Here is a 72089-nt window from a genome sequence, read left to right on the forward strand (position 1 = left end):
ACTTGGGCAAGCCATCTTCTACTGCTTTCCCAGGCCACAGCAGAGAGCTGGATCGGAAGAGGAGCAGCCGGGACTAGAAACGGCGCCCATATGGGATGCCGGCACTTCAGGCCAGGGCTTTAACCCACTGTGCCACAGCGCCAGCCCTAGCAAGTAGACTTAAGAAGCAATCCAAAAAGCCCTTTGTTCCAAGAGGAGCAGAGGTGGGGAAGCAAGACCCATCTCCTTAAAAACCCCCAGCCTCAACTGGACTGTGCGCTCAGCTCTCTGCATCTTTGCTGAGTCGCCCGCCTGGCCTGGCCAGGTGTAATCTCTCCACTCCTTCCTCCTCCCCAGTCTCTCAGGCCCTGTCTGGAGAGGTGCCCATCCGTTTTTACGGATGTCCCTACCCTAATAAACTTTGCTACTTTTACCTCCCACTAAAAAAAAAAAAAAAAAAAAAGAAGCAGTTCTCAGGGCCAGCGCTGTGGCTCACTTGGTTAATCCTCTGTCTGCGGTGCCGGCATCCCATATAGGTGCCAGGTTCTTGTCCTGGTTGCTCCTCTTCCAGTCCAGCTCTCTGCTGTGGCAGGGGAGGGCAGTGGAGGATGGCCCAAGTGCTTGGGCTCCTGCACCCGCATGGGAGACCAGGAGGAAGCACCTGGCTCCCGGCTTCGGATCGGCGCAGCTCCGGCCGTGGCGGCCATTTGGGGAGTGAACCAATGGAAGGAAGACCTTTCTCTCTGTCTCTTTCTCTGTCTATAACTCTACCTGTCAAATAAATGAAAAAAGAAAAATAAATAAAAAGAAGCAGTTCTCTCTGGTGCCTTCCTGCATCCGGCCGCTCCCAAGCCCTCCCTGCCTGGTTAGTGTCTGGGGAAGCAGAAGTCTACTGCGAGACCCCTGCCTCTCCCCCTGGCTTAGCTCTGGGTGGGTGGCGCTGAGAGCCCGGCCTAGAACTTCTCAGACCGGAAGGACCCTGGGGAGGGTCGGAGCCAGTGCCAGGGCACCTGGGCCACACGGGGCCTCCTCCTGCAGCCAGGTTTATTTCTGCTCTTGTGTCTACTTCTTTTTGGAGACATAACTCACATACCATTGACTTCACCATTTCCTAGTGGGGCTTTCGCACGTCAGTGGTTGTCCAGCCCTCACTAGCACTGCTAATTCCAGCCCTCAAGGAAACCTGTAGGCACGAGCGGTCACTCGCCCCACCTTTCCTCCTCGGGCCAATCCCTGGCCTCCTGAACTACTCTCTTCTTCCTGCGGATGGCCCAGTGTGGGCATGGCATGGAAACGCAATGAAACCATAGGGGGCTTTTGAGTCAAGCAAGTGTGCTACTGGCTGAGGAGAGCCCCTCCTTTAGGACGCGATGACATGGGCTGAGGGTGGGCTCCTCTGTGTTAAGGACACAGTACACCCCTCTCGGACTGGCCTCTGACACCTGCAAGGCTCCCTCTCGTTGCCGCATCACCTCACCCCAAGGCTGCAGCCCGGCAGCTGCACGCGGCGCACAGCATTCCGGCAGGAATTCTGACTCCCTGGCGCTGAGCCACTGCTCCCTTGGTCCCCCCAACTCAAGTGCCTCTTCCCGTCCAAATTCTGCTCTCCGTGTAGCTTTGGACCAGAAATCCGGGGCTCTGACTCACAGCCCTGCCTCTCTCTGCAAAACTGACAGAAACCACACACAGCGCGGAGCCGCGCAAGGCCCACCGCGGGATTCCGAGTCCGGGATCAGGTCAGGATCTGGAGGATTCCGTGTACAGGGTCGTCATCTCACCTGCCTCTGTGTCTCTGAAGAAACCTCCGAAGAACGCAGCTCTGGAGCCAGCTGCCCTTGCTCGGCAGTCGCTTCACTCTCCTGACCGGCTCGGCAGCGGCTTCTCCAGGACGCTCTGCTCCCCGCAGGTGCTCTGCTCCCCCCGGCGCAGGGCCTCAATTCTCAGAACGGATGGTTCGGCCTCATCCTCTCCCACTCCCTAAGGCCGGGATGTACGATGGCCGCTGGAACCCGCGGCGCGCCCTGAATCTTGTTTTCTTTTTTTTTTTTTTTTAAATATTTATTTATTTGCAAGGTAGATTTTCAGAGAGAGGGAGACAGCGGGAGAGGTCTCCCATCTGCTGATTCACTCCCAAATGGCCACAATAGCAGGGGCTGGGCCAGGTGGAAACCAGGAGCCAGAAGCTTCTTCTGCGTCTCCCACACCGGTGCAGAGGCCCAAGCACTTGGGCTATCTTCTATTGTTTTCCCAGGCACAATAGCATGGAGCTGGATGGGAAGTGGAGTAGCCGGGACTTGACCTGGTGCCCACATGGAATGGCCCTGCAGGTGCAGGCTTACCCTCCTACACCACAGTGCCGGCCCCATAAGGGCCGAATCTAAGTTTTTTCCTAAAGGTACAAGGGGACCTCAAAATGTTCATGGAAAAGTGTTTATTTTGGTGCAAAAATATCAAAGGCTGAAATCTATTATTGTTTCCCACAATCTGAGGCACTACATATGTACGTATTTCAAGAATTTTTTTGCATCAAAATAAACTTATCTTTAATTCCATTTTCCATTGAAGTACCCTTGTACATACCCATGATAAAGTTTAATTAGGCAAGAAAGCCATTGACAACAATAAATAATTATAAGTAGTTTCAACACTCTTCTGCTATATAAGCTGTTTATATATACAATATATTGTAAAGAAAGTTATGTAGCACCGGCACCGCGGCTCACTAGGCTAATTCTCTGCCTGCAGCACCGGCACCCCGGGTTCTAGTCCCAGTCAGGGTGCCAGATTCTGTCCCAGTTGCTTCTCTTCCAGTCCAGCTCGCAGCTGTGGCCCGGGAGTGCAGTGGAGGATGGCCCAAGTGCTTGGGCCCTGCACCCGCATGGGAGACCGGGAGGAAGCACCTGGCTCCTGGCTTCAGATCGGCGCAGCGCACCAGCTGTAGCAGCCATTTGGGGGGTGAACCAATGGAAGGAAGACCTTTCTCTCTGTCTCTCTCTTTCACTGTCTAACTCTGTCAAAAAAAATTATTTAAAACATCTGGAATTTTCCAACTAATAGTTTTGAGCCATGGATATCCCAAATTGCAGCAAGCTACACTGTGGACAAGGGGCCGGTGCTGTGGTGCAGTGGGTTAAGCCACTGCCTGCAATATTGGCATTTCAAATGGGCTCCAGGTCAAGTCCCTGCTGATACACCTCGGAAAGCATCGGAGGATGGTCTAAATGCTGGGCCCCTGCTATCCATGTGGGAGACCCGGAAGAAGCTCCTGGCTGCTGGCTTCTGCCTGGCCTAGCCTTGGCTTTTGCAGCCATTTGGGGAGTGAGCCAGTGAAAGGATGCTCCCTCTTTGTCTCTCTTTCTAATTCTTTCAAATAAATGAATGTCTTACAAAAAAAACCAAAACAAAACAAAACAAAAAAACAACAACAACAACAACAAAAAAACAACTGGATAATGGGGACTAATAGCAGGAAAGAAGAAAGCCTGTCTTCTCAGTGTAAAGGAACTGACTTGTCCCCTGGAAAATCTGCCTTCCATTCTTCGTTTTCTTTTGATCATTCAGCTATTTATTTAACAAACTGCTATTAAGTGCCTTCCTGACTTCGTGTAGGCATCAGGTTAGGCAACTGGAGATAAAAAGGCAGGAAAAGCGGGTCGAGGTCCTGCAGAAGCTCCCAGTCTGGTGTGGGGCAGCAGAGAGGTGCAGAGGCGAGTGAGAAGGGCAGGGCAAGGCTGGCTTGGGGGTGTCTGAGCTGGATTCTCAGGTGAAGAAGGAAATGGGGTGGGGCCAGGGAGGTGTTCCAAGCACAGGGTAAGGTATGTAGACACCCACAGGGCACTTGGGTCTGCCAAACAGTTCCGAATGACTGGAGGGGGGAGGGTGAGTATGTGTGTGTATGTTTGTGTGTGTGTGCATGCCCTGGAAGGCAGAGAAAGGCTAGCAAGGAGACTAGATATGTGAACAGAAACACATTCTAAGTGTCTTCCAGGCTTCACTGTTGGGTTGTAGGTCAGGGGGATTAATTTTGGAAATGCAAGATATTCTTCATGTTCTCATGAATGCGCTTACCCCAGGCTTGGCCGTAATGGGGAGGATAAAGAAGCATTTGGAGCAAAATTTCTATCCATAAGGTCCATTTTTTTCTGTTGCCTGGGTAACAAATAATCCCTGTGCTTCTTTAATGATGTTGGAGTTAAGCATGGGGCAGGGTCTTAAGCACGATTTGTTTGGTTGCTCAAGGAAAGCAGGGGTCACCATGAGGTGTGAGAGCCCCAGCTAGGGAAGGGGAGACCTGACCTCCCAGTTGGGCCTTGACTGAGTCTGTGACTGGACAAGTCATGTCTCATGTCTGGGTATCAGTTCTTCCATCCTGTAGGATTGCTGGGGGCACAAAAACAATACCTGGACACTTAGAACAGTATCTATCCATAAATGGACGAACGCCATTATTATAAAATGACTTCAAAAACCAAGATGGCTAACCTAGTGAACAAGGAAACTCAGATCATACAATGTCAAGAACTACAAAAGAGAATTCATCAGTGTTCACAAATTCAGCCTTATGTGTAACCGTTTCTGACTCAGACTGTGCAGGGACTGAGAGCTTCACGCTGATACACTGTGACACAGTGCCCTCTAGTGGCTATAGATAATATTTTCATTAAGAAGATTGAGGAACAAAGTAGCTTTGTGAACATACAAGCAAACACGGAGGATCTGGGGATTCGTTAATCTTAGATAAAACTAATAAAGCTAATCTTAGATAAAGCTAGTAAAGTCTCATTAATTATATCACTTCTAATAGTAATTCCTTAGTCAACTTTTCCATAAAATCATTTCTGAGCGTTTATAAGAAAGATCTTGCAGTTCTAAGAGAGAAAATTACATTTTAAATTAAAACATAAATTACATTGGACATCTGAATTGCATATAAAATTTCCAGAGTAATTCTTCATGCCATGAGATTGAAAATAATTTGGAATCACTCAAAAAGATGGTGCAACAGTACTTGGGTTGAGTGGCAGAAATGGGGTTCTTTCTAGAGGTGACTTTGCTACAAACTTCACTGTGTCTTGAGTCAAGTTGATTCACATCTGTGGGCCTCAGCTCCTCATATCTGAATAGAGAACGCTAAGCCTAAACATTTTTAAAAAGTTTTTTTTTTTCCCAGCTCTAACATTCTTTGAGTTGAAGGGGATGCTAATCAATTTAATTTTAATAATAGGGCTCCGGCTTTAAAGCAGTTATTTATTTATTTGTAAATCAAAGGGACATAGAGAGAAAAAGAAATCTCCCATCTACTGGTTTACTCTGTCTTCCGCTGAAGTGGAGCAGCTTGAACTTGAACCAGCACTCTGATATGGGATGCCAGCGTGGCAAGTGGCAGCTTAATCTGCTGTGCCATGCCAATCCCTAAAGATACAGAAAACATCCCAGTTGACCACAGCGTGTGAATGCTTAGATATATCACTGCCATGCCCTGTAACTTTCTGGAGTTGTGGGGACAAGGAGCACCCGGAGGAGAGAGGCTACATACAGCGTCACAAACACCAGTCTCTTCATGTCAAAGACTACAGTACATAGTTCTTTCCTACCGTTGAAACAGGTCAAGGAACACTTCCAAAGAGACTTGTGGTATTCCTCACTATGTAAGGTAGCTGGGACTTATATGGTAATTGGAACTAAACCTGACTATATTTTACATCTCCACATTTCGCTTTTTTACCTTAATGAAAAAGACCTTGCAATTTCTGCACATTATATAGGGTTTGAGGTCAATTTTAGTATTTGAACCTGCTTTGTAATCCTGACCAAGGAGGTTGTAACCACATGGAATGACAGCCAATGGGAAAGAAAGTACCACTTTTTATAATGGCTAGAACACGCTGACTCCAAGACTTTCCAGGTTAAGTTGTGATGCAATGACTTGTTTTCTGTCACCCCCAACCACCGTGCCCTGCCTTTAATAGGACCCACCTGGCTTCAGGGAAGTCCCAAGTCCAGGTTCCTACTTTGGAAGAGCATGAAAGGCCCCACAGAACGAGTGACTGGACATGATTTCTGACGTGTTCATACAGCAACAATGCTCACTTGTAGTACAGCCTAGAGAGTATCTTAGGCTCACACAAATCTGGTTAGAAACTTTACTTCTTTAAGGAGGGGAGATATCAGGAAGGGGTCAGGTGGGGAGCAGGACTCTCCAAAACCATGCTACAGCCTTCAGTGCCAAACAAGTGAAGTGTATAGGTCAGGGGTAGGGATTAGGCAGGGTGGGTCAGACGCTGTGTCCCATGTCGGAGTGCCATTTCATCCTTGGCTCTAGTTCCTGCCTGCAGCGTCCTGCCAAGGTAGAAGCTGGGAAGCAGCAGTGACGGCTCAAGTGATTGGGTTCCTGACACCCATGTGAGAGACCTACATTGAGTTTCAGCTCCTCAGCTCAGCCCCAGCCTTTATAGGCGTTTGGGGAGTAAGAAAGCAGATGGGCGAGCTCTCCATCAGTCAGATAAATTTAAAAAGTATATAGTACTCGGTTTTATAGCAATTCTTCCAACAACAACAAAAAATTCTTTTGAGAGACAAAGTACGTCCATCTGCTGGTTCGCTGCACAAATCCATGTGGCTGACAGGGACTTAACAAAGAGCAGAGCCAAGACCTGAACCCAAGAACTCCAATATGGTATACAGATGCCCAAGGCAGTGGTTTAACCGCTGGGCCAAATGCCCACCCCAGCTCCACACCGATTTCTAAGCTATACTAGTAAACCATGGAAATATCCCCAGTATCATACTCTGCCTAAAAGAGTGAATGAGATGAGTAGTCCGACACATATCCAGAAGAGGGGAAGGGTTGCTTGATGGGTACCAGATTACAGTTAGACAGGGTAAGTTGTTCTGGGGTTCTATAGCACAATAGGGCGACTATAAAGTTACCCAAGTTACAGTTTTAGTCAACTTTTCTTATACAGCTTTCTCCTTATCCCTTTTCTTTAAACCTTTTCATTTGTCCTCTGGATAGCCAAATACAACCTCTGGTCTAACATCATTGTTCTGGAACATGTAAGAGGCATTTTTACAGGTCTCAGTAATAGTGTTTCTCTATCATGTATCCTATCATATTATATCATATCATTATCATATATCATATGCAGCACACTGATCTCAGACCAGATTGTTAGATGCTGGGAAGCAAGCCCAGAAATCACCTTTATCAACTAGCTATTATCACAGCACCTACTCGCTTTCAAAGTAACCTGTCAACTTTTAAGAATTTGGAGTCTCAAGCACAGTAAAAGCCACTTAAAGATGACTTAGTCAACCCAAGCTGCCTACCCTGGAGATGTTACCAACAGATTCCTGTTCCTTTCCATACTGTAGAGTTTTGAGAAGCAGCTGTCCCATCAGGACCCCACTTGGGAGTCCCCTTTGCATTCAAGTGGGACCATGACTAGCTCCTAACAAAGGAACGTGAGCAAACTGGTAAGTATACTTCCAAGCCAAAGTCCCCAAGTGCCAGTTGAGTGATCCTTTATTCTTCCTCTTTCACCTTGTCCTCCAGGGATGGCTCCTGGGCTAGCTGGAGCCACAACAGGGCAAACCCGTGTGTGAAAAGAACCTGGGGACCTGAATTACTTATTGGAGATGAGCCTGCCCAGGAGAGCCGCTCAGTCAGGTACTCTTGCATTGGACACAATGAGTGAAGGCACTGAAAAGGCTTGGTTGTCCTAACGCACTAATTTCATGATGCTGGGATTTAATTTGAGGTATTCCAAAAAAGCAAGTTGATACATCAACAGATCTTATATATGCGAAATGTTTTGTGGTTACAAAACATTCTGTTCTGCAAAAGGCCTTGTGAAGATTTCCTTATTCTGTTACACAAAGGGACTCCGATGTGTACAATCTCCTAGTCATTTATCAGTGGGAACAGAAGGCACAATTACATCAGGTGTGTGGGAATAGACAGTCCAATATTCACTTATGTAGATAGAATAGACTCATTTTCTGAAAATTCCCAACTCTTCTACATTGTAGAGTGGTTTTTTTTTTTTTTTTTTTTTTTTTTTTTTTTTTTTTTTACAGGCAGAGTGGATAGTGAGAGAGAGACAGAGAGGAAGGTCTTCCTTTTTGCCATTGGTTCACCCTCCAATGGCCGCTGCGGACGGCGAATCTCGCTGATCCGAAGCCAGGAGCCAGGTGCTTCTTCTGGTCTCCCATGCAGGTGCAGGGCCCAAGCACTTGGGCCATCCTCCACTGCCTTCCCGGGCCATAGCAGAGAGCTGGCCTGGAAGAGGGGCAACCGGGATAGAATCCAGCGCCCCAACCGGGACTAGAACCTGGTGTGCCGGCGCCGCAAGATGGAGGATTAGCCTGTTAAGCCATGGCGCCGGCCAGAGTGGTCTTGTTAATGAGAGGAAGATGGGTGAGGAATCACTGATTACCTAAATTGGTAATTTCTGATTTCTAAATTGGTCTTGCTCTTGATAGCAGAAAAAAAATGTAGCCGTAACAATTTTGTATTTAAGGTAAGTTTCCAAGAAAGATAACTGAGAATCGAGGATGCAGAACGCATCAGCAAGAGCTGGGAAAAACCATCACAATGTAAACAGCATGGCTGCAGGACAACGTGCCTCTGCAGCCACAGGCTGAGTGCAGCACTGGCCAGGATCAGAAAATTAAAACGAATGCTTGATTAGCGAGAATTCCTAACGACCCTGCGGAGGAATGAGCTCCCACAGAAAACAATGCCTGCTGCAATCAGAACTTGCAGTGTCCCTGTACTTTGCCACCCAAATTACTATTTAGATCCTTGAGTTCAATTGGTCCTGATTACAAGATGAACACTGCCTGTCCTATGGTGAAAAAAATTAACTTACAGGAATTACAGATTTCTCTGCAGATACTAACAAAATTAAAAGGGTGTGTATCTCTTGATCTAGCAACTAACCTTCCAGGAATCCATTCTGAGAAGTGTTAGGAGTGTGGGGAAAAGAGGGATTTAGTCTTTAATAAAAAAAAGGTGGGGGTGGGACGTGAAGTGCAACTGAGAACCAGTCAGATCCGCTAGGGCAAATCTGTACTGCAGAACGCACCTCCCGCAAAGGAGCCATGGATCTGTACATCCTCCGAGGGAGGCACAGAAGCTGAAGGTATGTTCCTGCGGCTGTCTTTTACATTTGCAGCTTTTGTATATGCTAGAAAAAAGGACTGGAAAGTTAATGATCAGGTAATGAATTATTACTGATTTTAAAAGTCATAATTTAGTGGATTCACAGTGTGCTTTCATCATTAGCATCTTCCTAGGCCCTAGCTGTGACGGAAAGACTTGGACCATTCTCTAAATCTGTCTCACTCACACCTACACTAAGGGCTCTCCTTTCTGGAACATCTTCCCCCAGAGCATCTAGCCTAGTACTGCCAGGTGACCTGTCCTGAGACGGATCTCACTGCTCACGGCCCAGAGAATTATATCCCATTTGTCTAACCATCTGTTCCCCTCAAAGTCTCCCAGGCAGTAATAATTCCAGCTTGACTTGAAGTCTCAGCTGTTCATGTAGGGTTTTACCTGTTTTCCCATTTAGCAAGGTTGTAGGCATTCCAGGTGAAGACACTGTCACAATTCGCTCACAATACCCCACAGTGCTCAACATAATGGATGCTCAACCAGTGCTTGCTGAATTGGTGTGGCAATTTTTTTTTTTTTTTTGCAATTCAATGTATACATTACTAGTAACTTAGAAAGAGATCAAATGATAACTTTATTTTTACCTAAGATAAAATCCCAAAACTTAAAATTAGATATTTTATAATATGTCACAAGTAAGTATGGGGCAGGAAGAGTTCAATAATTTTTAAGGTAAACTTTTGATAATTCTACAAACATTGATATTTACAATATTCTTTAATACAGATATATACAACATGGTATCATATTTAATGTACAAAATAGTTTAAGTCATATTTTATTAAAGAACATTCCAAAATTCAAACTGATGAAAAGCAGTAGCAACAGTTTTATCAATAATCATGCAATACTTGTATGTCTAGTAAGCTTACAACATATATTTACAAGTAAAATCCACAAATTTAAAGATATATGACTGATCTATTTAAATTAGGCTAGAATCTAAATACTATTTTTATAATTCATAGGTTGACGTTAAGTGTTTCGTGGTAATCTATGAAACAGGAATACATCAATAAAGACATATTTAACAAACCTCTTAATTCCTAAGAGACTATACTTGGAAACCTCAAAAATAGCATATCAGGCATTCTTCCCCCAAAATTAAACTTCTTATGAATATGCTCATAAACTCTAAAAGATGAAAATAAAAATACAGACTGTATTTAGTTCCACATAGAGTCCTTGGCATAATCACATCTTCTCCGGGATAATTTAATTTTTTCCTGATTTAGGTAGGGATAACATATTTATACCTTCCCTTGTTCCAGGAAGGACTTAAGGTAGTTTAGAAAACAGATTCAGAAAATACCAGAAAACACAATTAGAACTTAGAGGGAAAAAAAAAAAAAGAAAAAAAACAGAGATGGAGGAAACAGCACTCATAAAACCATTTAAGAAAAAGGCTAAGCTAAAATATATATTCTCCCTCAATAATTTTCTGGATATATTACAAAATATATTAATTTGTAAGAAAACTACTAAAGTACTGGTAAACTGGAGATGCAGACCAAATTTCTTTATTGAATTTTACTAATCCTGATGGGCCAGAGGATTCTTAAAAAAAATTTGTGTGCTTCTCTTTGTACTTAGGTGAAAGAAGTTTTCCTAAATGCCATAATGTAAGACAGCAGATTTAGTTTACAGCTACTGGCGAGAGTATAGGCGAAGAAAATTCAGTTTGCATGCTCTGACTTCCTTCTGTCGAGGCGTCCACAATGGGATGATTGCTGATGACCTGCAGATGGGCAGCTATGATTCAGGCGGTCAGGTCAGACAGGCGTCACACAGCTCTTTCTAAGTCAGAGCAGCATCCTAGGACGTTCTGGTCCTATCAGTTCCTATGTCATCTTAACAAACCCGAAGAAGATAAACTAAAGAGCAGGAGGCTTGCTCAGGTTGGCACACTGAGATCATGGTGCTCTCTGCGACCCGGAGAGCTGCAAGGCCTCGCACTGAACGTGTCAGATCTCACCCCCCTCCCTAACCACTAAACAGCCCCAAGGAATGGGAGCAGGTCTGTCCATCTCTCGTCTGCAGGCCTGGTTTTCAGTGACAGACAGAATGATGCTGTGCCTGTATGAAGAGAGCTAGGAACCAGAGGGAGTGAGGACAAGGGAGAGGGTCTGAGAGAGGTGGGGAGGAAAGAATGGAAGCAGGATGCTCCTCTGAAACTCAGGACCAGAACAAAAGGTCCACCTGACAACTAGCACTACCACCGCCTCCTATGTTTTTCTGAGGATGAAGGTCCCAAGCAACACTCCTGAGTTTCAGTCGGTCAGGGAAGAATGAAGTGCAAGACTAGATCTGGAAGAGCAGAATGCAGTGCTCCAGCCCAGCGTCTGCGGTGCTGGGGCTGGGGCGGGCAGCAGTGACTGCTGTCACAGCACCAGCACGGCCTGCTTACTCATTAGGCACAGCGCTTCACACCCACAGTGTATTTTTTCAAGAGACCCATAAGGGAACTGTGGTTGTGGCGTAGCAGCTAAATGCCGGCATCCCATATGGGCACAGCTGGAATCTCACATGTTCCACTTCTGATCCAGTTCCCTGCTAATGGCCTGGGAAAAGCAGTAGAAAAAGCAGGGAAAAGCTTGGGCCCCTGCACCCTTATGAAGACCTGGATGAAGCTCTGGCTCCTGTCTGTGGTCTGAATGAACCCTGGCTGTTGCAGCCACCTGGAGAGGGAACCAGCAGATGGCGGCTTGCTGTCTCTCTGCAGCTCTTTCAAATCAATAAATCAATCTTAAAAAAGGCCCACAAAAATGCTCTAATTTTGTTCAACTTCATGAGAGACAAAAATGGAACTTTTTTAAACTGAAAAAAAAGTTTTAATCGAAAATAGCAAGAAGGTCATTTTATACATACACAATTAGCAAAGGTAATATTTGCATGGAAGAAAGGAACCAAGAAGGCAAAGTGCCTGGGCCTGTGAAAATCGCTACGCGGCTCTGAGGAGAGGGTCAAACCCACTGTGGGAAAGGAAACTGAAGCTTATTTAAAAGAATTAGCAGACAGTGATTCAGGGCTAACACAATGGAGGGAGAAAGAGTTGGCTATTACTATCTGTTTCCCTGACTTTTCTCTTTTTGAATGCTACTTTGAAATCAGACTTTTAAAGAAAGCTAAATATCAGTGTCAACTTCCATTAGCCAGGCAGGAAGAGAAAAAACAATTAAGCTCTTTATTTTAGTCACTGTGCAGTAATAGAAAGAAGAAAACTGGCTGAAGAGACTGGGGTATTTTCAAGCCCTTTCTCCACAGTTGTGTTATTAGAAGTAGGTTTTTCAGAACCGGACTCCTGTGTTACTCCCACTTGGTTCTAGACGTCCCTGTGTTTCTCCGAAGCCTTGCAACAGCTATGTTGCGTGGCCCAGGCTGGCAGTGCCAGGAAAGTGCACCCCACTGTTACAAAGCTGTTTTAGGAACATGGCAAGAGAAAAAAGGGGCAGGAGGGAAGCAAATTAATAACAAAGTTCAGGGGCCGGCGCTGTGGTGTAGCGGGGAAGGCCGCCGCCTGCATACTTTATGGGCACTGGTTCAAGACCTGGCTGCTCCACTTCCAATCCAGCTTTCTGCTATGGCCTGGGAAAGTAGTAAAAGATGTCCCAAGGCCTTGCGTCCCTGCACCCACATGGGAGACCCGGAGGAAGCTCCTGGGCTTCAGATTGGTGCAGCTCCGGCCATTGTGGCCAACTGGGGAGTGAGCCAGCAGGTGGCTGTGTAATTCTTTCAAATAAATAAATCTTTAAAAAAAAAATAACAAAGTTCAATGTCCAAAATTATACTGTCAAAAATAAAACAAAAAGGGAAGGATCTAATTAAACTGTGGTTTTCTAGATAGAAGAATTGAGATATTTATACTTCTCTGCGTTTAAAAAGATATAAGACAAATGTACTCTATAGTCAGAAAAAAATACTCAGTGAACATGATTTTAAAAACTGTGTTCTCAGGGGTGGTGTTGTGGTAAAATGGGTAAAGCCACCATTATGGGTGCTGGTTTGAGTCTCAACTGCTCCATTTGTGATCCATCTGCCTGACAACGTGCCCGGGAAAGAAGCTCCTGGCTCTGGATCCACTCAGCTCTGGCCATTGCGGCCGTTTGGGGGAGTGAATCAGCAGATAGAAGATCTCTCTCTCTCTGTAACTGTTCCTTTCAAATAAATAAATAAGTCTTTAAAAAAAAAGAAGACACTAATAAAAATCACTTTTTAGTGTCTGTTTCCCAATGTACAATAAGTAAGTACAGTCAAAAGAAGAGGAGTACAAGGGAATGAATTATTGCTTCCCACAGAACCACAGCCTTTTTACACTTGGAAAGGAATAAGTCACAAAATTCAGACCCTTCAATTACAAGTGAGGAGCCTGACATTCAGAAAGGTTGTAAGATTTGACCAAAACCACACAGCAAAGCTAATAATAGAATCAAGACAAGAGTTAAGGTTTCCAGAGTTTTGGTATAAAACTCTTGCACTCCTGGACCTCACAGTAATTACATTATAAGGTACTTTTCATTGTTTATCCTAGATGCACAGAGAGATAGACAATACCAATGATCTTCTTTTAAAATGTTAATTAGGTAACTGAACCACCTTAAATATAAAGTTACAGGGGAGTAGTCCAATAATTACAATGAACCATACAACTTTAAAATTGGAAGGACACTAACAGATAATGTACATCTCAGTTAAATTTGGGCCCAGTGAAACTAAACTCTATCTCCCAAAGTCACAAGGTTACGACATGACCCAGGTCACTCAAAAAGGGCTCAATGCTTCTTCCAAAACCGCCTTATTCTGCTTTGGCTATTGATTACAACCAAATAAACACAAAACCACAGAATCATATCTGGCTTGAATATAAAGAAATGGTTACAAGTAAGAATGCTTGGAGAAATAGTGTAAATTAAGTGTTTAATAAAAATGAACAAATCTATTACATTTCAGTGAGAGGCAGCAATAAATTTAAAACTGTACTTAATTATGGGTCACAATTCTGAGTTTTGTTATCATCTGAAGATGACACAAGATCAGCTGGTGTCTCAGATTCATGAATCCAAAACAAGATTCTAATGTCTGAAATTCCCTAGCTCAGGGACTGGAAAATAATGACTAGCATCCTGTATTTCCTGAGGATCCTGAACTACAAATGGTTTTCAGTTTGTAAAGAGCTTTATAAGAATACAAAGAATACATGATAGAGACTGTTATGTGGCTTGAAAAACAGAAAATTGTTTACAAACTGAACCTCGACATAAAAAAAGTCTGCATACCTCTACTTAAGGTCCAGAAAATATAGGACACTGGGCCAAATACATGCTATGTCCTGGAAGCCTTTTTGTTTTGCAAATGAAATCTGATTGATTCAAGCGTTATGGTAATTTGCCTGTTTATCTTGATAAGTGAGAAAAACATTTAGTGTGAGGGCCATGATTATCAGTTCCAGTAAAATGAGGTTTTACCACACACTAATGTATGTGGACATGCAGTTGAAGATAATTATTTTATGTATGTGAAATCCATTAAAAAAGCTTTAAATAGTTGAGAAAATGGCTTATTTTATAAAATGGAGGAAAACACCTATGATTAAAAACTGGTAATTTGATTCTTTCCTTTGGGTCTCTCTTCTGTTTTTAAGATTTGCTCCACGTGCTTCTCCTGACCTCACACAGCCTGTTGTTTGATTTATTAATCAGTAGTTCTCAACCATGTTAATTTTTTCAGTGATCACTCAAGCATATCTCATTTGCAACTCCAAATAACAAATAAACAAATCTCATCAGAATATACTAGAGGAATGTGGAAGTGTTTCTAATGAGATACGAGATACCAAAATAAAACATAATAAATGACTAGCTCAGGGAAGAAATAAAAAAGCAGAGACATCCACTTCACTCACCAATCAGAACGAAACAGTAAAGCAGACCACCCGTATACATTTTCATAGCCTTGTGTTGTATAATACAGGACTGGAACACTGTGGTAGACCTTGGATTACATAGCACCCTGATAATCACAATATGAAACAAGTCCACATCTCTTCCTTTGTATATGATTTATGTGGCAAAGTATGGATTTTATGAACTAGAGAAGAAATACCAAAACTGTGCCACTTTTACCCAAATTACAATGATTTCAAGGTTAAGTAGGCTCTATCATTATCAGATTAAAATGTCTTATTTTAAAATAATTACATTAATAATTCCTTTGTACAGTTCTCCGGAGACACTCCATTTTCTTGCTTGCTTTTATAATTGGCAAGGAACAAGTTTTCTATTTGAGTCAAGAATTCTTCAGCAATGAAGCAATTGGCTACTTTGCTCAGAGTTTTCCTCAGACATTCCAAAAGCTAGTTGAAGAGAAAAGTTTTATATTTAAATACATACCAAGTGTAAGAAGAGGGTTTGCATTACTAAACTTCGTTCTTTTCCAAATCTCACATTTTTTCAAATGAGAAACAATCTCCTTAAGTGTGGCTGAAGATTAACTTGTGTTTAATTGAACAGCTGAAATGTTGGAAACCACTGTTGGGAAACAGTTTAGTTCCTTTATAATCTAGTTCCTTTACAATTTTACATAGGGAGACAAGCCTGGGATTATGTAATGCTTTCTACTTTGGACAAATCTTGACTTTTTTTATTGAAAAGAAAAACTATCTACATTCAAACACAGAACTCTGTCATTTCAAAATCAGAGTCTATTTTCTAGGAAATGTACATATTAATCATTCAACAGCACACAGAAAGAGGTGCCAAATAGTAAAAAGAAGTTTAATATATGGAAATTTTCTATTCCCAAACAGCTAAAGACAAATATTGCAACACTACAGGTCTTAACAGATGACAGAAGCAAAGTAGAAATGAAATAAAAGAATTCAAAACTATTATTTTCTACTAGAAAGTTAAATAAAATGACCATTTAAATTGAATTGCTAGATTTATACCATCATTCTTTAAAATAATCAACTGCTTAGGCTAAAACAGAAACTAGGTGCTTTTGAATTTAATAAAATGAGAAAAATGTTCTTTACTGTGCAGTAATAATCTGCTAAGAAATTTATCAGTCAACACTGACAAATTCATTCTAAAACAGTATTATTTCTATGTACAAGCTTAAACAACAAAACATATTACTAATTATCTCCTGAAATTAATTTTAGAAAGGAAAAGGCAATAAAGGAAATACACAGAAAATGTATCCACAAAGCATTAGGCATCATGGGAAAACACATGGAGATGAATGGCTTTGGAATCTGTGAACAATGGAACCAATTAAAATGAAGGCAGCTTACTTTCTGCAAACAAGTCAGGTCAGAATCCCGGCGAAAGATTCTATCCATGGGGACACTGCTGCAGGAAGAAGTATGAAAACTGATGAAGCAAATGCTATAAACCAATCAGTTGTGTAACAAACCACCACTGATACCATACATCACAATTTTATATTTAACTTGGGTTTTCTCTGAAACATAATTTAACGGGAAATGCTGCAGATGTGCAACCATCGCAAAGCCCGGTACATACCTATGGGAGAGCCTGTATTTTTCTATTATCCATCTTGTCTTTTCAAACACTAATCCCCACCGAGGTTCTTCTAACATCTGTTGTACTTCAAATTTGTAAGGTAAACCTAGACAAGCATACAGAAGCACATTTTCATCAACCATTTCTTAAACCTCCAGTCTCCTTTTAATTACTTAAAATCCCCTTCAGTGTCTTTATACTTTGGCAGACCAGCCTGAATAACACCGTAAGCATGGTAGGCATTCATTAAATATTTATTACCTGACTGTACCTGGTCTACCAAGCATATTAATGCCAAGTTATTAATAATAATAAAGAAAATTAAAAGTGTCTCTTGCATGACAATTCTTTGCAAGGCACTGTGAGGCAGGATGATCACCTAATTTGCTGCTCAAACTGAAAGATGTTTTAAGAGGAAATAGACATTGTTAATAATTACGCCAGAAGCACAGGCTTAAATTGGGGCTGTCCTAGGTAAACTAGGACATATTGCCATCTTGGTGATCTATTTATTTATTTACTTATTTCATTAAACAGGTTGTTAAACTTACAACAATGCTATAAGGTAGGTAGCATTATTCCTATTTTACAGATGAAAAAACAGATCGAGAGAGTAAACAATGAATTCAGGCTAGCAAAGTATCTGAGCTTAAATCTGAAAGCCCAGAAGGTCTGCCAGACCTTTGAACCTGTACTCATTCCCCCTCTCTACAGTGGCTAATTTAAGAAAGACGAGACGGGGATAGGATTAACTCTGGGGAAGAAGCAACTGCACTTCAGTCAAAGCTGTCATGCTCAATTGCAGAAGAAAGGAGCCCAAAGGGTGGACAGCACATATACAGACGGCAAGGAAAACACCAATGGGCATCTCAGCAATTTCTAACACTTCCTTCAAGACTGCCACGTAAATGCATCGGCAGTGTACTGAAAGAAAAGCTCAACTGATTAATACCGAAGGCCAGAATCACTGTGGTAAGAACACTGATACAATGCTTACCATGTGCCCAGGCTTTAGGGGCTTTATATACTTGAGGTCGTTTTAAATGAAGGAGCCACCATTATTGGACCTATTTTTCAGAAGAGGACACTGAGTCACACAAATATTAGATAATTCAAATATGGTCATATATAGGAGGAAGAGGCAGAACCTGAACCCAGGCAGTCTGGCTGGAGGGCTTACGTACTTATTTTTTTGTTGTTGTTGCTGTCCTTTTTAACATTTTATTATTTATTTATTTGAGAGGTAGAGTTACAGTGAGAGGGAGTGACACAGAGAGGTCTTCCATCCATTGGCCACAACGACCAGAGCTGGGCCAATCCGAAGTCAGGAGCCAGGAGCTTCTTCCTGGTCTCCCATGGGGGTGCAGGGGCCCAAGGACTTGGGCCATCTTCTACTGCTTTCCCAGGCCATAGCAGAAAGCTGGATCGGAAGAGGAGCAGCTGGGACTAGAACTGGTGTCCATATGGGATACCAGCACTGCAGGCGGAGGACTAACCTACTGCACCACAGTACTGGCCTCTTATGTGCTTATTTTTTTTATCATACTGGCTTTCAATTGAGTTTTTGCCATAGTAACCTTTTTTAAGTAAATAAAATCCAGCAAATAAGCTTGCATGAAATACCCAGGGGAAAAAATCAGGAATGTATTCCTTCACAATGAAACAAAGCACAGCTTAATTATCATTTGTGCTCTAAACAGACATTTTTTTGAGGTGTTCAACAGGAAGGAAGAAGATTCTAAGCCTAATTTTTTTTCTCATTTCTTAATTTTTCCCCCTTATTTTTATTTTTCCCCCTAACATCTTAAGAAGAGTGACACATTATAATATGTGGGCTATTAAACAAGCCTTTTTAGTGATAATTATTTACTTGACACAGTTTGATTATTTATTAAGCACAGACATCAGCTATAATCATAATTGTTAAAAACCCATTATTTGCTAAACACTTCATTTATGTTACCAACAATCCTTACAACCACATACACTGTAAGCAAGGTAATACTTTTTTCTCATTTGATACCAGTAGCAAAGGTAAATGAGAGAGGTTAATTAACCTGCCAAGGCATAATAACCAATAAATGTCAGAGATGAGATTTGACTCCAGATGAATGAATCCAACTTTCAATGAAAGTAGAAAAGGGAATTAAAAAGATAAATAATGCATTTTCAGTCTATACTGATCAACATACATCTAAAATACAATTATTCACAGCTCTGCTTGTTATTAATAATATTTTTCTAAGTTGATAAAATACACTGAAGACTTCTTTTTGGGCAGAATCCTTATTCCTATAATCAGAATAAAAATAATCCAAAGTATATTACCCAATAGTCGTAAGTACAGAAAAGGCTTACCCATTAGATATTTTAAAGATAGGGCCTGATCCAAGCTTGTGGAAAATGATAATTCTTACACCAGAGGGTTTCCAAGAGGAGCAAAGCAAAGCAAAGGATATAGGATTAGATCTAATATGCTGGGGCCGGTGCTGTGGCATAGCAGGTAAAGCTGCCACCTGTGATGCCAGCATCCTATATGGGTGCCAGTTGAAGTCCCGGCTGCTCCACTTCCGATCCAGCTCTCTGCTATGGCCTGGGAAAGCAGTAGAAGCTGGCTGAAGTCCTGGGGCCCTGCACTGGTGTGGGAGACCTGGAAGAAGCTCCTGGTTCCTGGCTTCAGATAGGCCCAGCTTTGGCCGTTGCAGCCATTTGGGGAGTGAAGTTCTCACTCTCTCTCGCTCTATCACTCTGCCTTTCAAATAAATCAATAAAAAAAGATACAGGTACCATGAAGGCAGGAAAAAATTGGTACAGATGCTCATATTGGAGTGCAGGTTCGAGTCCCAGCTGCTCTGCTTCCAATCCAGTTCCTTGCTAATGAGCCTGGGAAAGCAGTGGAATATGGCTCAAGTACTTGGGCCTTTGTCATCTACATGGGAGACCCGGATGGATTTCTTGGCTTCTGGCTTTGGCCTGGCTCACCCCCAGCCACTGTAGCCATCTGAGGAGTAAACAAGCAGATTCTGCCCTCCGTACTCTACCTTTCAAATAAATAAAATAAATCTTAAAAAAAATAAAGAAAAATTATTAAGCATTCATTTAGAACCTACTTTATGCCAGGCCTTGTGTTAGAAGCAAGATAGAAAAATGAGTACCATTTAGTATCTACTGTCCAAGAAGTCATGATTTAACAGGAGGAATTCAATATGGCATTTGCAGTGACAGTGTCTAGAGGAGACCTGAACTACAGCAGTGATATTAGAGATAGAGTAGAAAAAAGCAAACATACTAGAGCAGACAACTGTTTTCTTTCATTCATTTTCCTTTCCATCCACACTCTCTTCCTTTTCCTAGTCTGTTACACTCATTCCCTATCCACCTAGTGTTAACTGGAGCACAGGAGGACTCAACCCCAGAGGAATCAAGTCATGTGTTAGGTTATGTGAACCAAACTCTTTCTTGAGATGGAATAAGAACAAAGAGGTATAAAATTGGAGTTAATCACTGTTAAGTTTAAAGTGAGAGGTGACAAAGGGCGAGCAGTCACTTTTTTTCTTTTTCATATGCATGTTACCACAGAGAAGGCCAGGCAGCATTCTCAGAAAAATTTTCATGAGCATACAGGTTTTTGTCTGTTTTGTTTATTGCAGTGTCTTCAATACCTGTTTGGCACTAACTTTTCTTCACATTTTAATCCTTTTGCCTGGTGGCCAATGGGAACTTAAATATACTGACACATTTTGAAAGCTAAGAGGCAGCTGCATGAGGTGACACACAGGAATCCCTAGAGGATGGATATACTTTTGCATCAAACAATCCTAAACTTGTAAATTCTTCACCTTGTAAATTCAAAGAAATGAAGGGGATGAAGTTGATCTTATTGAAAACTTACGGTAAGAGCCATCTTGGCTCATTTCCTCACTTATAACAAGGCAGGTAATCTGAGAATATGGTAAAGGATTGTTTCGATTATAGGGACTAACAATCATTCCAATGAATTTTGCACCTCCTCTGGAGAAGTAAGTCTGCAATTATAAGAAAAGTATAATGAGTCCAAAAACATAGACTTTATCTATATAAACTTTTGAAACATCTAATAGGGAAAAATAAGAACAAAAAGTTACACTAAAAACTTCAAATCTAAGCAGCAACTAAATGAAATGCCTTACACTCATACATTCATTTCACACTGTAAAATTTTCAGGCCAGAATGTCTCCAAGCCAATCTGAAATGACCCTTAAAATGAAAAGCACATGGCCTGCAAAATCTACAATTGCCATGAATATATTTAATAGTTATATTAACTATCTCTCAGTTATAATACTTATTAATATGGTAACAATTTACAAATAGCTGCTTACAGCAAAAACATTCACATACCAAATTGCAGGTAAACCAAAACTCTGTTTTTCTCAGTAAAGTAAATTATGTTTACAATTAGTTTCAATTATTTATACGCACTCCTGCCCTAGTTGCTCTTATCACTTTTTAACGACTCTAGAATATTTATCACTGTTACTTTTATGGCTTGTCTGTGCTGGACAAAACAGCTGACTTTCCAATGTTTACATAAACATACACCACTCTTACACCAGAAAAAACTGCAAGTTATTTCAAAATCCCAGATGTAAGAAATATTAGAAATGCAGTGCTAAAAACATTAACTTATTTAATAAAAAGCAACGGGAGGGGGGATGTGCAATCATAGCATATATACATTTCTACAAACATACCTGGTATTTGGCTTGCGTGTCAATATCTCGTAAGGAAGGATTAGGATCAAATGCAGGATGTGAATGATACCATCCAATCACACTGTAGCCTCTAACAGCCAATGCTTCTGAGGCCTGTGTTTGTGATACAGGATCCATTTCACATTGTAGTCCTGTACTCAGACTGTTACATGGTTCTGCTGCACAGACCTGTAAAGGATTGATCTTCATGTGATTATACTGAAATTCTGTGAATCCTATTACTTGCAACTGAGTTATACTCCAAAAGTGTGACTGTATGCTAGGAACACGGCATGCATTTTTCTATTAACAGAAGGTCATAATAATGGTTAGTTTTCCAGGTCAGACAAAGGCATTCTTTCAATGACTCCAATTATTTATGACAATAATTTCAATAGAATGATGTATATTTTCAACTATAAGTATTAACAGGTATTTCTGGCTTCTTGGGAGCTGAGCTTTTTACTGATGAAGGTAACAAGAAGTCAAGGTCAGGGCTGTATGTTGTATGGTAGGTTAAGTCATAGCCTGTGATGCCAGCATCCCATATGATCCCATTGAATCCTGGCTGTTCCACTTCTGACCCAGTTCCCTGTTAAAGCACCTGGAAAGCAGTGGGAGATGACCCTAGCCTTGTGTCCCTGCCACCCATGTGGGAGACCTGGACGGAATCCCAGACTCCTGGCTTCGGTGCGGCCCAGCCCAAGCTATTGCAGCTATCTGAGGAGTGAACTAGTGGATGGAAGATCTCTCTTTCTCTGTCTCTCCCTCGCACATAAATGAATGTTTTCTTTTCTTTTTTTTTATTTTTAAAGAAGTCAAAATCAGGCAATATTCTCGCTCCACAGTTAAAAAAAAAGGGGGGGGGGGCTCAGTATATGGAATGTTAAGTCACTTTTGGGAATATACAATTTTCCACATTTGTATACATTTGTATATTATAGGTAGAGTCTGTATTATAGTCAGTGAATTGTATTAAGATATTTGGTGCAGGGGTAGAGGTGCTGTGGCATAGAAGAACTCTGCTTGCAGCACCAGCATCCCATATGGGCGCTGCTTCAAGTCCCAGCTGCTCCTCTTCTGATCCAGCTCCCTGCTAATGCACCTGGGAAAGCAGCAGAAGATGGTCCAAGTGCTTGGGCCCCTGTACCCACATGTGAGACCCAGAAGCGCCTGGCTCCCGGCTTCAGCGTGGTCCAGCCCCAGGCCATTGTGGCCACTTGGTGTGTGAACCAGTGGATGGAAGATCTCTCTCCTTTCTCTGTATCTCTGCCTTTCAAATAAATAATCGTTTTTTAAAGATATTTGTTACAGTAGCAGCATTCTTGTTTTTTTAAAAAAGAACTTACTTCAACTATCTTATCACCTTCTGAGTATCTTCCGCCCAATAGACCAATTACTTCTGCCATGGAAACATGAGCATGCTAAAAGAAACACAAGACAGACTCAGTCCAAATGCACAAATCCACCTGAGAAAAATCAGCATGCAAGCACTACCCGAAGACAGTCACTTATAAGTATGGTAATTATGCTATTCTAAAATGAAGCCGCACAGCATGGGAACCAGATGCTAGCCTCACTGCACAAATACCTAGATTTCAGGTCTATCTTTACTATCAGCTGAGAGGCTTTGACCCAAACACTTGAACACTCCAAGACAACACTTTCTCACTTAGAAAATGAAGACATAGGGGCTGGTGCTGTGACAAAGTCCCCGCATCCCATATGGGCACTGGTTCAAGTTCCAGCTGCTCCACTTCCGATCCAGCTCCCTGCTAATGTGCCTGAGAAAGCAGCAGAGGATTGCCCAAGTCTTTGGGCCCCTGCACCCACATGGGAGAAGAAGCTCCTGGCTTCGTATTGGCTCAGCCCCAGCCACTGCAGCCACTTGGGGAGTGAACCAGCAGATGGAAGACCTCTCTTGCTCTCTGTCTCTACCTCTTTCTGTGACTCTTTTAAGTAAATAAGTAAATAAATAATCTTAAAAAAAAAAAAAAAGAAAAGTAAATGAAGAAATGAAGATACCATTTGATCTCCTTAGTCAAGAGAAATATTATAAGTATATACAAAGTAAAAATCACTCTGGGACCTTGTACAGAAAAATACTACAAACACAACTATTAGAGCTGTTGGCACTTGAGTGCAAACAAGGAACCTCCAAATTATAGGAGTTTTGCTTTGTTTCAGTGATCTAAAAGGCAGCAGAAGGATGATATTAGGAAAGGAAAACTGGATTAATTTTGGTAAACAGTCTGCAAAAACTCACATTAATTTATTTTCTCTAAAATATGGGAACATGCAATTATTTGGCTTTTTTTCCAAAAAAAAAAAAAAGACTTATTTTTAGATTCCTTATAAAAGAGGACAATTAAGATCCAAAATACATGTCTTCCATACTCTTATGCCTGCAATAAAAATACACAAGAACAGAAATCAGAATAACTATGTAAACACAATAGATTATCCTTACCAAATCCATTATCAAAAGAGCTTCTGAAGCCACTTTCACCTGAAATGGCTCCTGAAAAAAAAAAAAAATGGGGACACATAGATTTGTTTTTTCTTCCCCAGTTGAAACATCCAACGCTTTTTCCTTAATTGGCCCTCTAATTAGATTAATTAATTTCCTTAATTAGCCATTACCAATAATCAAAGCTCACTGATTTTAAAAATCATAGACGTTTGGGGCTGGCGTTGTGATGCAGCAGGTTAACACTCTGGCCTGAAGCACTGGCATCCCATATGGGTGCCGGCTCTAGTCCCAGCTGTTCCTCTTAGGATCCAGCTCTCTGCTATGGCCTTGGATAGCAGTGGAAGATGGCCCAAGTCCTTGGGCCCCTGCACCCACGTGGAAGACCCAGAAGAAGCTCCTGGCTTCGGATCGGCGCAGCTCTGGCCGTTGTGGCTATCTGGGGAGTGAACCAGCAGATGGAAGACTTCTCTGTCTCTACCTCTCTCTGTAACTCTGACTTTCAAATAAATAAAATAAATCTTTAAAGACAAATCATAGACTTATTAAAAAAATTACTATTCAAAAATCCAGCAGGGAGAAATTTCCTCTCATTTTCACCTGTTATCACTCATCTGACCCTTCATATCCCTTGCCTTGCCCAATGTTTTCATGTATACATGCCTCACAGAGAAAAAGAATAAATATTTCCTGTCTGATGGAGATTATTATTTATGGTCAATCATTGATGCATAAATAGTACCTGTTTTTCTTCACTGAAAAAATTACAAGGTATCAGTTGGAAAGGATCAAATGAGCTAAAAAACAAAGAATTAATTTTAATATAAATCAACAATATTACGAAAATAACATTTACACACAAATTTGAAAATATAAACCAATAATCTAAATGAAATTTTACCTGAATGAGAAAAATGTGAAAGTAGGAAAATTTCTCAGGACATTCCCTACAATGCTTTATAAAGCAGCACTGTTCTTTTCAATTCACAAAAAAGGAGAGAAATATGGGGAGAGAATAATTCTGTTGTCTTAATTTCCTTTAACATCATTAAAGAACCCTACAAAAATGGTCAGACGTGTGTCCTACACTGATAACAGATTCAAAAAATTCAATGAAATGTACCTAACTCTGACATGAGACCTGAAAGAAAATTCAAGGACGGGAGTTCCTCAGTAATGCTCCTGTCAATATAATAGTGTTCCCATCACAGAGAAGGGATTCAATAAATGTTTTCTGAATAAACAAATCACAAACAGTTCTACTAAAGAAATTAATCCACACAGAAAATCCTATTAACTCTTATTTTAAAGTGAAAAAGGAGATAAAAAGGGAGGAATGTAGGCAAGACTAGATACAAAACATGTAAATATAAAAAAATTATAGAAAGGCTTTGACTAGTAAAGAACTGAGGTTGAAGAAAAATATTAAGAGCAAGTAAAAGACTTTGTAGGCTATGCTCAGAAGAACAAATAAGAATACAATCATGCTATTAATAAAATTGGAAGAGAATAGGACATTTCTACTAAAGAGATGTAAGTCTCTCAGTTTTCTCATCTGTAAAACAGGAATAGTAATATTAACTACTGCAGAGGTTGTCATAAGGATTAAATGAGCTAATATATGTGAAGTGCTTAAAATTCAGCTAACAGTGTCAGCTATTTTAATTACTGTTTATAAATGAGGACCCAAATCTTGCCCAAGGACAAACACTTGGTAAGAAAATAATCTAATGGGTTTCCTAGGTATCTTGCTTTAAAAGAGATACTGACAAAACTAAAGTTTACTTAATGCGACACTTGTAGGAAGTGAGAGATCTAGAAAACTAAGAGCTTTAACTTATTTGGTAACCCTTAATTTTACAAGTAAGATGTTTTAGCTTAATATATATACCTTGAAAAACAACAAACTCCACAACCAGTCATTTCATGAGGTGCATCTAGAGTTGTTATGCCTGGCATAAACAAAGCCCCTATCAACCATGTTAATTCTATGTTTATTGAACCTGAACAAATTTAACATTTTTGCTTAAGGTCTCCCAAATTGCTAATCAATGCAATAAAAAAATTACAAAAAGTTTAGCAGTATTTTTAGAAAAATTAATGTGAACAGTATAATGCATCCATTAGATATCTTCCACACAGTTTTTTCACCATTTATAATTTTTTAAAAATCACACTTATAACACATCACTATACCTTTTTGTTGCTCTTGACACTTTTGAAGATTTAACAGGTTTGCATTTTTCCTCTTCTCTTCTTTTTGCCAATTCCTCAGCAGAGAGATGCTAAAACAAAACACAAGTTGATCAAAGAATCCATTAACTACCAAGAATCAGAATCAATCAAAACAATCCTTTAAAACCAAACTGAAGAGCATGTGAGAATAGGACAGATTAAACTGATAAAGATGTGTCTCCTTCTTGCTTCTAACAAATAGAAATGCTGGGTAATATTTTTTAAAAAATTGTTTTGGGACTAGTATTGTGGTATACTGTGTAAGGCTGCCACCTGCGATGCCAGTGTTCCATATGGGCTCCAGTTTGAGTCCCAGCTGCTCAAATTCCAATCCAGCTACCTGCTAATGGCCTGGGAAAGCAGCAGAGGATGGCCCAAGTGTTGGGCCCCACCACCCATGTGAGAGACCTGGAAGAAGCCCCTGAGTCCTGGTTTTGGCCTGGCCCAGTCCTGGCCATTGAGGCTGTCTGGGGAATGAATTAACGGATGGAAGATATCTCTGTCTCTCCCTCTCTCTGTAACTCAGATTTTTAAATAAAGAAATAAATCCTTAGGAAAAGAAACTTTAAAATTACAGAGCCATATCAAACTTACAGCTAGAATGCTACGGCCAGAGAAGTGGCAAAGTGGGTTAAGTTACCACTTATGATGCCAGCATTCCATATCAGAGTGCAGATATATGTCTTGGCTGCTCTATTACCCATTCAGCTCCCTGCTAACGTGCCTGGGAAGGCAACGGAAGACGGCCCAAGCACTTAGGATCCTGCCACCCATTTGGGAAATCCATTCAGAGTTCCTGGCTTCTGGTTTGGCCTGGCCTAGTCCTGGCTGTTGTGGCCATGTAGGGAATGAACAGTAGATGGAAGATGTCTCTGTCATTTTGCCTTTCAAATAAATAAACATTAAAATAAACAAACAAAAAATTAGAATACTTGGCTCTGTTATTTACTACCTGGGCAACTTGAGCAAGTGCTAAAGCTTCTGTGCTTCAATTTCTTCAACTTTAAAAATAGGAACAGTAACAGTAACAATGTCATGGTGTTACTGTAAAGATTAAATGAGTTAGTGTTTATAAAATACTGGCAACACTATCTGACACATAGTAAGCCCTATATAAATATTTATAAAAGACACCTACCCATTCCACTCCTACTACCAACCTTACACTCTAGCCACACGAGCTATGCAGCTTTTCCAGAATATACCTAATACTTCCCCATGACTGCAGCTTTGCTGATGCAACTCCTTTAGCCTAAAATGCTTTCATCTCTTTTTCAAGACTCTTATGCAATTCTTCAGCTCAAATATCACATCTGTGAAGCCTCCTCTGATCACACATTTAGGTGGACCTTCTAATTGAAGGGACCATCTTAAAGAGAGGGAGAAATAGAGAGAGACAGCTACCATATGCTGGTTCGCTCTCCAGTCACAACAGCTGGGGCTGGGACAGGTCAAAGCCAGGAGCCAGGTGGAAGGGGCCCAAGCACTTGGACCATAATCCATTGCCTTTACAGCCACATGAGCAGGAGGCTGAATCAGAAGCAGAGCAGCCAAGACTCAAACCAGCACTTCAATATGGAATACAGTGTTGCAAGCTGGGTTCTAACCTGCTGTGCCACAACACTGACCCCTCTAATTTATTTCTTACAACAACCCTTTGAGGAAGGTATCATCACATTTCATAAATTTAAAAAAAGCCATGAGACTCAGGGAGGTTAAGTGCTGCACACATTCACACAGCTTCTCTATTCTGCTATATAGTGGTTGTATATAAAAATAACAGAATGCACATACACGCTCATTACCTATTAGGACATTAGTTTTTATTGGTAGAAAGAACACTTCAATTATAATTCAATTTATGCCCAATACTTAGAATATTTAACTGGCATATCAGAAAATTATTCAATAAATGAAATAAACTGGGCATATCAACTTTTTGGCTCCTGGCATGTGTGTGTATGTGTGTGTGTGTATTTTAAGATTTATTTATTGGGGCTGGCACTGTGGCATAGAAGGTTAAGCCTCCACCTGCAGTGCCGGCATCCCATATGGGCACTGGTTCAAGTCCCACCTACTCTACTTCCAATCCAGCTCCCTCCCAATGCACCTAGGATAGCAGTGGAAGATCGCCCAAGTGCTTGGGCCCTTGTACCCACATGGGAGACCCAGATGAAGCTCTTGGCTTCAGCCTGGTCTAACCCAAGTCCTTGTGGCCATTTGGGGACATAAATCAGTGGATGGGAGGACCTCTCTCGGTAACTTTTTTTTTCGACAGGTAGAGTTACAGTGAGAGAGAGAGAGAGACAGAGAGAAAGGTCTTCCTTCCGTTGGTTCACCCCCCAAATGGCTGCCACGGCCAGCATTGCGCTGATCCAAAGCCAGGAGCCAGGTGCTTCCTCCTGGTTTCCCACGTGGCTGCAGGGGCCCAAGCACTTGGGCCATCCTCCACTGCCCTCCTGGGCCATAGTGGAGAGCTAGACTGGAAGAGGAGCAGCCGGGACTAGAACCCAGCGCCCATGTGGGATGCCGGCGCTGCAGGCAGAGGAGTAACCAAGTGAGCCACGGTGCCGGCCCCTCTCTGTAACTGTTTCAAATAAGTAACCTAAGTCTTTAAAAAAAAATAGAAAATAAATTTATTTGAAAAGCAGAGTGACAGAGACAGACAGAGAGGTCTTTCATCTGCTGGTTCACTCCCCAAATGGCCATGACAGCCAGGTCTGGGTCAGGCAGAACCAGGAGCCAGTTACTCTACCCTGGTCTCCCATATGTGTGGCAAGGGCCCAAGTATTTGGGCTATCGTCCAATGCCTTCCCAGGTGCGTTAACAAGAAATTGGAGCAGAACTGGAGTAGCCAGGACTTGACTGGCACTCTGATATGGGATGCCCACATCCCAAACAGCAGCTTAACCCTCTGTAAGGTAACGCAAGGACCCCGGCAGACATTCTTGAGACAGAGACAACAATGGAGATAGCGCAGGCACTTGCCCCCGCAGTTAACAGGCAGATGCCCATGTTCTACATTGCACTGAATGCCTAGGTTCAATCCTTGGCTCTAGCTCCTGATTCTAGCTCCCTGCTAATGTGATGGCTCAAACAAATGCATTCCTGCCACTCATGCAGGAGACCTGAATTGAGTTCCTGGTTCCCAGCCTCCATCCCTCAGCTATTGCAGACATCTGAGGAATGAACCAGTAAATAGAACTCTGTCCCTCAAAATAAATAAATAAATAAATAAATAAAACGGAAAATCAAATTTTTGAAAACTAGTCAAACCACTAGTTAACTGTACCATCAATGCCTTTAAAAAAAAATTTATTTGAAAGGTAGAGTTAGAGAGAGGCAAAGGCAGAGACAGAGAGAGAGAGATGTCTTCCATCCACTGGTTCACTCCCCAGATGGGTGCAACAGCCAGAGCTACACTGATCCCAAGCCAGGAGCTTCTTCTGGGTCTCCCACACAGGTGCAGGGGCCCAAGGACTTGGGCCATCTTCTACTGCTTTCTCAGGCCACAGCAGAGAGCTGGATCGGAAGTGGAGCAGCCAGGACTCGAACCAGTACCAATATGGGATGCTGGCGCTGCGGACTGGGGCTTTAATCTGCTGCACCAAAGTGCCAGCCTCAATGCCTTCTAATTTGTTGTTTATTGGTCACTTCTAGACAAGCAAATTAACAAGGAAATGAAGACACAGGTAAGTATGTGGAGCACGAGATAGTAAGATGTACAAACATGTAATGACAAAAGTTTTCTTGGATGAGTCATGTGAAAAGTCAGTTACCTCAAATGTCTGTCCTTCTAAGTCCTTTGCATCACACCAGTTTCCCCATGGGTCTCGGACCCTACGCCTTCTTGTGCGCTGTAATAAGCAAAAGGTAATGAGATCAACTAGGAGAAACCATAGCACATTAGCATATAAAATAAAAATAATAATCACCTAAAAATCAATTAATTTAGCCATTTAAATATGGTAATCTCTGCTTAGCAATGCCTGACTAAATTTTATTGATGCTCAATAATCAGCACTCTGTTTGCCACCACAGATGGCAAACTAAGGACAGGAACAACAGTGGACAGGGTATAAGCTGGGTGGTATCAGCTGGAGGCCATTAAAAAAAAATCAGTGATGATTTTCTGTATTTTACTTGTATATCAGCTTACATTTTCATTTCTTTTCACACTTAGGAGCTAAAAAAAAAAAACTAGAAATAAAAATATTTTAAAACCAGAAAGAACCAGTCTTAAGAAGATAACTTCTTCTTTTTCCAAACACCTGTGGGAGAAAAACTCCAAGGACACAAAGCAAAGGGCAGGGGATTGGCACAGTGCTAAGATGCCACTTGAGATGCCTGCATCCCGTGTCAGAGTACCTAGGTTTGAGTCCCAGCTCTGCTCCTGATTTCAGTTTCCTGCTAATGTATTTCCTGGAAAGCAGCAGATGATGGCCCTAGTGACTGGTTTTCTGCCTCCCATGTTGGAGATGTGGATTGATTTCCTAGCTCCTGGCTTTCCCCTGGCCCAGTGTCAGCTCTTGAAGGCATTTGAGGAGTAGAAACTGGATGGGAGAGCTCAGTCTGCCTCTCAAATACATAAAAAGAAAGAAACAAACAAATAAACTAACAAAAACAGAAAGCAAGAGGTATAATATTGAAAACTAAAAGCAAAAGATATCCCAGCTTTAGAAAGGAGATTATCCAGTTTATATGAATAGTGAAAAACTACAAAACTGGTTAGCTGCATCACTAACTTGCAGTTTTGCAAACTTCAGCACTGAAGCCTTTATAATGTATTAGCTGCCAGGGATAGCACTTAATACAGTGCAATCTCCAGTACCTCTATTTGAAAGATCTTTCTTCTTCTTTTAAATATTTATCTATTTATTTTGAAAGTCAGAGTTACATAGAGAGCATGGGAAAAAGCAAAATCTTCCATTTGCTGGTTCACTCCCCAGATGGCCACAAAGGCCAGCTCTGAGCCAGGCTGATGCCAGGAGCCAGGAGCTCATCTGCATCTCCCATGTAGGTGGCAGGGGCTTAAACACCTGAGTCATCTTCCACTGCTCTTCCTAGGCACATTAGCAGGGAGCTATATCAAAAGTGGAGCAGCCAGGGCGCAAACAGCACCCATGTGCAATGCCAGTGTCCCAGGTGATGGCTTTACTTGCTATGCCACAATGCCAGCCCTAAAATATCCTTTCTTAAAGACAGAAAATCTAGGTAGAATTGGCTTATAGCCTAAATACTCTGAGAAAAATAGTTTCTGTATCACCAGTACTTTTCTCTCATTCCCCATTACTAATTCGACCTACCAATAAAACTAACAAGATCATATTACTTTTTTTTTAAATGAGAAAGTCTGTCAATTAATTTTTTTAAAATTAATTTGTCTGCAAGAGTAACAGCCAGTGAGAGGGAGAGACATAGAGAAAGGTCTTTCATCCGTTGGTTCACTCCCCAAATGGCTGCAACAGCTAAAGCTGGGCCAATCTGAAGTTAGGAGCCAGGAGCTTCTTCTGGGTCTCCCACACAGGTGCAGGGGCCCAAGTGCTTGGGCCATCCTCTACTGCTTTCCCAGGCCATAGCAGAGAGTTGGATCGGAAGAGGAGCAGCCAGGGCTAGAACTGGTGCCCATATGGGATGCCAGCGCCGCAGGCGGAGGTGCTGTTAACCTGCTGTGCCATGGCGCTGGCCCCCACAAGATCATATTATGACTCTGCCTTATAGACTTATCAGATTATTTTATTTTTAATATAAGATTCCTGAAATTTAAAAATATACTATTAGAAAACTCACTGACTCCAAGAATTAAAAAATAAAGGTCAGTCATTCCAAAAAGCTGAATCTCAGGTAAGAATGTTCAAACAATAAACAAAAATAACAGAAAAAAAAGAACTAAACTGTAATAGTTTAGAAAAACACATTGGATTTATAAATCAAAACCAAGCAGTCCAGAATCCCTTTAGCAAAACATTATGCTTCTACATAAACTTTGCCAGTGAATTTTGATTTTGCTTCATAAACCAACATGAGATTGAATGGAAGCCCAAGAAGTGAATGGCTAAGGTGAAATGCAAAGAAACAGGTACTTTGGTGAAACTGCCATTAGTTATGCAGCCAGAGCAGTAGGTATAGCTTATTGCTCGGTAAAGAACAATGCAGGGAGGTCATTTTGTGAGAGAAATGACTACTTACCATAGACTGCAGACGCTGGGCAAGTTGATATGCTTCTACAGTATCTTTTCTGTCTCTGATTCGCACTTTATCAACTGGTTGTGGCCTATTATATACAGCCTGTTCTATTGGAATTTAGGAAAGACAAAACAACCTATTATTTCTGAAATTCACTTACTAAATAGGAAGAGATATCTACACAGGCTATAGCTGATCATCTGTCTATGGTTTAATCTTAGTCTACAATGATACATTTGATGTGCTACTTGGCAGTTCTCAAATAACAGTAGAGTTATTAACAAAAGCAAATCTCAGTAAAGTGGAATTATTTAGGAAATGGGTAACTTATTGAATTCTGATTAAATAAACACTAAGCCCACTTTGCTAATTTTAGCAGTCTAATACAAAAAACATGATTTCATTTTTATTTTAGTGGCTGAGGAAGCTAATAATGCCTAATTTTCCTGAAAAGCTTAGTCTCATTATTCATGGCTTTGGGAAATCAAAGATTTTGAAATAAAGGGCAGCCTGTAAATTCTATCATCTCTACAGAAAATGAAATCATCTGTGATGGGATGCTTCCTGGTTTGTTGTGTCATTTTCCCACAAAGAATACAGAATCTACTGTTTTTAAACCACGGGTTATAAGGTTCTAAATACCCTATCACTTTGCAGTTACAGCTGTTAGCTTTGTTCAGAAGCTTGTGTCAAGGTAACTCAATAAAAGGATAGAATACATTTTAAAATATGCATATTCATGATGTTAAATCTAAAAAAAAAAGAAAAAACTAGAGTGAAAGAACTTTCTTCCATGAAAACCATTTTGATGTTTTAAATAAAATATAGGCTCACAAACTATTTTTTCTAAACAGTGCTACACAGCATTGCAAACACCAATACACCATCTGCCAATTAAATGAGCTCCTGTTAAGATTTTTTTTCATAAAGTAATTTTACTTTGACCTGGCAAGGAATTGTATTCTTAAATTATTTCTTTGACTTAGTTTGAAAATTTTTCCTTCAAATTTATGCCCTCCATTTTCATTATAGGTCAAAGGGAAACAATTAAACAAAGGTCTATTTTTAATCAAAATCTTCATAACACAATTATTCCTTAATGTTAAACATCTCTCTGAATTCTATATATCCAAATCTACTTGAATTCTAACCATCATAGAAATTAATGGGTGCTGTAAGTAGAAAAGAATGTTGAGTAAAAGATGTTGTTGGGTTTTTATTTTTACCACATCCAAAATTGATTGCTCCTATCAATTCGAGGTATGTATGAATCCGTCCAATACAATTAACATCCCCACAGTTCTTCAGGCCAGGACGTACTGAGGTCTTATTTAAGTATTTCGGTTTGCATATCTCCCTAATTAAGAGATGGAAGTACAATTATTTTGGATAAATTAAAACATGAAAAAGATTCCTGGGAAAACTTTTAATATTTGAAATATCTTAAAATTTTACCCCTTTAATGTGTAAATGTGTAGTAAATACAATACTAACACATAATATGCAAATATACTTTTTCTGAAATGTTTTTAAATGATGCAATAATTTCTAAACACCTGCATACTTTTATAAGTATCATTTGTCCCCAGTATTAAATTTAATAGATTCCAGTTATCCTAGGACTTTAATTTAGAAGCTTCTGTATGCACAGATACAAACTCAAGTCTTAATCTTTAACTAAAAAGGTAACTTCATTAATATATTAAAATAATTTAGTAATAAGACTTTTCCAGTGTTTAATACATTACTGAGCTCCATCTACTCTCACTTTGCTCGACAATGTATTTTAATTATCAGTTATCTTATAAATGCTTAAGCGTTTTACACTTTAAATAATGATCCCAAAAATTATTTACTGCTTATGCTCAATGGAAAACAGAAATTGATATAGGAAGTTCCAAAGGAATCAAGAAATTCCCAAAGATTATGAAAGAAACATGAGGCTTAAATTATAACAAAACACATATTGATTGAATATACTTAATGTGCCATGCTAGATGGCACAATAAAATATTTAAGAGTAACAGAGAACTTAATAATAGTAGAAATCAATTACTGAGTGCTTATACTAGATGCTGAAATGTGAATTATACATTTTCATCTTCACAGCTCTACAAGGTGGATTTTATTAATTTGAATTTTAGAAATGAGGAAACAAAAGGGTCAAGTAATTAAAGCAATTGAAGAAGTGACAAATTCAGAATTCAAGTACAAATATTATAGGTTTTAAGGTATGTCACCTAATATAGATATTTCTCATTAAGTCATTTTATTCTAAAAATACCTTTTTTGCCTCCTACACACTAGGCATTTTTCTAGGCACTAGAGAGATAAAGATGAACCACATAATGTTCTGACCCCACAGACCTTATATGCCAATGGGGAAGACTATCAGTACATAAATAAATGCATATTATGTTGTCAGGCAGCAATAGTATTAAGAAGGAAGAGGATAATGGAACACAGTGTAACAAACAGGCACAGACTATTTTAGATAGGGTATTTAGGGGAGGCCTCTCTAAGCAGATATCAGATATAAAATCATCAATTCTAGGGAAGTTCTGGGAAGGTAGTCAAGTTAGAAGGGATACGGAAGAGTATCATAACCTCCATAGAGAAGTTGAGATTTCAATGTGTCTTGAAAGAGTAAGAAACAAATGGTACAACAAAGCCAGGAAAGAAGAAGGATACTAAAAAACTGTAGGAGTCTGAAAACTGGATTGATCTAATTAAAATTACTCAAATCAAAAGGCTTCAAAGAGAACTCAGTGATCTTAGCATAGTGCTGAACTCAGGACTCTTAAAAAGGTATGTGTTCATGAAATAGTAAATACAGGTTTAATTTTTCCCTCCTAACAAACTGAATGTTTGCGTATTTCAAGCATTGTTCAAAGCACTAGATATTTAACGACGAACAAAACAAACAATATGCCTTTGTGTTACCTGTATTATCATCACAGTGGAGAGGACACAAGACACAAAAAATATAGTATTTGGGTGGTGATAATTTCTATGGCTAAGAGAACAGAGAATGAGAGGGAGGAGACAGGTGAGCTATTTTAGATAGGAAAGGCTCTTTCCTTTGAGCAGATCTGAAGAAGATAAGGAAACCAGGCTCGCCAAGAAATGGGGGGAAAGAGCATCCTCAATAGTGAAAAGCCAGGACCACAGCCCTGAGTTGAATATGAAAACAATGAGTCCAGGCTGCAGATTCTGAAACTACTTTTACCTAGTGTGACCTAGAACAAGTTTCTAATCCTCTGTGGACCTCATTTTTCTCATCTGTAAAATGTGGACAGAGTTGTCAAAAGGAAATACAACACATGGCATTTGGTAGATATTCAATCATGGTATTGGTTACTTATTTTTTTAAAAAAATTTCCTTACGCAGTGAGTCACCAGCATTTGCTTTTATCTGACAGGTAGCATTTTATTTTTAAAACTTTAACTGTCATTTTTTTTAAAGACCACCTCCAGTCACTAACCATTTTCTCTTCTTTTTCTGAAGAGAACAGATTTGAGTTACAGTTCAAAACATTTATTTTAGGGACTAGTACTGTGGTGTAGTAGGTTAAGCCTCTGGCTGTGGCACTGGCATCCCATATGGGCACTAGTTCATGTCCTGGCTGCTCCTTTTTTGATCCAGCTCTCTGCTTATAGTCTGGGAAGGCAGATGGTCCAAATGCTTGGGCTCCTACAACCGTGTGGAGACCTGGAAGAAGCTCCTGGCTCTGGACTGGCCCAGCTCCAGCCGTTGCAGCCATTTGGGGAGTGAACCAGTAGATGGAAGACCTCTACCTCTGTGTCTCCCTCTCTCTGTCTGTAACTCTAACTCTGCCTCTCAAATAAATAAATAAATCTTTAAAAACAAACAAAAAAGAAAACATTTCTTTTTAGCCTTCACACCATTTTGCTAAATCATGTTTAAACAGCAGTATCTATTGGTTTCATCAACTAAAACAAATGGCTTAGGAAACTACTGCCATATAATTTGCAGTATCTATGCAAGTTATTCTGCCTCAAGTCAAGACTTGAAATGAAGTCTTTCAGGAGTCAGTGGCTGGTTAAGTCCCTTTCACTATGTCAGAGGACTGCTGTGAGGCCCATAGAGCAAATAAGAACAGAGAGCAAGTCTTTCTTTAAGCAGCTAAGTACCATATCAATGACAGTTGTTCTTTGTCAGCATTCTTTACTATGCTGCCTCCTTACCCAGAAGTTGTAGTTTTGGCATCTCAAGCATCTGCAAGATAACCATGTATCAAGAACAAGAACAAAAATCCTCCTTTTAGAATAGTGCTACCTTTAAAAACCTAATGACTTAATATTATGTGGGCAAAATGAAGGCTATTGATTTGGCACATTATGAAGCTTCCTTTATGTAACCTTTCAAAGCTATAGCAGAAAGTTACTGCAAAGGAGAGGAAGACAGAACAAAAGAGAAAAACAAGGGACAAAGCAGAATCCCTACTCAAGGAACTGGGAAGCCCTCTCTAAAAATGGCCCTATATAATTCAACAGTTCATGAACTAGTAGTAGCAATTAGTGTTTAATGATGGCTTAATTAAGATATCAAGATTACTTCAAATTACTTTTACAATGTTCAGGTTAACGAGGTAAGAAGTTTTTTGGTTTGCTCCCTAGCCCCCACTAAATAGTTCAAGTAAAATGTATTAACAATTTAGAGGGTAAATTTCACATATTAGAAAATTCCTGGACCTTGATGAAGCTGGATGAAGAAATTATTAGCATATTCCACCACAAGTTTAAAGCTGAAGGCATTTAAGACAGCTGTTCAGGTGGAGTTTCTGCAGAGGCCACATTTAATGATACCATCCTCTGTCACCAAATCTTTCCTTCTTTGCACTTAAAGTACATGATAAACCCCAGAAAGAATTTCTCTCCTATTCCCAGTATAATAGTGTTCTACATCTACATTATTTCTGTCCCAAGGAATTGCTTCTTGAAGCAGTTATTCATCCCTTTTCTTTCCAAGCACAAACACTCAGATGAACAGACAGATGGTATTGTGACAGCTATACATGACCAAAGCTTTCAAAAAAGTTTCACTGTGAGAAAGTTAAATTTTTCCTACTGAAATGCTGTTATGTGAAAACACTCTTATTGCCACCAAAATTCTAAATTCTGCATAGGCCTAACTAAAACACTTAAAGAATATCAGGTTTTTAAAAAAGCATCTAAAATGTAATTTTTTCTTACCACTGATCCAAAATGTAATTTCTAATTTTCAAATAGCGTTCTGGTGTTTTAGCTTGACGCCCCTCAAAAAACTCAGGAATTGCTTGTTTTTCTTCTTCTTGAATGGTATTTCTATCTATTTCTACTTCTTGTTCTGGTGGCTTAAGCTCTTCTTCCTCATGGCTTTCCTCCACAACATGACAAGAAGAATGAAAAAGCATTTCATTGTCACTCAAATCTTTATTTGCACAAGGCTCAAGAGAAGGCCACTGACTACAATCATCTATCAGTGCATTTCCATCATGCCTGTTATAGTTCTGACTTGGTTTATTACATTTCTCATCTTTTAATTCAACTGATTTTTTGTCATTGTTGCTCGGTTCGTCAGTCTGTAATGTAATCTGTGAGCCTGAAAGTGTTTCCATTTCATCTTGCTTTAGATTCTTAAGATATTCCCTGGAAGATTTAAAAAAGGGGTCTTCCTGGCTATCAGATGCAATGCATTCTCCTTGATTGGTTTCATGCATACTACTACCACTAGGAATGTCTAATAAGAGACCACTGTTAGAATTCTTCTGGGGTGTTTCAGAAGTGAATTCATCCACCTCGTCTGTGATGTCTACTTCTTCATCATCAGATAATTTTTCAATTTTTACAGCATTCAAGTTGGGATTAGCATGTCCCCTTAAACATGATGGTATCCATGCCTCTGTCCCTTTGTCTTCACTTTTAACCTGAAGATCACTGCTGCTTTTCTGATTTGGTGTTTCTTTCTCCGGACCCCATTTTACCTTATTAAAAAAAATCAGAATAAAACCTCCAAAATATTAAGATTTTAAAATGTAATCACTGACACAATAAATACAATAATATACAATAAAATACAATAATACAATTCAAGTGAGTGCATGTTAATGATACATTATACTTTTATTTTGCTTCTCTTGGATTTATAACTGTAGTTTTAATGTAAAAGATCACCATTTTAAATTTCCTGAGATATATGATTCATTCATGATGTGGTGACTTCTATTAATCAAATAACCATGGTCTATATAGAACTACCATTTATTTGTCAATATTAAGCTTAAAATACATGTCTGGCTTAGACCAATCACAGACAATCAACCAGTAACTGTCATACTAAGAAGTTCTACAAGATATTAAAATATTTATAAAGACTCTTTTCTTAAATGTCTAATATCTCAGCTGACTATTTCTTTAAAGTTTTCTCCTAAAAGAATCTATCACACTTATCTCACTTATCCTACTTAGTAAATTAAAACCATCTTTTATTTATTTATTTATTTATTTATTGACAGGCAGGGTGGACAGTGAGAGAGAGAGACAGAGAGAAAGGTCTTCCTTTTCCGTTGGTTCACTCTCCAATGGCCGTTGTGGCTGGCGCATGGCGCTGATCCGAAGGCAGGGGTCAGGTACTTCTCCTCGTCTCCCATGTGGGTGCAGGGCCCAAGTACTTGGGCCATCCTCCACTGCACTCTCGGGCCACAGTAGAGGGCTGGACTGGAAGAGGAGCAACTGGGACAGAATCCAGCGTCCCAACCGGGACTAGAACCTGGTGTGCCGGCGTTGCAGGCGGAGGGTTAGCCTATTGAGCCAAGACGCCGGCCCATCTTTCATTTAGATACAGGAACAACAAAACAATTTTTTTGTAGGTTCATTTAATGCAGCTCCAATATTATAGAGCTTACATTTTAAGTCATGCAATTACTTTTCCGTATCAGCTATATAGACATAGCTATCTGATAATACAACACAAAAATGATAATAAAAGTCAATGAGTAGGGATTGGCACTGTGGTGTAGCAGGTAAAGCTGCCGTCTGCAACACAGCATATCCCACAAGCACACAGGTTCGAGTGCCGGCTGCTCTACTTCCAATCCAGCCCTTTGTGAATGGTCTAGGAAAAGCAGCAGCAGATGACCCAAGTGTTTGGGCTCCTGCTACCCACGTGAGAGACCTGGATGTAGATCCTGTATCCAGGCTTTGGCCTAGCCCAGCTCTGGCAGTTGCAGCCATCTGGGGAGTGAACCAGCAGATGGAAGATCTCTGTCTCACTCTCTCTCTATAATTAAATATGACTTGAAATAAAAAATCGCTATATAGAAAGTTTTTGAAAAATTTTGTAAATGACTGCTATACCCAAGGGATATGACAACTGTCAGACTATTTCTAGACCTAATATCACATCAGCATTCTAGGATTAAATATTTGGTGTTAATTGGCTTACTATGTAGAAAAAAAGAGAATAGCAGGAAGAAAAAGGAGATTTGGACATACAAGCTGAAATATTCTCTAGCAACCTTGCTATTTATTTGGTCCCATTTTTAATCTTAAAAATTCAGATATTTTGGATTAGATTTTATAGCATACTAATCATTCTAATATTGAAATGTATCTTTCTATCACAAGTCTTTCAGTAAAACTGACACTCCAAGATAAACTAAATATTGTAGTTTGAAAAGCTTGCAGGTAGAATAACCACCACATTAAGCTTTATTCTTCTCCTTAATACCTCAACCTTAGCAAGCTGCCCCAACAGTACTTTTGTTTTATTTAAAGAGGAAGTGGATGATTTATGTATAATGAATACATTCTATCACTTTCTGCCCATGCCAGTTAACACTAAGAGAAATCTTGTATACAGGGTACAGTCTACTAGCCACACTGAAAGAAAACATCAAATTTCACTTATAATATTTTCAAATTTTATATAATTATGTTCTTAGAGCTCAAGCAAAAGTATATTTAAAAATTCCAACTATCAAAATCACATAGTTGGGGCTGGTGGTATGATACATGGGGTAAAGCTACCTCCTGAAACGCCAGACTCCCATTTGGGCGCGAGTTTGTGTCCCGGCTGCTCTACTTTCAATCCAGCTCCCTGCTACTGGCCTGTGAAAAGCAGCAGAAGATGACTCAAGTGTTTGGGTCGCTGCCATCCAGGTGGGAAACCTGGAAGAAGCTCCTAGCTCCTATCTTCAGCCTGGCCTAGCCCTGGCGGTTGCGGCCAGCTGGGGAGTGAGACAGTGGATGGAAGACCTCTCGTAAGTCTTTTTTTTTTCAACTTCTATTTAATAAATATAAATTTCCAAAGTACAACTTCTGAATTATAGCAGCTTTTCCCCACATAACCTCCCTTCCACCTGCAACCATCCACTTCCTCTCCCATCCCATTCTTCATCAAAATTCATTTTCAATTACCTTTATACAGAAGATCAACTTAGTATATACTAAGTAGAGCTTTCAACAGACTGCACCCACACAGACACACAAAGTATAGAGTACTGTTTGAGTAGTAGTTTTACCGTTAATTCGCATAGTACAATACATTAAGGACAGAGATCCTATATGGGGAGTAGGTGCACAGTGACTCCCGTTGTTGATTTAACAATTGACACTCTTATTTATGATGTCAATAATCACCCAAGGCTCTTGTCATCAACTGCATGGTTGATACTGAAAAAATAAAAAACTAGAAAAATAAGAAACTAGAAAAATCTGCACTTTTGTGAATCCTGTAATTTATTAAAATTTTCAATTTTTCAAAACTATAAAAATTTCCTTGTTACTTAACATTTTAAAAATCACGTTAGCATTAATGTTCCCAAAGTTCTAATAATTTTTAGAAGTTTTTATAAAGTAATTTTTTAAAAGATTTTATTTATTTGAAAAGTAGAGTTACAGAGAGAGAGAGAGAGGGAGGGAGGGAGGGAGGTAGATAGATAGATAGATCTTCCATATGCTGGTTCACTCCCCCAAATGGCTGCAACTGCCAGAACTGGGCCAGGCTGAAGCCAGGAACCAGGAACTTCATCCAGGAGGACTCCCATGTGGATGTAGGGGCCCAAGGACTTGGGTCATCCTCTGGTGCTTTTCCAGGCACATTATCAGGGAGCTGAATCAGAAGTGAGGCAGCCAGGACTCGAACTGGTGCCCACATAGGATGGTGGCATTGTAGGCGATGGCTTATAACCCTTTATGCCACAACACCAGCTGCCATGCAAATATTTCTTTAAAAAAATCTTTAAGGGGAAATAATAAAACAAGGCCTTTAAGTTTTTCTCTTTGGGATATTACTTGCTTTATTTGATGTTTTGAGTAAATAATATCTTGTTCTATTTTGCTGTATGAAATTAATAAAAATATTAATAAAGACATGCTCTAAAGTTTAAATAAATATTCATATAGTAGATTACGGATATCAAACCCTTTCCCTATAAAAACTTTTAAACAATAAAACTTTAATGCCTAAATTAAAGAAACGTTTCTGCTTATTAATTTGCTCATTCTAAATGTATCATTAATAACAAGGATATTTAAGGCCAGCTCTCTGCTATGGCCTGGGAGTGCAGTGGAGGATGGCCCAAGTGCTTGGGCCCTGCACCCCATGGGAGACCAGGAGAAGCACCTGGCTTCTGCCTTCGGATCAGCGCGGTGCACCGGCCGCAGTAGCCATTGGAGGGTGAACCAACGGCAAAGGGAGACCTTTCTCTGTCTCTCTCACTGTCCACTCTGCCTGTCAAAAAAAAAAATAATAATAATTAAAAAAAATAACAAGGATATTTATATTCCGCTTACCTTATTTTTAAAGTATTGTCTGGCATAACTCTTCACTTGTAAAACAGTGCGGCTTCCAATTAACTTTGCAATTTTGGTCCACCTTCGGCCAAATTTAGTCTATGTTATCAAAATGGAAGAAAATTACTTTTGATTAACTAATACAAGCAATTGCCACATTTAAAAACAATCAACTGAAATAATAATCCATCTTTATTTTCTGAAGTACAAATGAGGACTCCTACAATGTCCTTAAAATCAAAGTTCACATTCTTCTTTTGGAAACTTAAACTTCTGAAAATCAACTGAAGAAATTTAGAAATTAGGTTTTTTTTATAGCTATTCAAATACAGATCCATAACTCTATTACCTAACTATGAATTTATATTGCATATTATGATGTTTTAAATTAAAGGTAACGTCTTAAAAGATCTAAGCTACTAAAGGGAGGCAGGTTATGTTTTTCCAATTACAAGATCAACTAAACGTCCTCTGCACTAATTTCAAAGTAATATCCTACCCATATCCACTATGTGCCCCATAGCAGTTAGCTTTATATGCTATGCATGTATCACAGACTATATATATCCACATTTATATCTATATCACTCTATACAGGTGAACTGACTTGTGAGATCAAATCATAAAAGAAGCAGACATACCACCAACACCTCTCTATACCTCTCTAATGTCAGAGGCTGTGCACCACCTAACATTGAAGCTATAGTGAGAAAATACTGAGAACAGAGAGCTGGATAGAGCACCCATGTTATTCTGACGTATACAAAGGAACACACAGAATTTTAGAAAGGGCTAACTATACAAAACCTCTACAAAATCCCTAATACATACTACTCTGCCTCCCATGACAGGTCAATAACTCTTTAATTTTTTAGAATTTTGAAAACTGTGAAAAACAAAAATGTAGTCACAACTCAAGGAAGCTGACCCTAGAGTCAGACTTACAAGTCAGGTAATCAATCATGCATGATGGTAGCAAATTATCTTTGAAGATCAAAGCCAAATGATAAACCATAATTTATATGCTTATTTCTGAAATTTACCAGAAAATCTAACATATAAATAATTTCTTAAAACTCAAAGTACTTCTGTGAAAATTATTAGTAAGTATAAATTATTTAAGATTTCTCTTAAGCAACATCTGAGATCAATTTACTGAAGAATTATTTTTATTGGGGGATGAAGGCAAACAGGTGACTTGATAGCATAGAGCATTTCTGGAGACAGAAGAGATCTGAATAAAGAGTGATCAACTTAGATATTAGGGGCTTGGGCACTAAAAAAATTAGGGCAGAGACACTAAAAAGAGGAGCAAAGAAAATACGGGCTAATTTCAAAATAGAGCAAAGGGATAGTCCTATGACCAAGAAATGAAGGAAAAATCTTCCCCCATCAGCCAGAATCATGTAATTTTCTCTTCCAAGCCTGAAAGAAGTTACTCTATAAACAAATAATAGCAATATGCTTTAGAATGCTGGAGATATAACCAATAATTCCACGTTTTTTATGTAAAAAAAATTCTAAGTTTAAATATTTCTTAATGTATAAGGCAACTTTCTACAAATCTCTATATAAATACACATTTGTTTAAAAATGGAGAAAATATCTCTAGAAGGTCACACACAGAAGAGATGACAATGGCTACCTCAAACAAGAACTGCTGAGTGAGATGAGTGAGACTTAACACTCTCTAACTGTAAGTACCTTTTGAATTCTGAACCATGCAAATGTAGTCCCAATAACTACCACCAATGGCAACAATAGCAGTCTCATAATGGAACTTAAATTCACAACCTATTTGCATACATATTGTAAGAAAATGTCTAGTGGCCCATTTTCAACACAGAATGGAAAATTACTATTAGCCGACTTGCTGATGTAGCAAAACAAACTGGGAAAACAGGATGTTATGGAGTAGGCAACTCAGGAGAGTAAATTAAAGTACAGAGAAGGAAGGATGAAGGTAACTTTGTAAGTTAGGTGACATCTGGAAAGATTGTACACCCCAGAGTACTCAGCCAATGTGGAACAGGAGGGACCTCCATGGTAGGATATAAATTGCTTGCTATAACTTCTCCAGGTGTGCCTGCTCTTCAGACACCTGATCTTGCAAGACGGATAATATAATAAAATCTTATTTTCACTGCACTTCCTGAGTCCAAGTCCATCTTTTGAATGGACAGGTGAGAATGTTTCCCACAAACTTTGGGACTTGTGTGGTATTTCTATGCCTGCATGGGACTCCGACAGAGTAGGAGATGCATCCCACATGATTTTGGGTGACCTGCTCTGTCTGGGTGTCCTGTATCCCCGCAGAAGCCACAGAAAAGCTCAACTGTCATTCAGAAGACAGTACAGGTGACACAGAAGAGAAAAAGCAAGCACTGTGGCAACCAGGCAACCTGTGCATGAGCTAAGGTAAGAAAAATTAGACTGTAAGTGCTGCCTTGGTAGTTGTGTATCTTCAGAGGTCAAGAGTGTCTGAGGCCAGCGCCACGGCTCAATAGGCTAATCCTCTGCCTGCGGCGCCGGCACACCAGGTTCTAGTCCCAGTCAGGGCGCCGGATTCTGTCCCGGTTGCTCCTCTTCCAGTCCAGCTCTCTGCTGTGGCCCGGGAGGGCAGTGGAGAATGGCCCAAGTACTTGGGCCCTGCAGCTGCATGGGAGACCAGAAGCACCTGGCTCCTGGCTTTGGATCAGCGCGGTGCGCCAGCCGCAGTGGCCATTGGGGAGTGAACCAATGGCAAAAGGAAGACCTTTCTCTCTGTCTCTCTCTCTCACTGTCCACTACTCTGCCTGTCAAAAATAAAAATAATTAAAAAAAGAGTGTATGACCGAGATATATCCTAGATATAGGGGAAGTGCTTCATTCTTACATGAGAGAAATGACAGGAGATGGATAATCTGGTCTTGGGGTCTGCAAGCCTCCATTATGGGGGGTTGAGCTCATAAGAAAACTTGGGTGGTGTGCAACAAATCTCAATTACGGGAGACTGCATGCATTGGGGAGCATGTTGGAGTCCTGGGGAACGCAGGGTGTCATCAGACACCTGATCTTGCAAGACCAATCACAAAGTCTTGCTTTTCCTGCACTTCCTGAGTCCAAATCCATCTCTTGAGTAGACAAGGGATATTGCCCACAAGTATGCATATACATGTCTTTGACAAAGGCAAGACACCAAAATTGTAGTAATCTTAAATGAGTGGTTAACTAGAAATGATAACTATGCAATAATCTATATCATCAATAGATACCAATATAAAAACACTGCCAGTATAGAAAAAACCTCCAAGAGATAAAACCTTCAAGACAGTTAATGGAAAAGAACATCATATAGAGGGTCATGGTGCTGACTAGAAAAACATACATTTTACATCGCTTTATTTATAGAAATGTTAACAACGATACTTCGATCAGTATTCATGAATCTTATGTGTTACACAAATATTCTATACATAATATATAAATATACATAATTTCAAATTAACTAGTACAATATTGGGTAACATGGACCTTAAAGGAAAATATATCACCTACTCAAGATAGTAAAAATAAAAGTATAAAAAAACAATTTCTGAATATTAATGAGTAGTATCAGAATCAGACACTGGTGTATACATAACAAAATATGCACTTTTTCCATTATGTAACCTACTGTAAATAGTTTAATAGGTCTCAGTGATACATTACTGCAAAAAATGTTTCTGCTATATTTAGACTGTGTACACTAATGCTAAATACCTAAATTCAGCTTGGAGCTGGTGCTGTGGTGCAGCAGGATAAGCCAGCACCTATGACTCTGGCATCCCACATTGTTCACATCCCAGCTGCTCCACTTCTAATCCAGCTCCCTGCTGATGCATTTGGGAAAGCAGTGGTTAATGGCCCAAGTACTTGGGTCGCTGCCACCCATGAGAGAGACCCAGATAGAATCCTGGGGCCTTGGCTTTGGCCTGGTCCAGATCTGGCTGTTGCGGCATTTGGGAAGTGAACCAGAGAATGGAAGATCTGTCTGTCTCTCCCTCTCTGTGTCACTCTTTCAAAAAAAACTTTTAAAAATGTAGACAATTAACTCAGTTTCAAATATTTACATTTTAACTTGAGAGAAAACATCTGAGAAAGAAATAAATTTCTCTTTTATCCAGGTAGATGATGTCATACAAACAATTTAGTTAATTTCTTGGGTTAATACCAGAACAAGTATGAAAACTCAAAAAGATTTGTCCAACTGTATTTTTGTACCTGGATATTGAAAGAAATTCCTTAGTACTACACTAGAAACATCATTAATATAACTATAGAAAAACTAAAGGAGTAATAAATGTAATTAAACAGAAAATTCTGGTGGCTACAAATTTAATCTTGTAACTCTATCAATATTTTCTTCTAGAATTATTTAACTATAAATTAAAAATTGCTCTATTTACCAGCCCTTGTTCAAACAGCTCTTTTTCTTCTATCGTCCACTTTACTGAGTAACTGGCTGGTTTAGTAGGAGAGTGTACCCTGAAGGGAAAAAAAGGAATTGCAAAAAAATTTCTGAAATGGAACATTCCTTATTTATGCAGCTAAAGGTTATAGATAGCCATGGGCTAAATAAATTCAATACTTTGAGTCTTAAGAATTAAAAAACAGAAACAGAAAAAAAAAAAAAAAAAAAAAAAAAAGGCCACAGCCTCTACCTGGGGGAAGAAGTTTACCCTGTCAGGTATCTCTAGCTCAGGATGATAGGAGCCCCAAAAGACACAATCCTTGGGTCTGAGTGAGGATAATACAAAAAGACATCAAAGGAAGTCAAGGTGATAACCAACAAATAGGCTTCCTTAGACTGGACACAAAGCACAACCATTAATATATTCCTAAATCCCACAAGGCATGTACAAGTTTAAATTGGTTCTGGAAGTATTTTTTTTTTGTTCTTCCATAAAAGCCCATGTAAAAATTGAGCCAGAAAAGCAGTCACAAAACTATGGTACTACATATATTGATTTTAAAATCAGAATCTTAAGAAATTCAAGCTCATTGATTTAAGCAAGAAATTAATCTTTCCATCAACTTCATCTTGCTGTTTATTCACCAAAATAAAAAAGCCAAAGGTTGCTCAGTCCTCAATTTGTTGGGAAACTACAAATAGGTAAATCCACCTTATAAGGTACCATAAATATGCAAGTTTATAAATGCTAAAGAATGTCAGCTTTTTTCTCAGTTATAGGGAAAGGGTACTTATAAAATGGTGAATTTCTATAGATAATTTTGAAAGTCACAAATTGAAATTTAATTTTTGTTGAAAATTAACTGACAAAGCAATTGAAATCAATTCCTAATATATTAGACAGCTTCTTCCCCGTAAACCTAGGAAACCATCTTTTCCATAATCTGATGTAAGTAACTACATGGACCATGAAAAGAAAATCTGGCAAAAAAAGAACATCAAAGTATTAATCTTGTGACATTCCAACATCTGTACAAAACTTGTTTTCATAGTTATAACTTTGTATAACTCAAGGGCCAAGATGGATTTTCCATGGGCCAACCATAACTTTTTTATTCTCCCATAATTTTTAACTAATCAGAAAGTTTAAAAAATATAAAATATACATACATGATTTTTGCTGTTTTCTGTAGACTGCACCACATGAAAAAAGAAAATAAGGCAGCTTATGAAGAAGTTCCTAAAAATGCAATTTACATTTTTAAAGACTTTACAAATAGATTTTACCTCTTTATGTATTTTTTATTATCCTCCTTCTGATCAAGCCACAATTTTTCTGGAAGCGATTTTTTAGATAGATAATACCTGTGTAATTATTAAGGAAGCTTTTAAAGCAATATTAAAGCCATGTAACTTTTATGTGATTATATAAAATAAGCATTCATAGACTCATGGAAGTCACACTTGAATTCAAGCTAAACCAATTTTTCTCAAAGAATAGAACTATTTACACCTCTCTGGTAAATTCACTACATGTGAAATCATATAACACAGTGCTTATATAAAATGTGCACTACATAAATGCTAGCTTCTCTTCTATTAGAAATGAGTAAGAGAAGAAATATATTCAATGTTGAAATCTTTTTATTCTAAACTATGGAAAACATAATAGATAAATATGATTGGTTGTTCAAGGTAATTCTGGGCCGGCGCCGTGGCTTAACAGGCTAATCCTCCACCTTGCGGTGCCAGCACACCGGGTTCTAGTCCCGGTTGGGGCGCCGGATTCTATCCCGGTTGCCCCTCTTCCAGGCCAGCTCTCTGCTATGGCCAGGGAAGGCAGTGGAGGATGGCCCAAGTGCTTGGGCCCTGCACCTGCATGGGAGACCAGGAGAAGCACCTGCCTCCTGGCTTCGGATCGGCGGAGTGCCGGCCGCTGCAGCCATTGGAGGGTGAACCAACGGCAAAGGAAGACCTTTCTCTCTGTCTCTCTCTCTCACTATCCACTCTGCCTGTGGGGGGGGGGGGGGGGGGGAGAGTCAGCCTCTCCTAAGATGTAGAAAACATATAAAAAAAAAAAAAAAAACAAACAACAAGGTAATTCTGGAGTATTTCCATATTTCTTCAGGTTTGCAGGTGAGGGGTGGGAGGTGGGGTGATTCATGTTACACCATAGGTCAAGCCTATGACACCAGACTGGCAGCTCTATTAGTCTTCTGAGGCTTTCAGACAATGTGGGTCAACTTCCTGGGGCTGGACCACTCTGCATATTTAGAGAACAATCAAGTCTGTAGGTTCTTTTTCTTTAAATTTTATGTACTTCATATATAGATTTAGCAGCATAGTGATACATCCCACCTTACCCTCCCTCCCATCTATTCTGCCACTCTCAGTCCTCCTTCCTTTCTCATTCTTTTAATTTTTACAATGATCTACTTTATTCTATACTCATGAGATTAACCCTACACTAAGTAAAGGATTCAATAAATAGTAAGAAGAAAAAAATACTGTTCCTCAACAGCAGAGACGAGGGCTGTGTGCTTCAAGCAGCTCCACATCACTTCTTACCAGGAAAAAGTAAAAAGACCTGAGAGCAAAATAACCAAACTGAAGTGAGCTACCTGTACAATTTCACATGATGTTAAAAGGAAAGTCTTCAGATGATTGCTCCGCTTTCCTGCAAGCTATGAACGCCAGTGACTTTACACTTGAGCAGGAGGAAGATGAGACAGAGACAGAGAGGGCGTGTCGGGGTTGACACGGCCACCTGTCAGGTCCTGGCTATCATGGAAGGCAGGTTCTCCTTGGGACCTCCCCAGAGTCCTGTCGAGTCTGATCACTCTCATTTCAGAGATAAGGAAACCCAGATTCAGAGTTCTGGTTAAATAGCTAACTGAGTACCAGAGCTGGGACCCTAATCCAAAGCTGGGATCCAATGCAAGTCTTTCTCACTCTGTACTTACTCTACTATATTTTTGTATTACAATGGAAAGAATAGGGCATTTTGCAACACTCTGGGGGCTGCTATTTTCCCATTTGGTGTAAAAATGAATAAGTATGGGGCCAGTATTGTGGCTTGGCAGGTAAAGCTGGCCTGCGAAAAGCAGAGGAAGATGGCTCAAGTGTCGGGGCCCTTGCAGTCCACGTGGAAGACCCAGATGAAGTTCCTTTCTCCTGGCTTTCTCTTGGCCCAGCCCCAGTTGCAGCCATCTGGGGAGTGAACCAGAAGATGGAAGATCTTTCTCTCTCTGAGAAGATATATCTCTCTCTGTGTGAAACTCTTTCAAAGAAAATAAATAAATCTTTAAAAAAAAAAAAAAAGTTCAGGGCTCTTCTCTAACCTAAAAATGTAACAAACAGTTCAAAAGTCTTAGGGAGCCTCCTACTTAAAGTCCTTGAAATTAGCCAACTGCAATACTGTTAAATTAGTCTAGGATATTCTTGATTTAACAAATATATAAATATTTTGTATATGTCAAGTAATATGCTAGGCACTAGGTACTAAAGACAAAGTTACAAGAAACCCTTATGTCTGTTTTCTAAATTGTAACATGTTAACTCTTACCCTCATTATTTCTGTTTCTACATCTGGAAGTAAACCAGCAAATGCATGTTCATTAATCTAGACTTGTACTGTCCAATATGATGGTCATCAGTCAAAGGCACAATTTTTGAGTACTTGAAAAACTGGCCAGCATGAACTGAGAAGTACTGTTAAGTATAAAATACACACTCAGGGGCAGGCATTTGACAGAACAGTTAAGACAATTTGGGACACCTGCATTCCATGTCAGACTGCTTGGGTCTGAGTCTTGCCTCTGCTTCTGATTCAGGCTTCCTGTTAATATGCACCCTGGGAGGCAGCAGGTCATAGCCCAAGTACTTGTATCCATGTTACCCAAGTGAGAGACCTGGACTGCAGGCAACTGACGTCAGACTGGTCCAGGCCTGGCTATTACAAGCATTTAAGGAGTGAACCAGCAGATGAAAGATCTGTGTGTATCTGTTTCTGTGTCATTGTCTTTTGAATATATAAACAAAAATTTGTTTTAAATTATACACATGATTTCAACAACCTAGTATAATACAAAGAATATAAAATATCCATCCATTAATGCTTTATAAATATTAAAAATGAAAATATTTCAAATATACTGAGTTAAATAAATTTTAAAATTAGTTTCACCTATTTAAGTCTTAAATTGCAACAAAATTTTAATTATATGTGATTATCACTGAAACGCAATAATCTAAGGTATGACTACAATGTTTGTGAGAGTCAGAGAATAAAAAACTCTAAAAACAGTCAGCTTATAATTAAAGATACCAGGAGACACTCTAAAATTAACACAGCCTTAATTGGGAATAAAAGTAACAGAAAAATTCTGGCTTACATAGTAGGCAGAAATCGATGAAATGAAGATGAAGAGTTAAAAATAAACCACCACTTATTGGGCTATTATTAATAATCTTTATAATGGAACCAGCATTGTGGTGTAGTGGGTAAAGCTGCCACCTGCAATGCTCTCATCCCACATGGGTGCTGATTCGAGTCCTGGCTGCTCCACTTTCAATCCAGCTCCCTGCTAATATGCCTGGGAAAACAGCATCAGATGCCACCAGTGGTTGGGCTCCTGCAACCCATGAGGGAGACCCAGATGAAAGTCCTGGCGCCTGGCTTTGGCCTGGCCCAGCCCTGGCTACTGCAGCCACTTGGGGAGTGAATCAGCAGACAGAAGATGTCTGTCTCTCTCTCTCTTACTCTGTATTTCAACTAAATAAAAAATAACTCATTAAAAATCTATACATTATAAAATCAGAAATCATTTTCTTTCAATTCTCTTTCACATATTAAAAACTGAGATCCAAAGGAGTACAACTTCCAAAGTCACACACAGAGGAAAAAAACAAAGAAAGAAACCAGTGGCTGACCCACAGACAAGAACCTGCAACTTGGAGCTAAAAAAAATCTTCCCCCAGTAGTATTTGTCTTGTGCTTTATACTTAAGATTCCTCCTACTTAACACCTGTAAACTGGTAGAGAAAAATGAGAACTTTTACATATTCTAATTCTGTATCCTTGGACAAATGAACATCTCTGGTTTCAGTTTATATAACTGTAAAAATGGAAGCCTAGACTTAAGGTTCTAATTGAGTTAAATGTTCTATAATTTCTCCTCAATATCCAGGTATCACAGAGAGCTGGCTGACAACAGAAACTCAAAAATTAGATCTCAGAATAAGTGAAACAGATCACAAGAATAAAATGTTGCTTTTTTGCATAGATATGTAACATGGTTATTACATAACAGTTACTAGTAAATAACAGGAACCTCTTTTATCTTTTGCATTTATAGATTTTTGCCATGAAATCTTTTTTCTTTTTATGTTTTAAGACTTATTTATTCATATGAAAGGCAGAGTTAGAGAGAAAGAGATATCTTCCATCCACTGGTTCACTCCTCAAATGGACGCAATGGCTGAGGCTGGGCCAGGCCAAAGCCAGGAGCTGGCAGCTTCTTCCGGGCCTCCCACATGGGTGTAGGGGTCCAAGCACCTGGGCCATCCCCCACTGATTTTCCAGGCTCATTGGCAGGGAGCTGGATTGGAAGTGGAACAGCTGGGACTTAAACCAGCACCCCCACGGGATGCCGGTGCTGCAGGCCATGGCTTTAACCTGCTGCGTACAGTGCCAGCCCCTTAACCATGAAATCTTTACTTTTCTCATAATCATTAAAGGATACTCTTCTTCCAATAACATTTTTTCAATGACAGCTCTGTTCTCTTCACTGATGGTGCTATCCAGAGTCCAAGGCTATTAAAAAAGAACATATTATTTATTTAATACTTTTGAAATTATCTTTTAAGTTTTATTAAATAAAAACAAAATATTATGATGATTATAAATAAAAATAGCAACCATTTTACTGAGCACACAGACATCTTTGATTTCCATGATAATACCAAGAACTGGGCAGTAACACTTCATAGATGCAGCCACAGCACTGCTAGCATTTTAAGAACAGACTTAAGTCTGTTGGATTGTTAAGTCTCACAACTTACCTATATTGTTACCTTATCATACCTTATGATAAGGTAACAACCTATATTGTTATATATCATAAGGTATGATAAGGTAACAATAACTACCATGAATGAGGAATTACTAGATGCCAAACGTTTCACTAAACATTTCACCTATTTCTAAAGTTTATCACAATTCTTTTCCCCCCCTCAGCCACAATCTTTCTGTTGGTGATCACACTCGTTTTCAACTCTCAAAAATTTTCAGTTCATGTCTCTTCTCTAAGATCTAAATCATATCCAACCACCCATTCAAGAGTTCCACTGGCTAAATAACTGGCTTCTTAAATTTAACATATTTAAAATTAAGAATCAACTGTCATGCCAGCGCTGTAGCTCACTTGGCTAATCCTCCACCTGCGGTGCCAGCACACCGGGTTCTAGTCCTGGTTGGGGCACCGGGTACCAGTCCTGGTTGCTCCTCTTCCAGTCCAGCTCTCTGCCGTGGCCCGGGAGGGCAGTGGAGGATGGCCCCAGTGCTTGGGTCCCTGCACACGCATGGGAGACTGGGAGGAAACACCTGGCTCCTGGCTTCAGATTGGCGCAGCATGGGCTGTGGCAGCCATTAGGGGAGTGAACCAACTTTTCTCTCTGTCTCTCTCTCACTGTCTATAACTGTGTCAACTTAAAAAAAAAAGAACCAACTATCACATATCTCAATCAGTTCTTCCCCTTGGCTTTCCAACTTTATAGAAGGTGCTAATAGTCATTAAATCATTCTATCTATAAATCCAGGAATTATGATGGATTCTTTTCATATCCTTCAATTCCCACATCCAATCTACCAATAGTTCTATCTCCAAAATACAATTGAAGTCTGTCCATTTCTGTCTCTTCTGTTACCACCTCAAGCCAAGTCACCATCATCATATCTTGCTTCGATTACTAAAAATGTTTATGATCTGGTCCCTTTGACCCTATTTTTGCTTTCCTCTAATTTAATCTTCATGGCATTCAAAACAAATTCTATAAAAATGAACTTATTCATCTACATAAAATTTACATAAAATGTTCCAATGAGATGCCAATTCACTTACAATAAACTTAAGCCCTTTAACATACTCCAGACCCATAAGGCTTCTGTAACAGAACTCTCACCTGCCTTCCCAGCCTTGACACATATTGTCACCCTTCCCCTTCCTACATTACTTTAGACATAGGCCTTCAACTGCAACTTTTATGCTTGCTGTTTCTTCTGCCTAGAATCTTTTATCAACTCTTCACATACCTACCCTTTCTTCTCATCATTTTTCAACTTAAATGTTACCTCCTCAGAGTTCCCCTTGCTGACAACTTTACCTAAAGTAGTTCCCCCCTCCAGTATTCTCAGCTGGCATCTTATTTCCCTGATGATCTATGTTTGTCTGCTTGTTCATAACCTGACTCCTCTTGAGAATGTAAATTCCCTTAGAGCAAGATTATGTCTATCTTCACTATACCTGTATCCCCCAACCTGGCTGAGAGTCTGGCACACAGCAGAGTTCAATACATAACTGCTACAACACTGTGATAATCTCCACTTTTGAGGTGAAGACAGTGAAGTTCACAACCTGAGATGTGGTAGAGCATGGATTTGTGCCTAAATTTAGGTACCTCCAGAGTTGTTTCCTAATGGGCCACTTTTCAAAGTCAAAAGAAGAGTTCTTCTATCCTTAAAGTACGAAAAGTGTTTCAATGTATTATTGCAGTGACTGCTGAGAACCAGCACGAAGTAAAAAGGAAAAGAGACACCCTAGAGCAGTGAGTAACAGCGTAGGGCACCAGAGAGTTTTATAAAATACTTACAATAAGGCCATTCTCATTTCTCCACGATGAGTCAAGATAGTGTTCTTGCTGTAAAACTGATGCTGTATTTTCATCACTTCTGTAGTAATTAAGAAAATGGGCATAAAAATGGTATTATATCAGTTAACAGATATAAGTCACATAGCATAGGGATTGGCGGGTTGTAGATGTGAAGCGAATATTTCATTCCCTTCTCCCCTTAGCAAGCAGATTTAACACTGCAGAAATGCCTGCCCTACCTCTCTTGCCTCTGAAATACATAGTGGCTTTAGGCTACAATAACTAAATTGCAAAACATCAAGTCTGACTATTTACAACTTCTTGAGAAAAGAATATCTCAGCATAGCAAACCACAATAAGCTCAGTGGCCAAGAATTAACACTTCAGTTTCTCCTAACTAGTATCCATATATACACAGGAACTCGTTTAAGATATTTTTATGTTCATAAGGGATCAAACTTTGTTAAATCTCTTACTCCTTTTACTGAACAATAACTCTCTAAAGTCAGTGTTCACCTCACATGCAAACAGGCTGAACAGTTAAGTGTGGGGAGGCCCAATCTATGAGACAATCAAATGCGACATTCTGCTTTTGTATGCTTACAGATAGTTTCCTAGTTATTCAGTTAACTAGACTTAGTCTAGTGGTAAGAATTTTGTACCTTTAAGGTTATAAAAATCTATTAATAGGTTTATACATTGAATCTTTCATTAGCCCTACAGCAGTTTTGATAGACTATGGGGCCAACAGGTCATGCTCTACAATGAACTAACAGCAATAATTTCTCTGAACTGCTGATGGGAAAATGGTTTAAATTTAAGCATCAACTCTGATCTGGAAGAGGATAACTGGAAGACAAAATAAAGAAGGACTCCAAGACTTGTATCAGCAGAAGGAAACCTTTGCTCAAGTAACGAGGTCTGCCCAGAGTGCACGAGGTAGAACTCCCACCATTTCAACTTCATTACAAAATCTTTTTACACAGTATTCCTCAGTAAAAATTATTAGCAACATCCATGCTGACACTGACCTGAATCTCCACAGGTACCACAAACTGACATCTTTAACCTGAAATCACCTTTCCTCCCAGATCTGCTCTCTTCCATTGTTCTCTATCTCAGTCAAGGGCACCTCCATCTCCCTAGTGGTAGGCCCATGCCCGAAATCTGAGCCTGCTCTTTTTTCTTCACAACCACATTCAGTCTGCTGCCATTTATGCTGTTTCTCTCTGTTCAAGTCCTGTCCTTCCACTACACCCTTATTTGTCTCCAAGGCCCCATAGTTTCAGACCTTAAAATTTTCCTGGATTATAAGAGACAAAATTGACCATTCACCTTCCCCCCTTTCTTAAGCTGGATCAGAAATGGAGGTGGCACTTGAACCCAGACACTCTGATATTGGATGTGGGCATCCCAGGTGGCAGTTTAACCTGCTGTGTCACAACGCCCACCCCATATTTGGTGAATGAAATGAACAAGGTATGTGAGGCATGGACCACACAGTTCTCTACTAGTTAGAAAATGAATACACACACACACACACACGTATTTAAAAATAACTGCAGAATGCAGGGAATACATGATCAGATCTGTATAAAAGACTAGCTTCCTGAAAGAACTGAAGGGGGCCAAGGTGACAGAAGAGCAAAGAGGAAGTAACTATAAAAATATTGGAGAAAGGTGACAGCTTATACCTAGGGAACAAGCAATCTAACAGGACTGAATATATAACAGGAGTGAATATATCTGAAAAGATATTTAGAGAGAAACAACAGGCCCTTAATAACCAACAGGATGAGGGCAGTGAAAGGAGAGAAACTAGGAAAAGGGATGAAGCTTAGGTCTGTCTTAGGTGACTGGGTCGATGCTGGTGCCACTACTGAATTAGGGAACACTGCAGACACATTTGGTGGGGAAGATTTAAAAGCTGAGATGGAGATGCTGTGTAAAATCCAAGTACAGACAGATTCAGAGAGCTGGGCAAATGAAGCTGAAGCTCAGAAGAAAGGTCAACGTTGGTCACAGATTTGGGAAATATCAGCAAATACTAGGTTGAACGTAGGAAAACTACCATTTTTATAGGTAAAAAATGGTCAACCACTGCCAAAATTTCAGATGGTTCAATCCAACAGAAATCACGGGTCTTGAGAGATTGTATCATTAGGAACTGCGTGATCAGTATATATAAGTCCTACAAAACCCCTTTTAACACAATGATTTAAAGAACAAGCAGAAGGAAAGATGGATGAGACTGGTAAGAGTACAAGGAAACTCAAAGTTTCAATGCCATCTTTTAACATTGAAACCTAGCACTTAGCAAGCACTTGACAGGATATTTTAAATCAATCTCCAAGGGTTCCACAGATACTATCATCAGCTATAACTACACACTGCATAGATACCATTCACACTAAATTCCGTATGACTAGTGCCCCAATACCTTGGGCACCAATCATTAGAACATACTATTAACAATGCTCCTTAGAGTTGTGTAAGGCCAAGGGTCTAACCATCAGGAACCATCACCTTTGTAAGAGACTAAGGTGACCACTGCCTCCGTAGACCTAAGGCTCAAGTAAAACAGAAAGATGAAAAGAGAAAAGGGAGAAAAATTAAGAACAATTAGAAAAATTAAAACAAACCCCGGAGGAGCCAGCCAGCATCCTCAGATAATCTTTAGTATTTCCAAAATGAGAACTCACTTCTTTCTGGACTGCAGATAACTATCCACGCCTATCTTACTGACTTGTGAAAAGTAAATATCAAACATGGAAAAGAACTTGGTCAGGATTTAAACACTACATGAATAAGAACAGGCTTTGGATTTCTTTGCCTAGAGATTTGAAGGAGACTGGTGTGTGAGTTTAATTACCATCATAGTGCTTTACAATGCTTTGAAGTGGGTAAGACATTTATGTATCTTTGTGCTTCATGGGCAGGTTGGTACTCCTATTCAGGGGCCCTGAAATTACGTGAAATTGCCTCTTTAAAGGTCAAAAATGATCTAACACAGGGCAATTTCCTTTAGTTCAGATTCCAGTAAGTCGACAATTTTATAAGCAACATAGCTGGTTGCATTGAGAACCTGGTTCTTCCAATTCCAACCTAGTGCAGATCCATGACTGAAAGACGACTCATTTCTTACAGACCCAGGAGTCAAACAAAGTTCTGTTTCAAACCGCATTGATCTATTTTGCAGGAATCGGTGTTGAACAAAGTGTGGTCCCTCACTGGATCCTCACATCCCTTACCATACCGAAGGATAACGGGTTGGAAAAGGACACAATGACAGGGCACCTACCATATGCTAATTATTTCATTTGATCTTCAACAACAACTTTATGGGGTACTTATTTCATTCTCAATTTAAACGAACGGTCCGAGGCTCAGACAATGTAAGGGCCTCGCCCAAGGTCACACTGCTGGTAACTGGTAGGACCAGCGAATGCAGAAGGAAAACCCAGAACTGTCAAACTCTAAAATCCGGCCCCCTCACTTTAAGCAGTTTCTCAGGAAGTTTTTCACGGCTATCTCTAGGTTGAAGAAGGGAGAAACGACTCGCTCAAGATCCCAGGGGTTGCAACCTAGGAACAGGAGTCCCTGAGCTAAGTCTCGTCCAGCGGCCAGATTCTGGAAAGATGGAAACATCAGAAAGAATCTAACTGTCGGAAGAAGCGCAACGTGCTAGTTAAACTACGCCCTCACAGCACTGCGGTAAAGGGTCAAAGAGCTGTCCCGACGCTTCAGCACCTGAGCCCCAGGCACCAGCACGCTGGGCTCCGAGCAAGCCAGACGGCGGAACCGGCGCGGCGCCTTCCGGGCCGCCAGCAGACCCAGATCCGGGGAATGTATTCTCCTTCCTGAGCTCTTGTGGGACCTGTGGGCTCTCCAGGGTCCTCTCCCCGCCTCCGCGCCCCGCCCAGCCCCGGAGAGACCCAGGATCCCCGCCTCACCCCGGCTGTGCCGCTGCTGCCACCACATCCCCTTCGATATCCACATCCGCCTCCTCAGCCGCCATGATGAGACCTGACCCCGTCCGTCCTCCCGCGAGATCTCGCGAGAGGTGAAGAGCCCGGGGGCAGGGCCGAATGCGTCAGGGGGCGGGGCTGGAGCCACATCTAGCCCCTCCCGTGTTGGGGAGGCGGGGCTTCCGGAGGAAAGGCGTCCCCGGAGACCTGGGAAGGTATTGAGATTGCCGTTTTAAGATGTCCGTTGAGTAGGATTAGGGATTGGTAGAAAGTAGGGTATATAGTCAAAGTAAAGGTAGAATGAAGGTGCCCATCACTGATCTTTACAGAGCGGGCCGGGGTGGGGAGCCTGGCAGGACTACCTGGATATACATCACACCAGTGGGAAAGGTGCCTGCTAGCCTGCAACGTGTGAACAGTGTCTCCTGCACTGTACTGCAGCACTGAAGAGTTGTCCACGTCCAGCCCAGGCATCAGTGGAAGCAAGGAAGGGCCTGGCCAGAATGCGGAGTTTCCCCAAGCCATTTCTTTTCTTTCTTTCTTTCTTTCTTTCTTTCTTTTTTTTTTTTTTTGGACAGGCAGAGTGGATAGTGAGAGAGAGAGAGAGAGAGAAAGGTCTTCCTTTTTGCCGTTGGTTCACCCTGCAATGGCCGCTGCGACCGGCACAATGCGCTGATCCGAAGGCAGGAGCCAGGTGCTTATCCTGGTCTCCCATGCGGGTGCAGGGCCCAAGCACTTGGGTCATCCTCCACTGCACTCCCTGGCCACAGCAGAGAGCTGGCCTGGAAGAGGGGCAACCGGGACAGAATCCGGCGCCCCGAATGGGACTAGAACCCGGTGTGTTGGTGAGCCGCGGCGCCAGACCCAAGCCATTTCAAGCCCTCCCTCCCCAGAGACGATAAAGTGAAGTCTCTCCCCAACACCTCCCCCAACACACCCCGCACCATGCTCTGGGCTGATTAGATTGATGGGGACCTGGCTCTCTGAGGGTCTAGGCTAACCCTACCCGACAGGATGATGCTACACCCTCACATTCAGGTGAACTCCAGAGGCCTGGTCTCCTGTTTAAAATGTCCCGTCCTACAGGCCTTCAACCCTGGGACTTGTGGCAAGACCCATGTTTCTCGTTAAGTAGTTTGGAAGCAGAATGGATTCGTATTTCAGAAATGCTTGTTGCATTCCTCCTGTGCTGAGGAAATGGCATTGAATAAGATGGACTCAGCGTCTGCCCTCAAAGAGCCGCTCAAGCAGGCGATTTCAAGGCGAGGTAATAAGCTTCCTGGCAAGACTTCGGGGCTGATATGGGATCACAGGGGAGGGGCGGCTTAGCCTGGAGTGAGCTCCGCCCCTGTACCATACTTCGGAGGAGTTCGTTGATCGGTCAAATTCTGAAGGCTCCCATAGCCTTGGCAACTCATGACGACAGCCTAGGGTGGTTACTGGCGCCATAAACTAGAGTGTCAATTTGTTGGGTCAACAACAGGAGCCACTGTGCACTTGCTCCTCATGTGGGATCTCTGTCCTTAATGTGCTGTACATTTTGATTTAATGCTATAACTAGTACTCCAACAGTATGTTTCACTTTGTGTTTCTATGTGGGTGCAAACTGTTGCAATCGTTATACTAAATTGATCTTCTGTATATAAAGAGAATTGAAAATGAATCTTGATGCAAATGGAAGGGGAGAGGGAGCGGGAGAGGGGAGGGTTGTGGGTGGGAGGGAAGTTATGGGAGGGGGAAGCCATTGTAATCTATAAGCTGTACACTGGAAATTTATATTCATTAAATAAAAATTAAAAAAAGAAAAAAAAGAAAAAAATTCTGAAAGCGGCGCTCTAGAATTGGGGAAATACAAGATAGAAAGTCTCTAACTTCAAGGAAGTGCGGGTACAGAGAGAAGGACCCATGGAAAAGATTAGTGTCTGTTCCTGAGTAAAGCCAGGAATGGTGGCTACTCTTCTGGCCGGATGGAAAGTCTCAGTATGAAGGGTATTGGGAAACTGGATGCCAGTTTCATCTATGGCGCGATCTACACCCTGATTTACATCCCAAGCTTTAGCCCTCTCCGCCATTGCTGAAAGCCAGGTGGCCACATGGCCCAACCTCTGTTGTGAAGCTCCACCCCCATCCTAATGGGATTCGGTGCTCCTGCTTCCCTGCCCGCCCTCGGGCAAAGTTTTAAAAGGGCCTGTTCCTGTTCTCTTGGCTCGATCTCTTGGCTCCTCTCCTCCTCTCATCTCTCTCCTCTCTTCTCTCTGTCTCTCTCTCTTACAGTCTCCTTCTCTCTTTTTCCCTCTTCGCCCCTTCCCTCCGGTCTGCTGAGTTTTCCCCAATAAACCCTTTCCCTTACTCTGGTATTTGGTGTTTTTTGTGATGGCTAATACTGGTGCATTTGGCTCTTCTCTCCTGCTTACTCTCTCTAGCCTTCTCTCCTCCCTCACTCCCCTCTCTCCTCTCCTCTCTCCTCTTTCTCTCTTTTTCCCTTTTTGCCCCTTCCCTCCGGTCTGCTGCATTTTCCCCAATAAACTCTTTTCCTTACTCCAGTGTTCGGTGTGCTCTGTGACAGCTAACAGAAATATATAATATATTGTCTATGCGATGGAGAACCATTGGTTCTAGGTGGAGCGCTGCTCTGGCCCTGCCTAACAAATCTGAAAGACGCAATCTGAAAGGATCAAACTGCTTTCAGGTAACTTAATTGCACCCTCCCCCAACCCCACCCCAAACCTTAGGAATATTTATAGGAAGGCAGACTATCCAGCTCCCAAGCAGGTCAGATTCACAGTGTCTAGCTTCCAAGTACCAGACATGCAAACAAGTGGGAAAGTATGACCCACAAAAAGCAATAAAAGGATCCATTGCAATTTACTTCATATTAACATCAATGTTAGCATCACCACAGTAGAATCCTAAAACAACTATTATAATAATATCATACATGTTTAAAAGTTGAGCAGAGACATGGAAGACATATTTTAAAAAGAAATTGTATTCTAGAGATGAAAGCCATAATGCATGAGTTGAAAAACACACTGGGTGGGATTAATGGCAGCCTAGATATTGCAGAAGAAATGAATAGTGAACTTGAAGGCATAACCAAAGGAACTTTCTCCAAAATGAAACACAGAAATTAAAAAATTTAATGAACAGAGAATCACCAAAGCAATATACAAGATTCCTAGCAAATGCGCTTTGGGAACTCTGAAAAATGAGGAGTTGGGGGGAGGGGGGTCAGGAAAATATTTGAAGAAATAACTGAAAAAGTTCCCAACTTAAAAAAATTATAAACTAGCACAAATCCAAGCATAAGAAATGTAAAGAAAGGTATTCTAAGACCCATCACAAATTACTCAAAACCAGTGATGAATTACAGTCCTTGTCAGAGGAATAAGAAGCACGGTACTTGTTGTTTTGTTGGCAACTTAGAATTCTATACCTAGTACAAATATCTTTTAAAAATGGAGACTTCTTTTTTTTTTAACGCTTTATTTATTTATTTGAAAGTCAGAGTTACACAGAGAGAGGAGAGGCAGAGAGAGAGGTCTTCCATCCGATGGTTCACTCCCCAGATGGCAGCAATGGCCGGAGCTGCGCCGATCTGAAGCCAGGAGCCAGGAACTTCTTCCGGGGGAGACTTCTTTTTTTTAAAGAGTGATGGAATTAACTTGATTTTTATTTTTAAAAATTGATTGTATTTTGAGAGTCAGAGAGACAGATAGGGAGAGAGAGTTCCCATCCTCTGGTTCATTCCTCAGATGTCTACAATGGCAGGGGCGGGGCCAAACCAATGTTCAATCTAAATCTCTCATATGCGTAGCAGGAACCCGATTTCCCAACCCATTGCCACTGTCTCCCAGGATCTGCATTAACCAGAAACCGGAGTCAGCAGCTGAAGCCAGGCATCAAACATAGTTTCTCTCTTATGGGACACATGTCTTAACTGGCACCTTAATGGCTAGGCCAAAGGCCCACAGCTGAAGACTTTTTAAAGTATATAAAATCTGAAAGACTTCATTATCAAAGCGACTTCTAATACAAAAAATGTTAAAGGAAATGTTTTATAAGATGGACATCTGAAGCTTCATAAAAGAATGAAGAGCATAGGAATGGCAACTGTAAGATATGAAGGCAAGATTTTTGTTGTTACCATTTAAATGTCTTTAAAAGAGAATTTACTTAAACAGTAAATAATAATAATGTAATGTGAGACTTCATAACATAACTGTAGGACAAGGGCCGGCACCGTGGCTCACTTGGCTAATCCTCCGCCTGCGGCGCCAGCACCTCATATGGGCGCCGGGTTCTAGTCCTGGTTGTTCCTCTTCCAGTCCAGCTCTCTACTGTGGCCCGGGAGGACAGTGGAGGATGGCCCAGGTGCTTGGGCCCTGCACCTGCATGGGAGACCAGGAAGAAGCACCCAGCTCCTGGCTTCAGATCTGCACGGCTCCGGCCATTGTGAACATTTGGGGAGTGAACCAATGGAAGGAAGATCTTTCTCTCTGTCTCTCTCTCTCACTGTCTATAACTCTGTCAAATAAATAAATAAATAAAAAATAGAATAAAATCTAGGAAAAACACTGCAAATACAACATTATGAAGTTCTTATGCTATACAAGAAACAGTACAGGGTCGGTGCTGTGGCATAGCAGGTGAAGCCGCTGCCTGCAGTACCAGCATCCAATATGGGCACCAGTTCGAGTCCCAGCTGTTCCACTTCTGATCCAGCTCTCTGCTATGGCCTTGGACATCAGTAGAAGATGGTCCAAATCCTTGGGCTCCTGCACCTGCGCGGAGACCCGGAGGAAGCTCGTGGCTCCTGCCTTCAGATTGGTGCAGCTCCAGCTGATGTGGCCATTTGGGGAGTGAACCAGCGGATGGAAGACCTCTCTCTCTCTCTCTGCCTCTCCTTCTCTCTCTATGTAACTCTGGCTTTCAAATAAATAAATACATCTTAAAAAAAGAAACAGTACAATATCACTTGTGTATGCTATTACTGTGGTATGTTAAAGATCTTTAATGCAGTCACTAAAATCACAAAGCAAAGTTTAAATATTAAGAATAAAAATGTGGAGCCAGCACTGTGGTGGGGCTGAGTCAGGCCAAAGCCAGGAGCCAGAAGATTCTTCTGGGTATCCAATGTGACTGCAGAAACCCAGGAGTTGGGCCATCTTCTGATGTTTTTCCCAAGAACCTTAGCAGGGAGCTTGAATTGGAAGAAGAGCAGTCAGGACTTGAACTAACACCCATATGGGATGCCAGCACCACATGTGGTGGCTTTACCCACTTTGCCACAGCACTGGCCCTAAGATGGGGTTTTTAACTTGTTAAAGGACATGGAATGAGAGATTAATAGAGCAGGAATTCAAACCAAGGCCATGTTTAAAGGTATGGTTAGTTTCCTCCTCATACTAGACTACTGGTGTGTGTGTGTGTGTGTGTGAATGATTTTAGCTCTTGGGGCTATAGAAAGTTGACCTTTCAGAACAGTGGATAAATAACATCCGTTTGTCTTCAGTTAAAAGGGGAACCCTCCTCATGAGAGCAGAGGTATGCAAGTTAACTTAAAGAAATGAAGGACATTCAGGCCTGAGTGAATGAACCCATCAAGCTTACACTGGTAAATACAGCCAGTGCCTCTCCTGGGGCTACCCAAGGAGAAAAAAACTGGAGTATTGTAGGCTTTTGATTCTAGTATGGAAGAATATTTTCCATCCCATAAGCCAAACCACCAGTACTGTAAGGTAACTCGGGAGAAGACTGACTTTTCTCTGCTTATCACTTTATTCCTGTGGCTCAGAGCAGCACTGGCTGCCCAGCAGGCCCTGAGTATTTTTTGAACAGTTGCAAAAGCCCATGACCTGAAGCCATTCTATTGGAAACATGCCTAGCTTTCCTTGTTCTGACTCGCATTCAGAAAGGAACCTACAGATTTTGTGATTTATCTTCCCACAAAACAAGAGAATGGACTGATCCTACCAAAGTGAGCTTTATAAATATTAGGGCAGGTGGGTTTACAATTTTTAATACAAAGAACGATTTGACAGCCTGTTGGTTGTATCAGTCCCCTGTCAGGCAATCTGAGCCCCCTTCCTAGGGCTGGACCACTGTGCATGTTGAAAGAACAGTCCAGTCTGTAGGTTTCTTAAGTGTGCTTCAAGAAGATCCACATCACTTTTTACCAAGAAAAAGTAAAAAGAACCAAGAGGAGAATAACCAAACTGAAGAGAGCTATGTCTACAACTTCATATTGTTAAAAGGAAAGTCTTTAGATGATCATCATTTAGACTTTTCTCATGAAAATGAACTTCTGTTTGTATTCCCGGTTCTCTCAAAATGTAGTGATATATTTTAAAATATAGGGCCAGCACCGTGGCTCACTTGGTTAATCCTCCGCCTGCGGCGCCAGCATCCCATATGGGCTCCAGGTTCTAGTCGCGGCTGCTCCTCTTCCAGCCCAGCTCTCTGCTGTGGCCCGGGAGGGCAGCAGAGTATGGCCCAGGTGCTTGGGCCCCTGCACCTGCATGGGAGACCAGGAAGAAGCACCTGGCTCTTGGCTTCGGATTGGCACAGCACCAGCCATTGCGGCATTTGGGGAATGAACCAACGGAAGGAAGACTTTCTCTGTCTCTCACTGTCTATAACTCTACTTCTCAAATAAATAAAAAAAATTATAAAAAATAGTTTAAAACATATAAGGCTTATATAGAGGACAATTTTTATTTATTATGGTTCTCTGCTTTCCTGCAAGCTGAATGAACACCAGTGATTTAATACTTGAGCAGGAGGAAGATGAGACAGAGACAGAGAGGGCGTGTCGGGGCTGACACGGCCACCTGTCAGGTCCTGGCTATCATGGAAGGCAGGCTCTCCTTGGGACCTCCCCAAAGTCTGCCGAGTCTGATCACTCTTATTTCAGAGATAAGGAAACCCAGATTCAGAGTTCTGGTTAAATAGCTGAGTACCAGAGCTGGGACCCTAATCCAAAGCTGGGATTCCAACCCAAGTCTTTCTGACTCTGTACTTACTCTACTATATTTTGCTATTACAATGGAAAGAATAGGGCATTTTGCAATACTATGGGAGCTGATATTTTCTCATTTGGTTTTAGAATGAATAATAAGTATGAGACTAGTATTCTGGCCTAGTGGGTAAAGCTGCCTTCTGCGAAGCCAAGCCAGCTTCTCATATGGTAGCCGATTCCTGTCCTGGCTGCTTCACTTCAATCTAGCTCCCTCCTAATGGCCTGGGAAAAATAGTGAAAGATGGCTCAAGTATTTGGGCCCCTGCCACCCACATGGGATACCTGGATGAAGCTCCTGGCTCCTGGCTCCTAGCACCAGCCTGCCCCAATGCTAGCTGTTGTGTCCATCTGGGGAGTGAACCAGCACCTGGAAGATTCCCTCTCTCTCTCTCTCTGTCTTTCTCCCTCTCCCTCCTCTTCTCTGTAACTCTGCCTTTCAAAATAAGTAAATAAATCTTTTTAAAAATAGAATGAATAGGCCAGCGCCGTGGCTCAACAGGCTAATCCTCCGCCTAGTGGCGCTGGCACACCCGGTTCTAGTCCCGGTCAGGGTGCCAGATTCTGTCCTGGTTGCCCCTCTTCCAGGCCAGCTCTCTGCTATGGCCCGGGGAGTGCAGTGGAAGATGGCCCAAGTCCTTGGGCCCTGCACCCCATGGGAGACCAGGAGAAGCACCTGGCTCCTGCCTTCGGATCAGTGCGGTGTGCCGGCTGCGGCGGCCATTGGAGGGTGAACCAACGGCAAAAAGAAAGACCTTTTTCTCTGTCTCTCTCTTTCTCTCACTGTCCACTCTGCCTGTCAAAAAAAAAAAAAAAGAATGAATAATAAGTAGTTGGTTTTCCGGTTTCTTTGGGATGCTAAATTCTAGATATTTATTAGAAAGTATGTTTTGAAGATAAAGTTTTGTCTTGGATTCACAAATTCCTTCTTGTCACCATCCATATGTGCTATTTCCTCTGTTGATCCTAAACAAAATTATCTGGAGATGCCATACTTGTAAACCCTCGTGGATGTTGATAGGGGACCATTCAGTCAATAAGGCATCTGTCTCATAGTATTTCCACTATACTCTATTTGAATCCATTGGGGAGACAGCTCACTCATTTCTTGTTTTTCCCTAGTGAATAAAGATCACTTCATTTTTATTGAAAAAACAAAGTATCATGGTAGTATTAATCCATTGAAGGCTGGCATGTTAGCATTCATGCTAATCAGCTCAGATTTGTAAAGTGCTTTCAAAGCAGGAAGTGTCATACAACTGCTTCTAATGTTATTATGTTAGGATCTGAACTGTCAGCTAAATGATTGCCAGGGACTCAAAAGATTTTCCATTTAAAAAATACAATAGCCAGAGAGTGGGAGGAAAATCACTTTATCTAGATGGAGGTGAAATATTAGATGAGTGCAGGCGTAGACTTATGGGCTACACTTGGCAGGCCTTGAACATGGCCTGAATTGTTCCAGGAAAGCAAAGTGCATTTTATTTTCTTTTCCCTTCCCAATTCCCTGAAATCACATAAGGTAGCTACTGAAAAAGCTGCTCTCAGTATGTTGTTAGGAAAGTCTGCCAATGCACTTCTTACATTTTAATTACACTAATGCAACATCCATCTGACATTATTTGGAAGGGAAAGAAAAGCTGCCAGCCAGGCATTTTACATACATTATTTCTTTACAGCCAGACAACAGCCCTTTGAAATAAGAATTGTTATTTCTGTTTACATATCTGGTAACCAAGGCTCAGAATAGTTAAGCACTTTATCCAAGGAAAAGTAGCTTATCATCTTTTCGTTGCATCATGCTTTCTAAGGTTGGGTACCAACAGCATCATTCAGACTTCTATCTTTTCCTCTCAGCAGCCCCAGGAAGGACTGTGCTTTTCTTCCAGTAGCTGCCTGGTAGATGGATGGGCCTGAATGACATGCCATCCTCGAAGCCAGGTAAAATTATTTGATCATTGAACATTGTTATATGCAAAATAGGGCATGGGGTTGACTGGTTAGTTAAATAAGGATTGCACTTAAAATACCCTCTCTGTGCTGGCGCCGCGGCTCATTTGGCTAATCCTCCGCCTTTGGTGCCAGCACCCTGGGTTTTAGTCCCAGTTGGGGCGCCGGATTCTGTCCTGGTTGCCCCTCTTCCAGGCCAGCTCTCTGCTGTGGCCCGGGAAGGCAGTGGAGGATGGCCCAGGTTTTTGGGCCCTGCACCCGCATGGGAGACCAGGAGGAAGCACCTGGCTCCTGGCTTCAGATCGGTGCAGCGCCAGCTGTGGCGGCCATTAGGGTAGTGAACCAACGGAAGGAAGACCTTTCTCTCTGCCTCTCACTCACTAACTCTGCCTGTCAAAAAAAAAAAAAAAAATACCCCCTCTGCTTGGAGTCTGTACCCCTCTCCCACCGCCAGCCCATCTCCTTCTCAGAGGTTCTTCATCTTCCGCTTTCCCTCTAGAAGGGCCGATTCTGACTCAGCTCTGGCCTGCTGCTGCCGTTCTGGAACTCTGACTCAGCGTTGCCAGATCCTGACTTTTCTCTTAAGAGAAGTCAAGAATTAAGATTAATTTGTGAAAACCAGTTCAAAGTTTTAAAAGTGCCGTTGACTCAAACCCACATTTCCTTGGGCTACAGATGACTTGCAGTTTGTGACTGCTGTCCAGCAGTCTTCTCTTGGATCCCATGTAATGTTTAGTGCTCTTATTCGCTGATGTGTCTGTCTGTCGCACTATCACTGCTCCACTTCCAATCCAGCTCTCTGCTAATGGCATGGGAAAGCAGTAGAAGACGGCCCAAGTACTTGGACCCTGACCACCCACATGGGAGACCTTGATGAAGTCTTGGCTCCTGGCTTCGGCCTGGCCCAACAGGCTGTTGTGACCATCTAGGGAGTGAACCAACAAATGGGAGATCTTTCTCTGTCTCTTCTTTCTTTCTGTAACTCTGACTTTCAAAAAAAAATAATTTAGAAAAAAAAATAACAGAAAATAACATGTCTTGAAGGTATGTGGAGAATTTGGAACCCTTGTGTGTTTTTGGTGGGAGTATAAAATGGTGCAGTTGCTATGGAAAAATAGTATATCTCTACCCGGAACAAATTAAAAATAGAATTACTATATGATCCAGAAATTCCACTTCTGGGTATAAATCCTGAAGAATTAAAAAGGAACCCAAAGAGATGCTTGTGTACCAATCAATGTTCATAGCAACATTATTTACAATAGCCAAATTATAGAAACAATACAAACGCCTATTAACAAATAAACAGATAAACAAAATATGGTATATAAATACAACGCAATATTATTCAGACTTAACAGGAAGGACACATTCCATAACAGGAAGTTATGCCACGTGAAATCAGCCAGCCACAAAAGGATGAATACTACGTGACTCCCCTTTTATTAAGTGCCTAGGGACAGAGAGTAGAATTGTGATTAACAGGGGCTAGGGGATGCAGAATGGGGAATTAGTGTTCAATGAACACAAAGAGTTGCATAAGAAGAAAATGGTTCTGGGTGAATGATGGAAATGATAGCAAAGCCATGAAAATGCACTTAAAGCCACTGAACTGTATACTTAAAAATAGTTAAGACATGCTATGGTTTGAATATGTACAACATTCATGAATTGGAAAATTAGCCTCCACAGTCATATGCTGATGTTACTTGGAGATGGGTCTTTGGAAGGGAATGAAGGCTAGAGGAGGTCAGGAGAGTGTGGCGTCCACTAGTGTCTTTGTCAGAAGAGGAAGAGACCTGAGCCAGTGCACTCTCTCATCATGGGACGCCTTCCAGAATGTTATGATGTGGCAAGAAGGTCCTCACAAGATACAGCCCCTTAGCTTTGGACTTTCCAGTCTGTAGAGCTGTAAGAATTACATTATTATTTCTCCTTCTCCTTCTTTTAAAAATAGATTATGCAGGCTGTGGTGTTGTGTTATAACAACACAGTAAGGAATAAGACAGAGGGTAAGTTTTATGTTGTGTGCATTTTACCATAATTTTTTAAAAATAAAAAGTAGACTAAAAATAAACAATTGAAGTATGACTTTGCCAAAAAATACAAAATCTGTAGAGAAGGAAAATTCATAAACATAAATTGAGTTCTGAAGTCTCTTTCCTTTATTGAGGGAGAGACACAGTAAGTTCTATGCCTGTCTATTCATTTAGAATCCATTCTCTTGGGGAGAAATGAAGGGCTGTAGAAGGCAAATCACTAAATTTATGAAAAGCACTCATTCCATACTGATTCTAAATGATTTTTCGAGATCAAACACAAGCCTGGGCTGACTTCCATTTCTACAGCTGACACATGATAAACTGTATGTGCACCAAGCCTAGCTCAATGCTTTCCCCATCACTGTTTAGAAACATTGCTTTCTAAATGAAAACTTGGCTGTAGTATTGTCTCCTCCAACCACCCCACACCTCCTGACCTTACAGCCACCATGCAGGCTCGTGCCCAAGAGCTCATGCCTCTGCTCTGTAATTGTCTGAGGGCACACTAGCCTGGGAGCTCTCTCAGGAGCAGAACTACACCCCAGTTTAATATGCCTGTCTCTTAGTCGCTGCCTAATCCATGTTCAGGGAATGGATTAATGACATGTCCTTCACACTGTGAAGTGCACTGTTATCTCCAGGGCTTCACGATACTTAATTCAACAAGTGTTTATGGAGTACCTGTTATGTACCAGACACCATTCTGGATGCGTGGGATACACATATGAATGAAAAAGACAAAGTTCCGTACCCTGGTGGAACTCACATCCTAGCAGTGGGGCAGGAGAAAATAAACAAAAGACATAAGTAATGAATTATATATTTCTTAGAGGTTATTGAGTGCTAGGGAAAAAGAAGTAGGGTGGAATAAAAAACTGGGAGTTCAGAGTGGTAGGGGGCTGCAGATTTTTTTGTTTTTAAAAATTTACTTATTTATTTGAAAGGCAGAGTTAGAGAGAGGCAGAGGCAGAGAGAGAGAGAGAGCAGCCTTCCATCCACTGGTTCACTCCCTAAATGGTTGCAATGGCCGGAGCTGGACTGATCCAAAGCCAGAAGCCAGGAGCTTCTTCCAGGTCGCCGATGTGGGTGCAGGGGTCCAGGGACTTGAGCCATTTTCTTTTTTCTTATATTATTTTTTTGACAGGCAGAGTGGACAGTGAGAGAGAGACAGAGAGAAAGGTCTTCCTTTTGCCGTTGGTTCACCCTCCAATGGCCGCCGCGGCTGGCGCGCTGCGGCCGGCGCACCGCGCTGATCCGATGGCAGGAGCCAGGTGCTTCTCCTGGTCTCCCATGGGGTGCAGGGCCCAAGCACTTTGGGCCATCCTCCACTGCCCTCCCTGGCCACAGCAGAGAGCTGGCCTGGAAGAGGGGCAACCGGGACAGGATCGGTGCCCCGACCGGGACTAGAACCCGGTGTGCCGGCGCCGCAAGGTGGAGGATTAGCCTAGTGAGCCGTGGCGCCGGCCTTGAGCCATTTTCTACAGCTTTCCCAGGCCATAGCAGAGAGCTGGATTGGAAGTGGAGCAGCTGGGTCTCAAACTGGCAATTCACCCACTACTCCACAGCGTTGGCCCCTGGCAGGTGGAGGGTGGGTTTTAAACAGGGTGTTCAGAGTAGGTTTGATGGAAAGAAGGAACTTGAGCAGAGTCTTGCAAAGGTATAGGAGTTTGCCACACTCAGATTGGGAGAAAGAATGCCAGGCAAAAGATGCAGTCCGTGGAACAGCTCCTGGCCCATGTGTGCTTGATAGAGGCCAGCCAGATGGAGGAAGTGATGGGGGAAGAGGAGAGGAGGAGAGGAAGTCAGACAGGTGATGCAACCCCATTTTATAGGACTTTCAAGTATTGATGTAAGGACATTTGCTTTTATTCTGAGTGAATCAGGGAGTCAGTCATTGGAGAAATCTAATGAGATTAAAGATAGATTTTAGCACTACAAGTTCACTGAAGTTTATTTAAGATGATATACTGATGATATACTGAATGGTTCACAAAATGATTACATATATATATTTATAATGTTTATTTTTTGTCAAGTTGCTTAAGAAAATTTTCACCAAATGTAATTATTTTGTTAAAATAATCCCTTTCTCTTACGATCATGAATGATCACATCTTTCTCTACCTCAAGTTTGTTTTCAACCCACCTGACTTACTTCCTCTTTTTTTTGCACTGTATTTCTTTCCATCACAAGGAATTTGCTGAACAGTCAATTAACTGCTTGAAGAACAGACTGGTCTCCATAAAGTTACTTATTCACTGGGACCAGCCTTGTGGCGTAGTGGGTAATGCTGGGCCCTGTGATGCCGGCATCCCATATAGGTGCCAGTTTGAGTCCTGGCTGCTCCACTTCTGATCCAGCTCCCTGATAATGCACCTGGGAAAACAACAGAAGATGGCCCAAGAACTTGGGTTCCTGTATCTGTGTGGGGGACCTGGAAGAAACTCCTGGCTCCTATCTTCGGACCAGCCCAGCTCCAGCCGTTGTGGCCATTTAGGGAGTGAACCAATGGGTGGAAGATTTTCCCTCTCTGTCTCTCCCCCTACCCCATAAATCTGCCTTTCAAATAAATAAATAAATTCTTTTTTTAAAGTTACTCAGTAATTTAAAAATCTGTGATTTCATTTTATTGAGAGGTCCTAAGATTATATACTGGTGCTAGTTACTGTGCCACCAAGTTGGACAGAAGTTTGCACTCATTAT

The 72089-nt window shown here is 41.0% G+C and overlaps 1 protein-coding gene across 4 annotated transcripts; it reads right to left on the reverse strand.

The window, feature by feature from the left end:
- Positions 1-9777: 9777 nt before the first annotated feature.
- MYSM1 (Myb like, SWIRM and MPN domains 1) lies at positions 9778-58443 on the reverse strand. 4 transcript variants are annotated; one of them, XM_062191426.1, is made up of 20 exons: positions 58361-58443; positions 54408-54486; positions 52283-52353; positions 47826-47903; positions 47709-47732; positions 46534-46612; positions 42107-42205; positions 37526-38295; positions 33535-33665; positions 32312-32415; positions 29902-29979; positions 26084-26172; positions 24630-24684; positions 23888-23938; positions 22767-22841; positions 21418-21606; positions 20576-20708; positions 16684-16789; positions 16452-16506; positions 9779-15509 (listed from the first exon to the last, which is right to left on the reverse strand). In XM_062191426.1, exons 1-20 carry the CDS (start codon positions 58423-58425, stop codon positions 15351-15353), a joined length of 2490 nt encoding a protein of 829 aa, XP_062047410.1. In that variant the 5' UTR covers positions 58426-58443; the 3' UTR covers positions 9779-15350. The 4 variants fall into 4 exon arrangements, with proteins under 4 accessions (XP_062047412.1, XP_062047410.1, XP_062047409.1 ...); XM_062191425.1 differs by having other exon boundaries at positions 16452-16509; XM_062191427.1 differs by lacking the exons at positions 47826-47903; positions 54408-54486; positions 58361-58443 and adding an exon at positions 50104-50239 and having other exon boundaries at positions 16452-16509.
- Positions 58444-72089: the final 13646 nt, after the last annotated feature.

Source organism: Lepus europaeus, chromosome 5 (assembly GCF_033115175.1).
Source record: "Lepus europaeus isolate LE1 chromosome 5, mLepTim1.pri, whole genome shotgun sequence".
Taxonomy (NCBI): Eukaryota; Metazoa; Chordata; class Mammalia; order Lagomorpha; family Leporidae; genus Lepus; species Lepus europaeus.

Coding starts and splice junctions, on each gene's coding strand:
- MYSM1 (XM_062191425.1), bottom strand. CDS start 58,425: ATGGCGGCTGAGGAGGCGGATGTGGATATCGAAGGGGATGTGGTGGCA. Junction 47,904..52,282: donor AAAATGTTATTGGAAGAAGA/GTATCCTTTAAT, acceptor ATAATTACACAG/GTATTATCTATCTAAAAAAT. Junction 23,939..24,629: donor TTTTCAGTGAAGAAAAACAG/GTACTATTTATG, acceptor TTTTTTTTTCAG/GAGCCATTTCAGGTGAAAGT.